This window comes from Muntiacus reevesi, chromosome 3, assembly GCF_963930625.1.
Source record: "Muntiacus reevesi chromosome 3, mMunRee1.1, whole genome shotgun sequence".
Classification (NCBI taxonomy): domain Eukaryota; kingdom Metazoa; phylum Chordata; class Mammalia; order Artiodactyla; family Cervidae; genus Muntiacus; species Muntiacus reevesi.
Genome location: NC_089251.1, coordinates 112592891 through 112663319, shown reverse-complemented (window position 1 = coordinate 112663319; position 70429 = coordinate 112592891). Strand labels below are relative to the sequence as shown.

The 70429-nt window shown below is 45.3% G+C and overlaps 3 protein-coding genes across 3 annotated transcripts; 1 reads left to right on the top strand and 2 right to left on the bottom strand.

The window, feature by feature from the left end:
* Positions 1-13008: 13008 nt before the first annotated feature.
* SESN2 (sestrin 2) lies at positions 13009-30758 on the bottom strand. The gene is made up of 10 exons (XM_065927573.1): positions 30327-30758; positions 22275-22340; positions 20350-20547; positions 19693-19875; positions 19368-19580; positions 18381-18531; positions 17584-17702; positions 16765-16955; positions 14917-15061; positions 13009-14324 (listed from the first exon to the last, which is right to left on the bottom strand). Exons 1-10 carry the CDS (start codon positions 30387-30389, stop codon positions 14238-14240), a joined length of 1416 nt encoding a protein of 471 aa, XP_065783645.1. The 5' UTR covers positions 30390-30758; the 3' UTR covers positions 13009-14237.
* A 13432-nt stretch (positions 30759-44190) lies between these two features.
* Positions 44191-46294, bottom strand: ATP5IF1 (ATP synthase inhibitory factor subunit 1). The gene is made up of 3 exons (XM_065927572.1): positions 46129-46294; positions 45938-46029; positions 44191-44462 (listed from the first exon to the last, which is right to left on the bottom strand). Exons 1-3 carry the CDS (start codon positions 46213-46215, stop codon positions 44312-44314), a joined length of 330 nt encoding a protein of 109 aa, XP_065783644.1. The 5' UTR covers positions 46216-46294; the 3' UTR covers positions 44191-44311.
* Positions 46295-48792: 2498 nt separating this feature from the next.
* On the top strand, positions 48793-69965 carry DNAJC8 (DnaJ heat shock protein family (Hsp40) member C8). Its single transcript, XM_065930186.1, has 9 exons — positions 48793-48895; positions 52036-52137; positions 58110-58166; positions 61304-61370; positions 61892-61986; positions 63502-63573; positions 66476-66567; positions 67561-67636; positions 69161-69965. The coding sequence occupies exons 1-9, from the start codon at positions 48818-48820 to the stop codon at positions 69281-69283; spliced, it is 762 nt and encodes a 253-aa protein (XP_065786258.1). The 5' UTR covers positions 48793-48817; the 3' UTR covers positions 69284-69965.
* Positions 69966-70429: the final 464 nt, after the last annotated feature.

Here is a 70429-nt window from a genome sequence, read left to right as displayed (position 1 = left end):
TATACAAAAGGCCAGAAAGTATATCAGAGATGCTCATCATCCTTAGTCATCACAGAAATACAAATTAAAAACTCATGAGATACCAATAAACACCTAGGAGAATGACTAAAGTTAAAAAGGTTGACAATACCAAGTGTTGACAAGGATGCAGAGCAACGGGAACCCTTCTATGTTGTTGTTGGTATTAGCTCAGCTGGTAGAGAATCTGCCTGCAATGCAGGAGATCCCAGTTTGATTCCTGGGTTGGGAAAATCAGCTGGAGAAGAGATAGGCTATGCACTCCAGTATTCTTGGGCTTCCCTTGTGGCTCAGACAATAAAGAATATGCCTGCAATGCTGGAGACCTGGGTTCAATCCCTGGGTTGAGAAGATCCCCTGGAGAAGGGAACTGCTATCCTCTCCAGTATCCTGGCCTGGAGAATTCCATGGACAGAGGAGCCTGGCAAGCTACAGTCCATGGGATCCCAAAGAATCAGACATGACTGAGCAACTTTCACAGCCCCTTTGGAAAATGATTTGGAAATTTCTTATAAAACTAATATACATTTACTATATGTCCACAAAATTTCACTCCTATGTTTTTACCTAAGAGAAGTAAAACCCTATGCCCCCACAAATAGCCAGCAGCTTTATTCATAAGAGCCAAAATTACAGACAACTCAAATATCTATTAACTGGTGAGTGGGTAGACAAATTTCTATATATCCATGCAATAATATTCTATTTGGCAATAAAAATGAATGAACTGCTGATACACTCAACAACATGATGAGTCTCAAAAGCATTATGCTAACTGAAAGAAGTCAGCCCCAAAAGATTACACCATGAATACTTACTCCATTTATGTGAAATTCTAGAAAAATCAAAATTATAGTGACAAAGCTAACCAGTGGTTCTTAGGGGATGGGATTGGGGGAAGGGACTGATGACAGGAACACAAGGAAATTGTGAGGGGGATGAAAAATTTCCACATCAAGATTGTGGTGACAATTGGTCAGTACGCTGGAGGCTTCCCTGGTGGTCCAGTGGTTGAGGATCCACCTTGCAATGCGGGGGAATGGGGTTTGATCCCTGATGGAGGAACTAAGATCCCATGGGCAACTAAGCCCATGTACAGCAACTGCTGAGCACTCTCTCACCCAGGCACTGAGCACCGCCATTAGAGAGGGGTCCCCACGCTGCAACTAGAGAAGCCTGCATGCCGCAACTAACACCCAAAGCAGCCAAATAAAGAAATTAAATTGAACATTTTTAAAAGCTCAGTGAGCTGTACATTTAAAATGAGAAATTTTTACTGTATTCAAATTCTACCTTAATTATGACTCACTTTAAAAGTTTTGATGCCATGACAGATCTATTAGAGTGACTAAAATGAAAAAGACCAATTATACCAAGTATAAAGAATATATGGAACAACTCATTTGCTCTTGAACATTGTTAGTGATGTATAAAACTGTACAAACTCTGTAGAAAACAGGTGGGCAGTTTTTTGTGAAGTTAAACACATATTTGTCATACAATCCAGCAATTCCAGTTCTAGGTATTTACCCAAGAGGAATGCAACTATATGTCCACAAAAGGACTTAAAACTGAATATTCATAGCATATTAATATAAGTGAAAATAAGCCAAATGTTCGACTGAGAGAGGAATGGACTGGGGCATTTTCGTACAATGAAATAGCACTCAGTTATAAAAAGGAATGACCTACCAAAATAAAAAAACCCATGAATAAACTTTATAAACATTAGGCTGAGCAAAAGAAAGTATACACAGAAAACATATACTGTATAATTCCACTTATATGAATTTCTAGAACAGGTAAAATTAATCTGAACTTGAATGCAAAACTTTTTAAAAAAGGAATGGCAAAATAGATTAATCAAGGAAAATCAAGCAGGGGAATTACATATACAAGGCTGTATGAGATAACTTCACACCTGTTTGATGTGATTAGAACAGTGAGAAGATAATCTCATTTCCTTTCTTATATACTTTGCTGATTTTTCACACTTTAAATAGCATTTTTTTAAGAGTTGCTGTACTGCTCAGCCATAAAAAATAATGAAATAATATCATTTCCAGCACCATGAATGGACCTAAAGATTATCACACTAAATGAAGACAGTCAGAAAGAGAAGGACAAATCCCATAAGATATCACTTATATGTGGAATCTAGTGTGTGTATGAAAGTCTCTCAGTTGTGTCCGACTCTTTGTGACCCCATGGACTGCATAGTCCATGGAATTCTCCAGGCCAGAATACTGGAGTGGGTGGTCTTTCCCTTCTCCAGGGGATCTTCCCAACCCAGGGATCAAACCCAGGTCTCCCGCATTGCAGGCAGATTCTATACCATCTGAGTCACAGTTGAATCTAGAATACGACACAAATAAACTTCTACAAAACAGAAACAGACTCACAGACATAGAGAACCGACTTGAGGTTGCCAAGGGGGAGGGCAGTGCAGGAGGGATGGATTGGGAGTTTGGGATTAGCAGAGGCAAACTAAAATGTATAAACAACAAGGTCCTACTGTGTAGCACAGGGAACTATAGTCAAAATCCTGTGATAAACCACAATGGAAACAAATATGATAAAAATGTATAAATATGTGTATAACTGAATCACTTTGCTGTACAGCGGAAATTAACAGAATATTGTAAATCAACTATACTTCAATAAAATAAAAAATAGGGACTAACCTTGTGGTCTAATGGTTAAGGATCTGCCTTGCAATGCAGGGGATGCAAGTGTCGTGGGGGAGCTGAGATTCTCAGATTCCGTGAGGCAACTGAGCCCGTGCCCTAACTAGAGAGAAGCCCTCACATTGCAACGAAGATCCCATGTGCAACGAGTAAGACCTGAAGCAACCAAATAATTACATGAATTTTTTTTTTAATGTTTTCAAAAAAGAATTGCTGTCAGTTGTGTGATCATCTCTCCTCTGAGCACCAGCGTTCTAGTAACACCCCACCTTTGGCCTTTTGTTCTCCTGAGAGGTTGTAACTTCTTTCTACAGTTTTTAGTCTCTGGGTTACCTCAGCATCTTTTTTCAGCTTTATTCTCTTTTAAGCTATAATTATATATCTAATTCCCTATATTAAATCTCATTAAAAGAAAGTTGCTATAGTTTAGCCCAATAACATGGGCCAGGTATTAAGGTTTATCACTAACTATCTATATTTAGAGTAAACGCTTCTCCTGATGATTTTTGTTTGATATAATGATTGTCTTCCTATTCAACGAGACCTTGAAACAAAACTTTCATCACTTCTCCCCATTTCTTCCTTACGTTGACATCTCTTTCAAATTTCAGAGTCATTCTTTTTCTTTTTTTTTTTCTGGCTGCACCATGTGGCATGTGGAACTTCCCCAACCAAGGATGGAACCCACACCCCCTGCAGTGGAAGCGTGGAATCTCAACCACTGGACCACTAGGGAAGTCCCAGACTCACTCTTAATTTGTGTATCATGAAATTAAAGGAAGAAATCAGAAAAATTGGATAATGACTATTGCTCCCTAATTCTTTCTTTTAAAAATGACTTTAAAAAATATTTAAATTAAATTTAAAATATTGCCTTACATGTAAGTAAGCATCTCTGTACCTCTTGTAAATTTGTAGGTATAGTTTTAAATCCGCACCCAACTTGTCTTCAGTAAATGGACAAATTGTGATTATTACTAATTCTTTTCTACCATTGAAAGTGCTAGCCTCACAATCACGTCCAACTCTTTGCGATCCCATGGACTGTAGCCCACCAGGCTCCTCTGTCCGTGGAATTCTCCAGGCATGAATACTGGAGTGGGTTGCCATTCCCTTCTCCAGGGGGTCTTTCTGACTCAAGAATCGAACGCGGGGCTCCTGCACTGCAGGCAGATTCTTTACCATCTGAGCCACCAGGGAAGCTGATTATCTAATGACTACTACGTTCATTAGCAAATGCCTAGAATGAAAATATTGTCCTAAGCGTAGTGAAGTAATACATTTTGCTGCATTTTCTTTTTTGTTCTAATTTTTGAATACAAAACGTTGTGATTTACTAATAAAAAAGTGAGTGATTGACAACAACACAGACGTGCATGTGGTTCACCACAGTTGCATGTCTTGAGCTGCAGTTCTTTACTGCTCCCAAATAAACCTGTTTTGCTGATAAAAATAACTGTTGGCCTGGCCAACAAAGATCCGTCTAGTCGAAGCTACGGTTTTCCGGTAGTCATGTATGGATGTGAGAGTTGGACTATAAAGAAAGCTGAGTGCCGAAGAATTGGTGCTTTTGAGCTGTGGTGTTGGAGAAGACTCTTAAAGAGTCCCTTGGACTGCAAGGAGATCCAACCAGTCCATCCTAAAGATCAGTCCTGAATATTCATTGGAAGGACTGATGCTGAAGCTGAAGCTCCTATACTTTGGCCACCTGATGCAAAAAACTGACTCATTCTAAAAGACCCTGGTGCTGGGAAAGATTGAAGGCAGGAGGAGAAGGGGACGACAGAGGATGAAATGGTTGGAAGGCATCACTGACTCAATGGACATGAGTTTGAGTAAACTCCGGGAGTTGGTGATCCACAGGGAGGCCTGGTGTGCTGCAATCCATGGGGTTGCAAAGAGTCAGACACGACTGAGCGACTGAACTGAATTGAATTGAACTGACCTGACCTGTGTTTCAGGTCAACAAATTCTAGGTAAAAGTTTTGCATGCTGAAGTGATTGTGGTGCAATGTATCAATATTTGTAACTTATTTTAAAATTTATCAGAGATAAGATGAATCAATAGAGGGATGGCTAGAGTATATGTGATTAAACAATTACAGCAAAATGTTCATTGTAGAATCTAGGTGGTGGGTATACAGTTTCACTGTAAATTCTTTCAGACTTTCTAAATGTTGTAAAATTTGCCTTAAATGTTGGTGGGGGGAAAAAGTGTTAAGAAAAAAAGAAGAAAAACAACAACAAACTAACCTGTAGTGACAGAAAGCAGAGAGAAGGTGTCTGCAGGACACGAGAAAGGGGACTGGGGGACTCACTGCACAGGGAGACAAGGGAATTTGATTTGTGTTAGTTACGCAGCATTTGATTAGTTACATGAGTGTCAAAACTCATGGAACTGTGCATTTAAATCATGCATTTTATTGCGTGCAAATTATATTTCAATGAGTTTTATTTGAAAGGGAAAATTTTAGAGAAGAACAAAGGGGAGAAAGTAAAACTTAGAGAACCTGGCAAGCCTTGCTTTGGATGGTCTGTGACTTCAACTCCAAGCATTTTTCCTCCCAAATCTTACCTATCTTTAAGGCCTAGCTGAAATGTCACCACTTCCAGGAAAGTTCCCTGGCCTTTCCATCTCACAATGATTCATTTTTGAAGTCAATATTGATTCTGCATATTAATATAAAAATACTCCATGAACAAGTATAGTGGTTCAGTTTATTCCATGCTTTCAGCTCACTATCTCATCTGACTTTCACCTTAACCACTAGTTAGGGCAAGGATTCTTCTATCTTCTACCCATTGTAGAGTTGGGAAAACTGAGCCTCGGGAAGGGAATCTTAACCTAATCTTACAGCCTCCAATTCCTGGGCTTCCAATTCTCCTTCTCCATTGGAAGGGCGGGTGGAGACAGCACAGGTCAAAGAGTTAGAACTCCTGGTAATTTGTTTGAGAAATTCCTGGGCAATATATTTTAAAAATATTTATTTGGCTGTGGTGGGTCTTGGTTGTGGCATGCAGGATCTTTAGTTAGAGCATGTGAGATCTAGTTTCCTGACCAGGGATCAAACCCAGGCCCCCCGCATTGGGAATGTGGAGTCTTAGCCACTGGATCACCAGGGATATATATATTGCTAGACCTCAGCTTCCACAGCTGTAAAATGAGCGAAATCCCTGCCCTGCCAATGCCTCAGGGCTGTGGTTAGGATTGCTGAGAACAGTCTCTGGTTGGTGAATAAGTAATCAGTAGTTATTTAATGCAATCAACATATATTTATTGAGCATTTATGCTATCACTGTCTCTGGCAGACAGTGGAGATACAACAGTGAGCAAGTAGACAGGTAAGAAACAATAAATATTATGAAAGACGCTGAAGAGAAAAGGGGTGGAGTTAGGTTGAGAAACAAGGATCAGGCCAGACGTCTTGATGAGATGATATTAAAGGTGAGGACTGAAGGTTTAGAAAAAGCTAGCCCCACACAGGTTTGGGAGGGAAGCATTCTAGGTCATGGGAATTCCATATCATCTTTCATTTCACAACTTCCATTTCACAGATGAGGAAATAGAGGCAATTCATCTGAGAGAATGACATTGATCTAATTCCTGTCTTCCATGCAAGGGAGGAACTAAATGAACTAAACAGGCACTCTGTGAACATTTTCTCATTTGATCCCAACACTAACAATTTTTGATGGTAATATTCTCATTTTATAGATGAGAAAATTAAAGAAAGTAAGTTATCAAAGGCCATATAGGTAACTAGTTCTATTTACTTATCTTCTGCCTCATTCCAGATGGACTTGCACTTAGGTTTCAGCCTCGTCTGCAGGGTTCCAAAGTCCAAGCTCTTTCCCTGACACCAGACTGACGCTGAGAGTCTGAGAGCTGGAGACGTAACAGACAACCACCTGGAGCCAAGGCCAAGTTCAAAACACGGGGAGGTTGTTATTTCTGGAACACTGCTGCCCATACCAGGCATACTAGACCAGGATGTGGTGTGCTCAGTCGCTCAGTCGTTTCTGACTCTTTGCGACCCCGTGGACTGTAGCCCGCCAGGCTCCTCTGTCCATGGGACTCTCCAGGCAAAAATCCTGGAATGGGTAGCCATTCCCTTCTTCAGGGGATCTTCCCAACCCAGGGACTGAACCTAGGTCTCCACATTGCAGGTGGATTCTTTACCAGTTAAGCCCAGCCCACTGGATACAAACATATATTCCACACCTATTTTATTTATTCAGCCCTGATCACACGCCAGGTCCCCCTCTAGGCCCTGGAAATCAAGCAGGGAACATGCTAGACAGATATCTTCTACCTTCACAGGGCTTGCAGTCAAGTGGGGAGATTAGTGAGCCTTGTAAAGGTTATAATATTAGGGAAAAAAATGCCTTCGAAAAACAGAAGCACTTGCTAAGTTTAGGCCAAAGGAGGAAGGTGGGGAGAGGGTGGAGGGTGGAGATGGGGAACCAGAGAAGCTTTTTTTGACTCAGGGGACTTTTGAGTCTCATTTCCATCATGTATGATGTGCTAGGTTGCATCAGTTATGTCCAACTCTTTGTGATCCTGTGGAGCAGAGCCCGCCAGGCTCCTCTGTCCATGGGATTCTCCAGGCAAGAATACTGGAGTGGCTTACCATGCCCTCCTCCAGGCAATCTTCCCAACCCAGGGATCAAACTCGAGTCTCTCGCATTTCCTGCATGGGCAGGCGCGTTCTTTACCACTGGTGCCACCTGGGAAGCCCTCACTTCCATTGTGTCCATCTGTAAAAGGGAGGGAACGCCAGGCTCTACTCTACAGGGCCGTGGGGAGAATGAAATGAGGTCATGCTTGTGAATCACTTATGGACGACCTGGCACGTAGGCAGTCCTAAGTCTCACAACCTTCTCTACTCCTTCTTCTAATAAAGGCTGTCTATTGTTTTAATTCAGGCTGCTATCACAAAAATATCTTAGACTGAATGACATAAACAACAGACACTTACTTTTCACAGTTCTAGAGGCTGGGAGGACGTGCTGCCGTCCACGGGGTTTCAAAGAGTTGGACACGACTGAGTGACTGAACTGAACTGAACTGAGAGGCTAGGAAGTTCAAGGTCAAGGTACCAGCCAGACCAGTTGTTGATGAGATCCGTCGTCCTTGCTATGTCTTCACTATGTGAAGACAGAGAGAGAAAGCAAGCTCCCTCCTGTCTCTTCTCATAAGGTCAGTAATCCCATCAAGAGGGGTCGACAGTCATGACCTAATTACCTCCCAAAAGCCCTGTCTTCAAATAACATCACACTGGGATTTAGAGTTTCAACATATGAATTTGAGAGGGACACGGACATTCAATCCACAGTGTCTATTTTGTCATAAATAGCAAGCTCTCCTCTGAAGACTTCCCCTTGCCAATAGGATAAAGTTCAAAATTCTTAATATGACTGGCTTGCCCTGGGCTTTCTCCTTACCTCCCGCTTCCTCATATTCTCTCTGATCTCTCTGCCCCTGCCAGGCTGCCTTCCTGTTTTCAATCTTCTCTTGTGTCGTCTCCTCTGCCAGAAATCTTTTATTTAATAAAAGATTACTTATTCATTTATTTGGCTGTGTCAGGTATTATTTGTGGCGTGTGGAATCTTCTCTGCTGAGTCATGTGGGATCTTTGCTGTGGCTTGTGGAATCTAGTCCCCCAACCAGGGATTGAACCCGGCCCTCTCTCTGCCTTGGGAATGCAGAATCTCAGCCACTGGACCACAGGGAAGTCCCAGCCAGAAATTGTTTTTTGTTCCATCCGCTTTCTCTCCTCCCATCCTTTACTGTCTTTCTCATCCTTCATGTCCAAGGGATTTCTCTGGGTACTCCCATCCTGAGTGTGGACATTCCCCTGCTGCGTGTTCTCATGACTCCCTGTGCATTTTGTTGTCTTCCGCCCAGGACTCATCAAAGTACTTGCGGGATGTGCATCTTTAACACTGGGTTTTAAGGTCCTTGAAGGCCGGGACTGTGTCTGTCTCATTCACTGCTGTACCGTCGCCATCCAGCAGTGTCTGCAACAATGTAAGCACTTGATGATGTGGGCTTGAACTTAGAAAAGGGGCTCCTTCTTGGGAGGTGAGTTTAGAAACTTGGAATTGGGACAGAAGCTCAAGGCTTCCCTGAACGGGAAGCAACACAGAAGTCAGAGGTGATTCAGAGAGAAGGGGAAAGAAGCTCTTCCAGCTGAGACATGGTTTTTCTCAGAACCAGGGCCATGCCACGGGGTGGCTTAAGAGAAGGTAGGACACTCGGGCAGTGAGTGTACTTAACATTCTCCCCAGAGATGGCAAGTAACTTGTCCAAAGTCTCCAGCCTTGGCAGTGGGGATGGGAGAGAGGAAATTTGCGGCCCTTTCAGTATCGCAGAGGTCGCCTCCAGCCTTGGGAAAAGAAAGTTGAGACAGGAAGTTGTCGGACTTTGTCATAGGGCGGTGACAAACTTTGAAGAGGGTCTAAAGATTCAGGCTTGTGAGACCACAAGCAAGAAATTTCTCCTCTCTGGTCTTTACTTTCACCATCTGCAATAAGCGTGTTTTAGGCTAAGTACCTTGGTGAGCAGACTCTGAGATGGAAATCTGCATAGGTTTATTGGGGATCAGAATCAGACAGAATTTGGAAGGCAAGTGCAGCAGCAACATGGGCCTCAGCTGATCACGAAGGGAGCAGTAGAGCTGGGACGATCCTTGAGTTGTTTCAAATGGAGGCAAAGAGGTCAGACCTTTGTATACGCCTCTCCCATCCACCAGGCCTTGGAGGCAGACTAGATTGCCTGGTGGGACATAACCGTGAACTTGGTTGCTCCCTTCAACTCAGGGCAGCCCCCAGAAAGGCACTCAGCAATCCACTCTCCCAACGGAGTATGGGGTGTAGGAAGGAGTGCCTGACAGTCTGTGTTGCATACAACAGCATCCGTTACAGAGGAATGTAGGCTAGCAGTTTCCTAACTATTCCATGGAGACTTTGGGTTCCAAGAAGGTGCTCGGAAATGGGAGGGTGGGAAATTGCTCCTCTTGGATGTGTGTTCATTTCTGCAGAAATCCAACATATTTCCTTGGAAGAAAAGCCTCTGATGTTAGGTTGAAAATATTCTGACAGCACCTTGAATCTCTCCTTTTGAGGTGCCGATCGCAATTATAATTGAAGCAATTAGTTGTGTAATGATTTAATATCTGTCTCCTCCACTAGATAATAAATTGCAAGAAGGCAGGAGCCATGCCTGTCTTTTCCACTGCTCTGTGTCCAAGGCATTTACATATTAGGTGCACACCATCTGTTGTTGAATGAAAGAATGACCTTGGCATCAGAACAGCGGGGAAGCTGTTAAAACTGCAAGTTTCTGAGCTCCACCTCTAAACACTGACCCTCTAGAAAATTCTGAGGCACAAAAAGTTTGTGAGCCACTTCTCCATTCCACTTGTCCCAGGGCTCTGGTGAATGTTTGAAATCTGCTAGAGGAGACTCATTCAGCTCTACCTACTCTTAGTCAGTCTTCAAAAGCCAGACCAACCAAGAGTCAAGCTACCAGAAACTCCAAGCTTCCACTAACTCCAAGTTCCTAGGTAAACATGCCAGGTCCTGGACTGCAGTTTGCAGAAGTCTAAAACAGATTCATTTGATCCAATCTGGACCCAATAGTTTTCAATTCTACAGGCAAATCAACTCGAACATGATTTTTAGAGATGCAGACTGAGGGCATAGGGGGTTTGGGGACTAAAGTAATGCTCTGGAGTCAGACTGATAAGGGTTCAAATTCTGTTTCTGTTCTGTGATGCTGAGCAGGTTTCTGAATACAGAGTGACTTAGTTCGAGGTACCTGAACTGTACTAGGTGCTTTCCAAGCATTATTTAATCCATACAACCCTCCTGTGACCCTAGGTACTCATTCTGCTGCATAGGTAAGGAACTCGAGGAGAGAGAATTGAAGTAACTTGCTTATGGTCAAACATTAAGTGTCAGGGTTGGAATTTGAACTTGGTTCTGCCTATCATGTTCTTAGACTGTAACTTGAGGTTCCTCCACATCTGTAAAATGGGACCACCGCTCCTCTCTCACAGGGTTGCTGTGAAGATGGAGCGATTACGTTAGGCAACAGTCACTCAGTAATGCTACCTGGAAAAGAAAATGTTTTGCCCTGGTTTTTTGGGAAAACTTGAGACGCTGTGAAACGAATCAACCCTCCCCCTCCCAGGGATAATAAATGGCTAAGTCAGGACCAGAGTCTAAGTTCTGTACTCCAAGTCTGACTTATTTTCTCTCCCACCCTCTCAAATGACTGTAGAAGGCAGAAAAAGTGTATAGGAACATTGCAAAAATGAAGCGGGGATATGTACTACCATGTGTAAAACAGATAGTCAGAGGGAAGCCGCCATATGATACAGGGAGCCCAGCTCGGTGCTCTGTGATGACCCACAGGGGTGGGATGGCGGGGAGACCCCAGGAGGAGGGGATACATGTGTACATATAGCGGATTCACGTTGTCCTACAGCAGAAACCTACACAACATTATAAAGCCGTTATCCCTCAATCAAAAACAGATTTAAAGGGGACCTCCCTAGTGGTCCAGTGGCTAAGACTCTGTGCTCCTAATGCAGGGGACCGGGGTTCAGTCCCTGGTCAGGGAACTGGATCCCACATGCCACAGCTGAGAGTTTTCATGCCACAACTAAAGATCCTGCATGCTGCAAATAAGACTTGGCACAGCCAAATAAGTATTTAAAAAAATACGTGAATTTTTAAAACATGAAGGGAGGAAAGGGTTACAGGGAAGTCAATCAGGGGAGGCTTCCTGGAGGAGACCTGGTTTTCATTTTGTGACGGCAGCATTAAGAGGAAGTGGGAAACCAGCAGGAGCGGTCTTAACCTCTTAGTCATAATGTGGTTTTTCTGATAACTGTGCTGGAGTTCCTGATGCCCAGAGAAGCTAAGACGCTTGACCAAGGTCACACAGCTACTACCAAGTGGCACTGGCACAACTTGGAGTCACATTAACTCTTCAAGCCTGTCTCGTTTCTTCTGGGGAGGGAGCGAGGGAGGGGTGAGAAGCCAGAAAGAATGAAGTGACGGGGCAGGAGAAACAGAGGGTCCCCCAAGAAATTCTCACATATCCTCTTTCTGCCTCAGGAGGAACTCGGTAGTGGGAAAACAGCAAGGTGAAATGCCATGGCCTCACGATCACGTTGACCCCAGTTGGAATCCTGACTCCATCATTGACCTGACACGGTCTCAGCAAAGCCACTCGACCCCTGAGTCTCAATTCTCTTGCAAGATTTTGCTGCAGATTCAGAGAAATGACCTCCAAGTACCCAGTCTGGGGCCAGGCTGAGTGAGAAAAACAACACAGCCATTATTATTCCACAGTGCCAGGCCAGCCACAGGGGGTGGCAGGACTGGACACCCAAGGGACAAAAGTAGACTTTGAGTGCCAACCACTCCCAATCCTGCGGTCACTGGCACAAATGCTCAGCGGGGTAAGGACTGCGAGGTCAGGTCCCTGATGCAATCGCAGCTCCCTGCTTACGCTAAGAGGTGAACCATGACCCCCAGGAAATGGAAAAACAGCCCAGTGACAAGAAGTACAAAACAAAACCTTGGTGAACTTTTATTTCTCACCATACAGAACTGGTAGCAAAGGCAAAGATTTCTGCACTTGAACACTGGATACCCCTCCCCAGCCACCTGGGGACACTGACAGTCATCATGTCCCCCCTAGAATCCAAACCCCAATGCTGGGGCCTCTTCCCTCCTGCCCAGCTTCACTGCAGGGAGGGCTTTGAGGCCGGAAAGGGGTGCCAGTCGCTTGCCCATGCCTGCACGGGTATGAAATGTGGCACAATGAACCAGGCTCCTCTCCTGCTCTGCCCCAGAGAGGAGGGTCAGAAGCAGCAGCATCTTGGCCCTTGCCTTTCTCCAGTCCCCTCCCAGCTGGTCAGAGGGGAGGCACCTACGGCCAGAAGAAGGGCAAGGGAAGTCAGAATTCACAGTTTGTTTGCTACAGAAAGTGCCTGGGATCAGTCCTTGGCTGCTTCTGCCTCCAAGGGATCCACCTAAAAACCAACTGAGAAGGGACAGAAACTGGGATGGGGGTAGGAAGGTCAGAAACTGGGATGGGGGTAGGAAGGTCCTTGGCATGTAGCCTAGAGAGACTGACTGCAGGCAGGTGTGTGTGCGGTGTGTGTGTGTGTGCGGTGTGTGTGCGGTGTGTGTGTGTGTGTGTGTGTGTGTGTGTGTGTGAGGTGTGTGTGCGGTGTGTGTGTGTGTGCGGTGTGTGTGCGGTGTGTGTGTGTGTGTGTGTGTGTGTGTGTGTGTGTGTGTGTGTGTGTGTGTGTGTGTGTAAAATCCCCAGAGGCCCTCAGGATCCTGCAATTCGTGCAGCTGGCTGCTGGCAGGCTGGCCTCAGAAACTGAGCAAAGGTCCAGACACCACGAGACATAGTCCTGCCCCTCAGTCTGTAACTGTGGAAACTGGGCTCACTAGGCTATGACAGGGCCCACGCAGGAAACCTGGGGTCTCGTGCCTGTCTCCCTGAGCCACTGAAATCATGTGGAAAGGCCCACTTTTTTGGCAAATGTCTGTGGCAGAGCCAGGGGAGATAACAGATTGTGGAGTGCCAGCCTCTGCCAGGTAGCTCAGCTCTGGGGAGACACTCCTGCTCTCCTCTCAGACACTGCCCGAGGCTCTAGGGGTGGGCAGCGAAGAACCTCGCCCATGAAAAATCACAACACAGAGAATTTATCATATAATACTCCCTCCTCGTCTGAAGGCAAAGTGACCAACAGAGACTTCGAACTCTCTAAAGATAATCTACTTGTTTGACGGGCTTGGTCTCTCTCCTGGGGCCTCCCTCCAACAGGTGGTGGAGAAAAGGATAAGAGGGCAAAGGGGGGTCAAGGGAATTGAACTAGGACTGGCGTGACCAGGGAGCAAGGAGCCTGTGGGCTGCTGGACAGAACGGGCTTCTGGGGAGCCAGATGCACAGACCGGCTGTGACCCTGACTTTCACATTGATGGGTGAATGGCTGGTGGGAGGTAATGAAATCTTGTGGAGGAGGAAGCTGGAGGAGAGAGGTGAAGCTGCTTGGAGTGTCAGTCCCTGGAGGTGTTTGCCCCTCTCCCTGGGGACCAGCCAGGGACTTCCCAGGCCAGGAAGGCCAAAGTACTTGTGCTGCCTGGGCCCCCACCTGCTGGCACACAAGTCCACGCTCAGTCCATTTTCCTTTCTGTGCCCTTGGCCTCTGAGGGTAAGGGCGGTTAGGAGGGGCTGGCACCTGGGAGTCCGCTAGTCCTCTGCCAGCCCCCCATGCCCCAGGGTCAGAGCTGAGATACCAGAGTCAGTGCGATGGTCCTGTCCATTCCAGTGAGAAGGAGGGTGTGGCTGGGGGGGCTGCACATCACACCCCAGGCCCACCCCCAGAGTAGGGTAGGTGAGTATGGGACAGGAAGAGATTAGGGTCTGTCTCCAGAGAAGTCCTTGCAGCGAGGAGGCCCCCCAGGGTCAGCTGTTCCAGGCGCAGGTCTTGCATTGAGTCAGGTCATGTAGCGAGTGATGGCACGAAGGGCATAGAGGAGGGCGGCTTGCATGCGGGCCTCCAGCAGTAGCAAGTTCACGTGGACCTGGGGGCACAGACGAGGGCTTGTTGGCAACTGATGTCACTTCTCACCATCCCCTTCCCTCCCAGAATGCCGTCATCCCTGACCACCCATTTCATCCTTCCCTTTCCTTAGGCTCTGAGTAACTTGGTGCAAGGACTGTGGGAGAATTTCAAGCACATTGATCCCAGTCATGACTAATCTCGTTATCCCCCAAAGCTAAAAACTACAGCTACCTCTGAGCATTTATTTGGGGTCAGAGGTTTACCTTCATTTTCTCACTTCATCCTCCCAACAACCTTGAAATGCAGGCAGTTTTTAATTTTTATTGTCAAGAAAACAAGCTCGGAGAGGCAAAATGACCTGCCCAAGGTCACACAGCTCCCAAGTGATAGTGTTATGATTTGAACCCAGGTCCTTCCGGCGGCCATTAAGGACACCCATTTTACAGGTGAGTAAATGGGCTTCCCAGTGGGCAATCATGGTAAAGAGCCTGCCTGCTGATGCAGGAGACATGAAGAGATGCAGGTTGGATCCCAGGGTCAGGACCTCACTGGGTCCCGAGCCCTCACCTCCTCCACAGGCTTCCATCCTGTTCCTCCCCCACGAGCCGCACCTTCTCAGAGTGGCGGAAGTGCCTCCAGAAGTGGTTGTACATTCTTCGGGTAGTCTTCTCCGGATAGCAGGCCACTGTCTTGATATAGACCTTGAGGTTCCGCTCCAGGAGCTGGTTCACCTCCCCGTAGTCATAGTCATCATATCTGGATGGAAAGACCCAGAAAGAATCACTCACACCTCTGCTCCCACAGAGCTCCTCTCCCCCAGCCCCACCCTGCAGAAGGGGGAACAGAGAGCGGCAAGAAAAGGCAGAAGGTAGGAAGCAGCTAGAAGCTTGGTTCCTCTTAGAAAAGCAGCTAATATCATATATCACAGGCTACTGGACTCGCAAGGGAATGCAGAGGCTGAGCACGCTGCACTGACCATGTGAACATATATTCACAGCATCCTCGAAACTTTAGTACAGGACTGGATACAAAACTATTATATACAACGTACTGTATTCATCAGTCTCATTTTATAGATGAAATGGAGGTTCAGAGAAGTGAAGTCCCAAGTCACACAGCTGGGAATGGAATTCAAACCCAACTCTGCCTGCCTCCACGCTCATAGTCGCCACTTTACAGCTAAGGCCATGCATGAAAGATAGGGCAGGAGATCAGTGTGAATATTTACCCTGGAGAAGGAAGAGGGAAAGGGAAAAAGAAATTGGTAGTCATTTCACTGATGGGCAAACGGAGGCCTATGGAAGGCAATCAGCTTGTTCAAAGTCAAAGGGCAAGTTGGTGACAGGTCTAGAAGCTATTATGTCCCTCCCCAGTCCAGTGAGCCGGTGAGTCATCACAGATCAGCGTGGATGTGGAAGACTGGTTTTAGACTAGAGGGCAGATTGGGTAAACAAAGGTTTAGGAGCGAGGGCCATGTTGCATAGTGGAGCATCCTTGACCTGGAAGCCTGACAGCAAGGGAGGTCACAGTGGGCACCCTAAGATGCCCATCCATCCTTGGCCTCCCCTGGATTAGAAACTTGTCAATGAGGTTGGCCAGTGGGAGACTGGTCAATTAAGCACAGCTCAACCCACGCAGTGAAATGTGATCTACAGCTAGTAACACACAGAAATGCACATTTTCTCCAAGGAATGTGCACCTTTTCAAAACTTTGGGGATTTCTGTTTTTTGTTTTTGTTGTTTTTTGATACTTAGAATAAACTATTAAACTAGAAAAGCAAGGGAAAAAATCATGTTCATTAAAATATACTCTCACTTGATTAAACTGAGTAAAATAAAGGAGTAGACAAGAAAGTCTTATTTTTGTAAAATTATATATGATTGGGTATTTGCGCATGGAAAGAAAAGACAGGAAGGAAATATTGGGTTAGTAAAAAAAATGCATTCAGGTTTTTCCATAAGATGTTAACGGAAAAACCCAAATGAACTTTTTGACCAAGCCAATACCTGACAATAGTAAGAACAGGTGGGATCATGAATGATTTTTATTCTCTTCTTTTTGTTATCTCTTTTTTCCTACATTTACTAAAAACTGAATTTCACCATTGGGCATTTCTGTTGTTCTTCTTTATTATGAGAGAAGGACTGCTACTTGGAATGGAAATACAAACATAACTTTCTTTGTATGTGTATATGTGTGTATGTATGTAAGTATACTTGTGTGTGTGTGTGTGTGTGTGTGTGTATGATCTCCCTAGTTATTTCTGGGGGTGGAACTAAAGACTTTCAAAAACTAAGCATGGCTATTATCTTTTATAATCAGCCAAGAAATACATTTGCCTTGAAGAACAGTATAGGCAGGAAGAACGAGAAAGAAAAACAAAGAAAAAGGAAACAATTGTGAGCTCAGATGGAGGGCTTGCGGTACACCATGACTGGATGAGGGGACTTGCACTCACCTGATGCCAAAGACACAGTGGATGTAATTCCAGATGGCCCTGCGGAGCATGGAAGTGTCTACTCCACTGTGCATGGCGATGGTGTTGTAGGTGAGGCTATAGGCTGCCTGGAACTTCTCATCCAGCAGCTGGCCACCCTCAGGGTAGAGCCGCTGGATCAGTGAGTAGCCATGGTCTTCCCAGGTATAATCCTGAGAAACATGGAAAGGGGTGGGTCAGTGAGTAGAGTCCTTGGGGCCTGAGGCTGGCCAGAGGGACGCCATCTTCTGCAGCACAGCTGGGATCTCCTTAATGCCTCTCTCCACCCCCGCAAATCTAACCCGCTGCTTGGTCTGGACCTGAGAAGCTGAGGAGGATACAGCTTGGTGATGACTTCCTTCCTGTGGTCAGGATCCCCTGAGCTTAGGACCCAGCTGGGTCTTTTCACCTTCAGGGTCTCCCACTTCTTTCATGGAATCTTGAGGGACAGAAGGTGCCCAAACTCTGATCACACAAACGACCCACTCCTGCTTGTTTGTAAAGCAATGCTGGGGCTTCCCTGGAGTTTCAGTGGCTTAGAATCCGCCTTCCAAGGCAGAAGACATGGGTTCCATCCCTAGTCTGGGAAGATCCCACATGCTGTGGGTCAACCAAGCCCCTGAACCACAATTACTGAGCCTGTGCTCAGCCGTGAGAAGCCCTCACACCGCAACAGAGAAGCACCTGCTCACCACAACTAAAGAAGGCAAGTACACAGCAGTGAAGACCCAGAGCAGTCCAAAAAAACCCTAACTAATTAATTTTTAAAAAGCAATGCTAAGATCAGTAGGGAGAGCCTACCTGGGCACGGAAGGTGGGGGGTGCCTGAGTCCCCCGCCGGGTAAAGTCCTCATACCCAAAAGTGGGGTCTTCCACGAAGCACAGCATATCTGGGTTTGCAGAGGGCTCCAGGATGTCCGCTGAGGATGTCAGAAAGAGGTCACAGTGAGGCCAAGGCACGGAGCACAGAGGCCTCCACTCCCCGTTAATCATCAATGGGGAGGGGGTGCTGGGGAACGTGGAATAGGGGGCCCAAGAAAGCCCCTCGCCACAGTGAGTGGAACCAGGACTTCGGCAGGAGGGCCTGGGGGAGGGAGTAACTCAGGTCCGCAGTCCAGGGGCTAAGGCCCCCAGTAACAACAACAGCAATCCTAACAGTGGCTACTTATGGAGCCGCTTACCCTGGGCCAGGCTCTGTGCTCAGCGCTTTGCTTCTGTTGTCTCATTTCCCCTACACACAAATCCCTCACGGGGGAGGAGGCTGGGACCTGAGACAGCAAGCGACTTATCAGCGGTCACACTGCCAGAAAAGCTACCAGGGGACTTCCCTGGCGGCCCAGAGGTTGAGAATCTGCCTTTCCTGGGCTCCATGCCTGGTCAGGGAACTAAGATCCCTAAGATCCTGGATGCTACATGGCCTGGCCAAAAAAAAAGAAGAAAGGCTAGCAGGCCTGACCCCAGAGCCCATGCTCAGAACTTCTTGGAAGTGGTGGCTGGGATGTAGCTACCGAGGTGCAGTAACATGAAGATGCCAGCTTCCCAGCAGAGAGGGTGCGAGGAGGGGTGGCCCCCGAACTTGGATGCCCGTGACCCTGTACCTGAGGGGGTCACCAGCAGGCTCTCCGACTTCTCCAGCTCGAAGCGGCTCTCCATCTCCTCCCGCGAGGCGCCCTCGTCCCGCAGCAGGCTCTCCTGCAGCTGCCTCATGCGCTCCATCAGAGCTTCCACGTCGCGGGCAGCCTCAAAGCCCTGTAGGAATGACCCGGTGGTGACCATCCACCCCTTCTCCCCTGACCCCAGAAACCCTACACGTCTTTCTCACATGCCGGGCCTTCCTGGGCAATCATGAAGGCCCAGGGCCTCCTCTGAGCTGGACAGCGCATGTGGCCTGTGCTTCCGGAAGTGATGTTTAAGCAGCTATAGAACAGACAGGTCTTCTCTGAGGGTCAGCTCCCCTCACAGGAAAGGGCTTTTTAAAGTAACTGTATTTTTAAAATACACACAACCAAGGCCACTTTACAGAATAAGAGGCAAACTTTTGTATTGTTAAAGTGCTAAAAGTCAGCTACTTTAAGCCCGCGGGGTTCCATGCTGAGGCCAGTCACGTGGTTATTTCACCTCAGGCTCACAACCCTTTATGATGAGGGAGTCTTTATCCTCATCTTCCATATGAGGAAATTGAGTTTCAGAACCAAATGACTTAGGGCTTCCTAGGTGGTCCAGTGGTTAAGGATCTGCCTGCCAATGCAGGGCGCATGGGTTCGATCCCTGGTCTGGGAAGATTCTACATGCTACAGGGCAAGTAAGCCTGTGCACTACAACTCCTGAGCCAGCACCCTAGAGCCTGCGAACCGTGACAAAGAGTAGCCCCGCTGGCTGCAACTAAAGAGCCCGGGTACAGCAAGGAAGACCCGGTGTGGCCAAAAATAAATAAATGCACCTTAAAAAAAAAAAACAAGACTTTTCTAAGGTCTCCCAGGGTGTGATAAGGAAGCAGCTGCTGCAGACAGGGAGGCACTGTCTTCTAGCCAAGGACCAGGGGCCCCCAGCTTCCTCTCCCACCAAGACTCAGGCCCCCGACTTACCCCAGAGTGGTTCAGCGAGTCCCTGCTGGGGGGCGTGCTCTGCTCACTGGGGGGCGAAGGGGCCTGGGGGGCGGGGCTGCCCTCAGGGTCCCCCTCAGGGAGGATGCCACAGCCGAACACGAAGGAGGCCAGTGAGTGGCAGTGTGTGAGCAGGACCAGGGCCTGGATGAGCTCGGCCAGGGACCAGCTGTGCTCGCCCGTCTTCAGTAAGGCCTGGAGAGAAAAGGCAAGGCCAGACTTGCTCAGTTGCTTTGCCCCGGGCTGCCGGCCAAGCCCCATCCCAGCCCCACGCTCCCCCGGGGACCCGCCTCCCTGCCCAGCGCACCTGGATGTGCTCCTTGGTGATGAGCCACGGCCGATGGGCCAGCAGCTTGTTGATCTCACTGAGTTTGCGCAGTTTCTCAGGGGCGCGGTGGAGGCCAAGCAGCCACTCAGGGTCGCCGCCAGTCTGCAGGAACTCGGCCATGTGGGAGCCCACCAAGTAGGAACACTGGTGGCGGGCGGCAGCCTGGAGGCGGTGGACAGAGCCCAGGTCACCCTATGCTTCCTGGGCCCTGCTCAGGGTGGGCACCCCATGGAGGGAACCGTCACAAACCTCACTGTTGCCTGAGAGGCAGGACTCTTAGGTTCTAACCCCAGCTTTGCCACTGGCTGGGTGGTCCTGAGTGAGACAGTGTCTTTTTGAATGCATAAATGTATATCTAAATCACTTTGCTGTACACTTGAAACTAAACCAACATTGTAAAGCAATGATCCTCTGACATAAAATAAAAATCAAATTTAATAAAAATTAAATTGCCTACTTAAAAAAAAAATGCCTCTCTTCAAAATCTAAAATTCAATGGATGGTCAGATAAAGCTAGGGCTCTGCTCTAAGCCACCTCTTCTCCTGTTTGTAGAATCAAGACCCCAGCAAAGAGACCTGAGGGCTGAACCCCACAATGAACCCACCCCTACGAAAGTCAGGCTCAGACCAGCTCACCATGATGGCGATGTAGTGGCGCCAGGAATTGGCCAGGGGCCCATCCGTGTGCAGCAACAGGTAGTGTAGGCGCCAGAAGCTGGTAAAGTAGTCGGGGTGCAGGCCCATCACCACGGCTAGGTTGTCCACCCGCCCCGAGGACATCAGTGCCTCCAGCCCCAGGTGCTGCTCGAGGCTCTCGGTTCCCTCCTGCAGGACCTGCCAAGCAAAGGTGAGGAAGGGTAACTCCCTCGTGCCCTCCCCACCAGGGAAACCAACATATTCATTGCCTGCGTTGTGATTTTAATAGCAAGAAACTGAAGACAACCACCACGTCCAACAAAAAGGAGATCAGGGGAGGAAAAGACATTTCATTAAGTGATTAATTAAATACTTATTGGACACTTTATGCAATGGTAGTCAATTCTTATACATTGCAATGTGCCAAGTACTGTTCAAACACATTATATATATGAAATTAGAAACTTATTTTCTCCAAGCTTAGATAGAAAGACTCAGGCATGGAGATTAGAATACAGCTTCTCCTACTTTCACAGAGCTTTTTTTTTTTGGCCATGCCACGTGGCTTGTGGGATCTTAGTTCCCCAACCAGGGGTTGAACCCGGGCCCTTGGTAGTAATGGTGCAAAGCTGTGCAGTCACTGGAAGCAGATGCAAAACAGTGCACATTTCTTGAGTGCTTTCTCCACACCGGGTCTGAGTTTGGAGCTTTCCCTGTCTATATTATCTCATCAGTTCTTCCCAATTTCCTGTGAGGTGAATAGTATTATTTTCCACCACTGACACATGAGAGAATCAAGGCTTAAGGTTACAGATCTAATAAATGACAGAATCAGAATTCAATTCCCAATTAAGTTCAAAGACTATTTCTTTCCTTTATTACAGAGGAAGAGTAGTTATTTATCAATGAAAAATAAGATAAGAATATCTGAGTTTAACATTCTGGGCTACAGCAGGTGGTTGCGTGCTTTCATCCATTTACAAAGGGTGAAAGGAACTGGAGAGTTTAGACATTTGTTAACAGCTAATTAACTATTTGGCCTACACATTTAGGAAGGCAAGGAGGACAAGGAAATGTTTGTCTTTGTTCAATGAAGGCCAAAGGAAAAGAAGGAAATGATTATTTTTTAATTTGTTTGTGTGTGTGCTTTGAAGTTCTCCCCACCACAAACCCCCCACTGGAATGTCAGTTTTGTGATGGCAAGGAGTTTTGTTTGTCTTGTTCTCATCTGTATCCCCAGTACCTAGAACAGTGCCTGACAGATTAATCATTCAACAGACACCTGTTAAATAAATGAATGCATGATCTGACTCAGTAGATGAAAGATGTCTCTGATGTATTATGTGAAATAACAAAACATAACAACCAAATGAAAAAAAAAAAACAAAACCTTCCCAAATGAACAAAAATAACAAAATCATGTTACAAACTATGACCTTGGCTCCAAATGAAAAGAAGTCTAGAAAACAGTGGCAAATGTTTAACAGTGATTATCTCAGTGGGGTTGGGATTACAAGAAACTAAAGTTTTCTGAAACACTGGAAATTTTAAAATAATGAACATATATTACACATGAAGTTGGAAAAAAAAACTTTAATACATGTACATTCAAGGGTGAGAAGATAACTACAGATAGTTCTGTCTTCTTAAGGAAAAACAAGTCTTGTTCTGGGAACCACAAGTTTGTTCATTACCTAGCTGTGTTATTAGCATTTTATCTCTTGGAGCTTGTTTCTTCCCAGTAAAATTGGGCTGAGATGTCTGTTTGGAGCAGAGCTGTTTTGCGGATTAAATGAGTCAGCAACCTGAAGGGGTAGTTTCAAAGCTGCAATTTCAAGAGACCAGAAAATCCCTCCCACCCACTTAATGCCCCATGTCCTTTCCTTCCAGGGGCCAACGACAATCTTAACCCCTTCCAAGCTTACCTCCTCCACTGGAATGAAGGCGCTGGGCCCTCGGGGGCCTCGCCGAACCCTGCTCTCCCTCTGCTCCTAGAAGGAAACACATCATGGTCAGTCAGAGGTGAAACGGAGGACTAAGAAGATAGTTCTCACTCCTGGAGGGGCCACTGGAGGGGCCACACTGAGCTTTAATTTTATTTTTCAATATTTATTTATTTGGTTGCACCGGGTCTCAGTTGAGGCACATGAGATTTTTGATCTTAGCTGTGCTATGTGGGACCAGTTCCCTGACCAGGGATCGAACCTGGACCCCCTGCATTGGGAGTGTGGGGTCTTAGCCACTGAAGCACCAGGGAAATCCCCACAGTGAGCTTTTAGAATCACCTTTCTGGTGCACCAGGAGTCAGGTGGAGATACAGACCAGCTTGGTGGATGGAGAAGGGGTAAATAAGCAAGGGAGCTCACCCCACAGGCTGAGTTCTTCTGGAACTGGGAAGCGACCCAGGAGTCCCACTACTGGGTTGCAGGGGCAGGGGAAAAGGAAATTATATAGCCACCGTGTTGCACTTTCCCAGGAGGCCACCTTTTGGTACCCATGGAGAACTTGTATGAGAACCTCCCTTGTTTGTATCCTGAGACCTGCTTACCAAGCCTCCTAGATTCCTATGATGTAGCTTTATTGTCATTTCTTCATCCATCACCACCTAGTAGACACCACGGCCCCCTGTCTGGAGCACTAACCACTGCCTCACCAATGCCTACCTGCCTCCACAGTCCTGGCCTCTTCTCCATCCTCTACCAAGACAACAGAATGAATGAATAAATAAAGCATCCACCCCCAACCCCACCTCTGGGACCAGGAGCAGATCTAGTGAGTACATCACCCTGGTGGTCACTAAGGAGGGCAAACTTTCAATAGCCAGAGAAAACTTTCTCAAGTGCAAATCTCATCAGCTGGCTTAAAATCCTGCCTCCACCTGCTGTTGCCTTCCAGATAGTCAGTGGCTCGGATCCACCGCCCTCTCACTGGCCACACCTTTTGCAGAACTAACTCCATTTTCCTGAGCACCTTCTTCTGACCCTCATCTGTGACCCCACAATTCCCAGTGCTTTTGCTTCTGAAAGCATCACCTTCTAATTGTCTGATTTAGGTCTCTGTATTTCCAGATTACATTTTGTGCAGAGCAGGGCCAGGTAATTCACACTAGTCTGTGAATGAAGAAAGCAGAGCTACATGGAGGGCAATGCTGATGGCAGCAGCTGTATCTTGACGTGGGTGTAGGAGCCTCTATGGAAACCACATATTTTATTTACTCATTTATTTTGATACCTAGGTGGCAGGGGTTGGGGGGGGGGGTGTTGTCTCAGCACTGGCTTTAGAAACAGTTTATCCAAACCAGAGTCATATCCTCACTGAACAGAGATGATGTCCCCCTAACTCGCCCCTCCTCATTCAAATCTAGACTTAGTGTTAATCCCCAGGTGTCCAGAGACTAAGGATTATAAATGAACCTTCTTTTTTACATAGCTAAAAGACACCCCCTCACACACACATGGGAAGGACTGAAGCTGAAGCCAAAGCTCCAATACTTTGGCCACCTAATGTAAAGAATGGACTCACTGGAAAAGACCCTGATGCTGGGTAAGATTGAAGGCAGAAAGAGAAGGGGACGACAGAGGACAAGATGGTTGGATGGCGTCACCGACTCAATGAACATGAGTTTGAGCAGGCTCCGGGAGTTGGTGATGGACAGGGAAGCCTGATGAGCTTCAGTGCATGGGGTTGCAAAGAGTTGGAGAGGACTGAGGGGCTGAACTGAAAAGCCCCCTGAGGGAGGCAGAGCTCTGGGGCTCTGAAAGATCACAAAGGAAAGAACAAGGATACAAAAGTCCCCGGTATGAGTACCGATTCTGATGCCACTAACTGGCTGTGTGACCCCGAGAAAGTCACTTAGACCCTCTGAGCTTTAATCTTGGACAAAGAAGGCAGTGGGGCTGACCGCTCAGGTCCTTTGCAGCCCATACTTCAGGGACCTACCAGACCAGGCTGGTCCAAGTCTAGCTTAGAAACCAGCACAATCCCCAAGCACTCCTGTTTCAGCTTTCCTCCTCCCTCACCAAAGAGAAAAAGCCTAACAGCTCTGTCTGGGAGATAAGGATTGCTGACTCCACAAACTGGGCCTCCCCCTCAGGCGACCTAAGGACAGACAGAAAACCACAGCCAGGTGTGGTGGGGAAGGGCAGGAAGGAACTGGGGGGGTCGGTGGGGGGGACAGGGAGGGCCCACCAGGGTACTAGGTAGGGAGGGACAGAGAACAGTTTCAGGAACCCCTTCCCTCTCTAAAGTCTGCCCCAGGAGCTCTCAAAGGAAGAAACTGAGGCCTGTGGGTCTTTACGTGATAGGTCCAGATCTACCAACGTTATCAGCCTCAGTGAAGATGATGATAATGATTTGGACAATAAAGCAGAATACACTTAAAAGATAGGGGCTCTAAAGACAACTCCACCCCCTATTATCTGCTAGCAATGTGAGCCTCAGTTTCCTCTCCGAATTATGGGGTAATAATAGTACCTACCGGAGAAGGCAATGGCACCCCACTCCAGTACTCTTAGAAAATCCCATGGATGGAGGAGCCTGGTGGGCTGCAGTCCATGGGGTCCCTACGAGTCGGACACTACTGAACGACTTCACTTTCACTTTTCACTTTCACACATTGGAGAAGGAAATGGCAGCCCACTCCAGTGTTCTTGCCTGGAGAATCCCAGGGACGGTGGGGGGGGGCGGGGGGGGGTGGGCCTGGTGGGCTGCCGTCTATGGGGTCGGACACGACTGAAGCGGCTTAGCGGCAGCAGCAGCAGCAATAGTACCTACTTTCACTGGGTAGTCATGAGGATTTAATGAGTGCCTCTATCACAGCAAGCACTTAGCAAGTCAGCGATCATTAACCTCATTGTTATTTCAAACAAGGGCTTCTCAACCCAAGCTGTACAGGTAGAATCCCTTTGAGAAGCTTTTTTAAAAATACCAACGCCAAGGCCCAGCAATTTTAATTTAATTGGGTGGGGCCTGGCATAACTTGCGAGGGAGAGCCATTGTTTCGCTCCATTCATTGATTGCTTTCTCAAGTATAAGGCGCTGTGCTAAGTGCTTTCCAGATAGAACCAGAGTTAATCTGTTCATTCAAAAGAGAATTTTTTAAAATATTTATTTATTTGGGTGCACTGGGTCTTAGCTGCAGCATGAGGAATCTTTAGTTGTGGTATGTGGGATCTGGTTCCCTAACCAGGGGAATCAAACCAGGGCCCTCTGTATCAAGAGCATGGAGTCTTAGCCATTGGACCACCAGGGAAGTCCCTTGACAAACAGTTTTGATGACTACATTGTAGGCAGCAAGAGTCTGAGTGAAAAGACAAAATCTTAGTCTTCCTAGAATTTACAAAGGAGAAAGACAAACAAATGATAAATAGGATTTCAAGTCACAGATTCCATAGAGTAAGAGAGTGTATAATGGGGTGGAGAAGTATGTGCAGTATTCCAGTCCTAGACAGGGGAAGCCACTGAGGAGACAACCTAAGTTGGTATCTAAATATCAAATATGTAAATGAGTTGATGGGCCTGTAAAGGACCTATGGAGATCTAGGGAAGCAGCATTCCAGACAAAGGTAGCGGAAAGTTTAAGGCCCTGAGGGCAAGACTGAGTAGATTCTAATCCAGAGTTCCAGTACCCTGCATGCTTCCCCAACCCAGACACCCAAAACCTGAGAGGAAGTGGACAGAGCAGGGGCCACCGCCAAGAAATGACACCTCCAAACCAGCCCTCCCCTATTTCCTGGGGTAGGAAGTCAATAATAATGGTAGGTAACAAAACTGATTGTCATGGGCTAAACCTTTATTTCATGTGCACTTGAAGAGTTTCCATTTTACAGATGGGGAATAAGGTTCAGAGAGGTCAGGTCACTCAGCCAGGAAAGAGGTGGCAGGGTTAGGAAACAAATCAGATATCCTCAACTGCAGAAATGATTCCCATTCTGTAAACTTCTCAAGGTCTCAGCGGCCCCAAGGCTTCACCTCTGGGGTTCACCAGGAGTGAGATGCTCCTTCTCCCTGTCCACATTTCCAGGGGCTCTGCTGCCCCAATAACAGCCCTTGTCATCCTGTGTTGTTCCATACCTTGAGAGCACACCCTGGATCAAGTTCCCTGTTGTGACCCCAGTACTTAGCACAGCAAGTCCAATAAAACCTTCTGTAATGATGAATATTGTTTATCTGCACTGTCCAATAAAGATGGTAGCCCCAAGTCACTTCCTTGGCGGCTTCTGTGGTAGCTCAGATGGTAAAGAATCTGCCTATAATGCAGGAGACCTAAGTTCAATCCCTGGGTTGGGAAAATCCCCTGGAATAGGAACAACTACCCACTCCAGTATGTTTGCCTGCATAATCCCGTGGACAGAGGAGCCTGGTGGTTTACAGTCCATGGGTTTGCAAAGAGTTGGACACAACTGAGCGACTAACACATTCACACACAGTGGCTGAGCATTTGAAACGTGACGAGTGCAGCTAAAAAGCTGTTTTAAATTCAATAAAATCTAATTTATCTAAATTTAAATAGCCACATGTGGCTCAGGACACACATTCACACACCTGATAAAGGCAAGATCCCTTCCCTGATTATATGGATGAAGAGTGGGGCAGGTGACCCACCCAAGGCAACACAGCTAGGGCGGGGCAGAGGAAAAACCAATGAGTTTCAGCTGAGAGGACCATCCAGGGCAGCGAGAACACCGAGGTCAGTTAGCTGGGTGGCCACTCAACTGAGAAGGCATCAGGATAGTTGTAAGGAGAGGATCAACCACCTCAGCACTCCGCGCCTGGCTCTGATTTACGCGTCTACTCACAATTCCCTTTCATATTAACTCTGACACTAGCACACTGGTTGCATTTAATCTTCATCAGTTCGGGGGTGGGAGTAGGGGTCTCTTCTGCACACAAGGAAAGATTAAGGTTCCAAAGGTTAAGCCACAGTTGACAAGTGGCCAACTCAAGATTTGAATTCAGCTCAGTCTGGCTTGCAAGGGTTCTGTCCGCCACCCCAATTAGCCTCAGCCTTTATTCCTGGTAGGCCTGCCATCTCCAGGACTCAGTTACAGTCTCCTTCAAGGTTACTCTGCCAGCTGGGCATGGGTAGAGACTCCCCTCCCCGTGGGCTGCTGAATTCAAGATACTTGCCTGGGTTTACACCTGAGAGGGAGTCAGAGTCCTCCTTTGGGAGAGGCATTGTGTGAGTGATGCCATAAACTCATCTCCCAACCATAATCTGGCTGATTTTTCACAACTACCTGGAGGGAAATAGGTCTTCTTATCCCTTCTTCAATCCTAAAGGAAATCAGTCCTGAATATTCATTGGAAGGACTGATGTTGAAGCTGAAGCTCCCATTCTTTGGCCACCTGACGCAAAAAGCCAACTCATTGGAGAAGACCCTGATGCTGGGAAAGATTGAAGGCACAAGGAGAAGGGGATGACAGAGGATGAGATGATTGGATGGCATCACCGACTCCATGGACATGAATTTGTGCAAGCTCCGGGAGTTGGTGATGGACAGGGAAGCCTGGTGTGTTACAGTCCATGGGGTCGCAAAGAGTCAGACACGACTGAATCAGAGCGACTGAACTGAACTGATCCCTTCTTCAGAGGCAGCTCACTGAGGCTCTTTCAGAGACCTGTTCCAGACAGGCAAGCTCAGATCTGACTTCAAAGTCTGTGCACAGTTCACAAGGGTCAGCTAAGCCAACAAGGGCAAATAGTTACGAGCATTTATTAGGTGCTAAGAACAGTGCTGGTGATGGGGCCTACAGTGTTTCCAGTCTAGCAAGGTACACAGACAAGAAATGCCTGATTACACAACTGCTACACTATAACTGGGATAACAGCTCTTGCAATGGAGAAGGGGGACAGGAAGCAGGTATGCAGAGGTGGGGAAGGAAAGACTTTCCTTGAAGCAGTGATGTTTCAAGAGCTCAGGAGGGCTCTGAGAACACACTACCAGTTCTAGAGTGAAGTGTCTGAAGGCCTTGACTTGGTGAAAAGGTGTGTGTCACAGCATGAGAGCTGAGGGGACTGGACATTCCTTGTATGTACTTGTATGTACTTGTCCAGCTTCCCTCAGGGCTTGGGCACAGGGCTCTGTAAGTTCAGCACCCTACTGTCTCCTAAAAGATTCTGCTTAAAACAGACATCTTCCCAAAGTCCTCTTTTCCTGAGAGAGAAGAATATGCAGAAAGGGGTCTGACATTACCAATTCCCCCAACCCCTTCTGCTGTTGACAGCTAGCAAGCTTCCATCTAAAGGCCCCGCCCTCAGAGTCTGCCCAGTCCACCTGGAGCTCGCTTTTCTCCCCATATCACTTCCCAGATGCTGTCCCAAAGAGAGATGAGCCAACATTCGCCTCAGGCAGGAGTGGCGGGTTCAGACACCCCCTTGCAAGAGACACTCTGGGGAAGGGGCAATACATGCTGTGGCCACATTCTAACAATACCGAGCGTGGCTGACGCAGGACTTAGTTGCTATGCTCCAGGCACTGAGCACTGGCCTTTGCATGTCTCCTCAGTTACCTCTCCCAACAAGCCCTCGGAGACAGAGCCAGACCCCGACTGGCTGATCAGAGAAGGGATCCCTTGGCCAAGGTCACAGAGCAAGAAAGTAGGAGGGCTGGGGGACATGAACCTGGAGCAAGTCTGCTCTAGTGCCCAGGTGCTCTCAATAAAGAAAATTATTACCTTTTTTTTTTTTTTCTTTCCCACAAAGAAGGAAACTGACTCAGAGAGTAAGATGACTTGGTCAAAGTCACACAGCTGAGAAGAGGCAGGAGCAGTTTTCCTTCCTCCACTTGGGCTCCTAAACCATGACAGGGGAGGGTGACAAGCTAACAGAAAACTGAGGACCCCCAGAAACCAAGCTGCTCAGAAAAGTGCAGCCATTTATTCCCAGGATCACAGTTCAGGACTAGCACAGGTCTGACTTCCAATCCCAGTAAGACACTTGCACCAGGCTCCAGGCCTGGAAACCAAAGAAACAAGCAAAACTCCCTGCTGAGCCAACCACACTGGGAAATCTTAAAGACACCACAGCCAAAGAATGAGCTGCTCTGCAGGGTGAGCCAAGGAAGCCTCTCCACAGCCCCTCCTGGGCCTCAATTTCCTCATCCCCTAAATGAGCGGCAACAGTATAGCTCAAATTCTGCTAGTTTAAGTCCTGAGGATTCAGAGAAAAGGCAGAACCGGAGCCTGCCATCCAGCAGGTGCGTAATAAACAAGATGTTCATGGTCCGTGGTGGTGGTAATGAGGCAGGGGGGTGTCAGATTGGGTGCAGCCGCATTCCCAGCCTCACTGTAAAGACAGTCTCTGCAGAACAAACTTCTGGGACGTCAGACCAGTTAGTAGAGCACAGCCAAATCGGCGCTTGGCTTCGGGAGCCGCGGCCAGGATTTTTCCCCTCTGCGAGCTTTCACCGCGGCATACCCGGCAGTCCGCCAAGGCCCCGGAGCTCCCGCGCCCCCAATTCGAATCAGGGGTGCAGGTGGGGGCGAGGGACGGGGTCGACCTTCGTGGGCCAGCCTCACGTACTCCCATCACCGAGCGGGGGCACTGGAGCCGGGTACACATCCTACCTAAAAACGGTTCCTCTAGCCCCAGCCTAGAGGAAGGGATCTGCGGAAGGGGGCGGGGAGGAGGAGTGGTCCGGCCGCTGCGCCGGGATTTGCCTGGACTTGAACACTCCCTAGACGAGGGCCCAAACCTAAGATAACCTCGAGAAGGCGCCCCTCTCTTTGGCCCGGAGTCTGAGGGAGCCGCGGAGGGCTCTACAATCCTACCCCCGCCCCCCGCCCCGGGGAGGGGGCAGGAGGCGGAGGCTGAGGGGGCCGAGGCTGCCGGTTGATGCAACCCCACTCCAGGTTACGCGCTGCATTCCCCCTCCTCCAGCCGAGGGGGCGGCTCACAGACTCAGCTTGCAACAACCCGAAGCTTGGACGCGGCTCTGGGTTCGAGGGAAGAGTGGCGTCGCTCGGCCGCTGCTTACCTCTCTGGCCCCGGGCAGGTAGCCCTTCAGCTCCGCGCGGCACTCGGAGTCCGCAACGATCATGGTGTGCGCCAGGACCCAGACGCGGCTCGGCGACCGCCCGTGCACCCGAGGGGCTTTCAGACAGACGCGCGCAGGAAGCCGGGACTGGGGGCCGCTGGGGGAGCTTCTAGAGCCCCCGGGGGTGTCTCTCGGGGTTCCAGAACGCTCCGAAAGCCTAGGATCCGGGAACGGCCGCCGCTGCGCTGGACTCTCCGCTTGTCTGGCTTCTGGAGGGGTGAATGGCCTCGGGATTGGCCGCGGCGCAGGGATTTTCACGGTCCGGGGCTCCTCGGGACTCCGAAGTAGCCAGCGCTGCTAGCGAACCCAGCGCTCCTCAGCATCTCCGCCTCGGAACTGCCAGCGCTTGCCGGGCTCTGACACCAGCAGAACCGCTCTGCCCGCTGCGGTCCCTGGGGAAGGGCGGGGACACAAAAACCCCCGCGCCGCAGCCAATCAGATGCCTGTTTCCCGGGGAGGCGGGGGAACACCGCCCTCAGGAGCCTGGGGCTCAGCCAATCGGCACCGGGAAGTGCCCGGGGAATTCTGGGAGCTGTAGTCAGCCTCCAGCTAATGCTGCAAACTTTTGCAAGAGGGTTTTAGTCAGAATGTTGGCAATACCAGATGAGAGTGACAGACCCGCAGAGTCACTAAAGCTGCATGATGAAACGGGACTTCACCGGGCTGGGCCAGAGATACATGGGTGTGAAATCCCTCCCAAGTACGTTCTTCAGCTTTTCGGTTCCTGGAGCGACTGGTTCGGGTTAGGAGAGGTAGTGCTAACTACAGAGCTGACCGCCCGATCTTTGGGAGATCAGAGCACACAGCCCTGTTCTTCTGGCCTCCGGGAAGGCTCCACCTTAGAATGTACCAGACACAGGGAATCCAGCTGATTTGTGGAGTCTCTGGGAAAGCCTTCATTCATTGAAATCTCCTTGGCAACTTCTTGTCTAATCTCAAACCCTGTTGCTGCAGTTTCCCCTCTTCTGCTCCCTTGGGTCCTCCCATCTTGCCTTCTATCCCCCCTCTTCTAAAAACTTTGCGACAAGGTATTCTACTGGTTTTTTTTTTCTCCCTTCTGTCTCTGGCCACTCCTTCTCTGACTCTTCTTTCTCCTCCCACCTCCTGGAACGTGGGTGTTCCCCTAGTTTCTGTTTTCATCTTTCCTCTCTCCAGGCACACTCTCCCTCCCCATCTCATCCATTTCCTGGCCTTCAACTCTCCATTTGGGAGAAGTTGCTTCTACCAGCACCTCAAAGCTGACTTCTTCTGTTTCCTTCCCACAGCCTCTTGACAGTTTTTCTTCAGGGCTCCACTTTTTGTTTCAAAGTTAATGTTTACTAGGGATAGAGAATCCCAGCAGGAGCTCAAGTGGACTGGATGACCTCCCCTCTGTGGCTTCCCAAGTCTGACTTGGTCTCCAGACTCTTGGGAAAGGTAAATTAACCTCATTCTCAGCTAAGCTGAGACCCTTGGGCTGGGGCTCTGTTATAACGCTTATTACAGTCTACCTTGTGTTGTACTTTTCTGTGGACATGAGTTTTGATTATAAGCTCCTTGAGGACAGGGTCCACATCTTGACATCTTTGTCTTCTGCTCTATGCCACCTAACAAAATATCCTGCCAATAACATGCCCTTGTTGATTAAATCCTCCTTTGAATTGAATTCCCCTCTAAGTTACCCTCCTCAAATATGTCAGGTTCAGCTTTTACTTTTAAAATATACTCTGTAATGTCAAATGTTTAGATCAACTTTACTGGTATTTCATCAGTCACAGAATGAAGTTCAAATCCCTAGACTGGCATTCAATATCTGCCAAGATCTGCCTCAATATATCTTTTCTACCCTAATCACCTGCCACCTTCATGTTCCTTGTTTGATCTTCAAGACTTTCTCTCTGCAAATCTCTGGCCACTGAACTCTAGCCCAGCAATTAATGCCTTTATTAGTAACTGTGGTCTGAATGAAAGCTTTAAAATGCCACTTCCTATAGAAAGTACTGCTTTTTTCAACTGAGCTGTAAATAAGCTCTACCACTGTTTAACTCCTCAACACATTGTTTCTACATTTTCTGTACCATTGGTCTTCAAATTTGATGCAGTCTTGTTATCATATTTGCATCTTACCCCTTCTCTCCAACTAACAATAGAATGTTATTGACCAAGTTTGCAAAGTGAGGAAACCTAAACTCAGAAAAGTAAAACTTTGTGTCAGGGTCATATGATGTCTTCTTTTGATGGCACCAGACTGTGTCAGAACTCCCTGAAGGCAAGAACTGTGTCTTATTGTCTCTCTCTCTCCCACTAGCATGTAGTGAGTCCTCAGTTCAGTTCAGTTGCTCAGTCTTTGCAACCCCATGGACTGCAGCATGCCAAGCTTCCCTGTCCATCACCAACTCCCAAAGCCTGCTCAAACTCATGTCCATTGAGTAGGTGACGCCATCCAACCATCTTGTCCTCAGTTATCCCCTTCTCCTCCTGCCTTCAATCTTTCCCAGCATCAGGGTCTTTTCTCATGAGTCAATTCTTCACATCTGGTGGCCAAAGTATTGGAGCTGCAGTATCAGCGAGTCCTTGGGAACTACTTTTATATTAATGAATATGAGTTGCCCTCCTCTGTACAATGACTCTTTAGAACCTTGAAGGAAGTGACTAAATCATTCCCAAGGCTTTACTTACAAAGTCAGTAAATTTGTGAAAAGCAAGAGATACTGATATTCTCAATTGAATGAGATTTTGTGACCCAATCTCCTTTGAAGGGAAGCTTGGAAGGGACACAGATACCACTACTTACTGAGCTCCAAGGATAGTCCAGGATTCATCTGTTATCTCATGTAATTCTCACCACCATATCATGAAGTAGGTAGTATGCCCCCATCTGACAGATGAGGATACTGAGTCTGGAGAGGTGTGTTGGCAAAAATCAGACAGCTTAGTAATATATTGAGTAAGAATTCAAATCTAGACAGGAATGACTCCAAAGCAGAAACTCCACTGCATCACCGATGAAAGACCTGAATATGTAAGAAGCAGGCTGACACAAGGAACTGATATGTAAAGCAGAATTCCAATATATTAATTGGGAGTGAGAAACATAATTGTTAAGTGGCCCATAATTGACAGGCCAGAACCTCTTTATACCATGAAAAGCCAAATTATCATCAGAAAGTAGTTAGGGTAGTTGGAATCTGAGCAAAAAGAGCCAGAGAAAAGATGAATCACTAAACCACCTCCACAGTGAACGTGCTGGTTGGGGCTCAGGCTTCTTCCCTCACTCTTTCATTCACTAAACATTTATTGACCATCTAGTGTGTACCAGGCACTGTGCCAGACTCTGGAAATCCAGCACTGAAGCTCCCAGCCCAGGTAACACTGCCAAGTTTGTTCCTCCCCTCCCCCATGCCTGGTATTTTTGGTTCAGGAAAGATCCACCTCCTGTTGCCCTTCTCTCCACTCTTGCATCAGCTCTGTTGAGGCCACTGATTGGTCAACACTTTCTTTTATTCCTCAGTCACATTCCAGTCCTGAAGGTACATCTAGATGCTGTTTGAAATGTTTCTGAGGCTCCTTTAGCTTCAGACCCTCTCACAGATTTTAACCCTAATGGAATTCTCATCTGTTCTGAATTCATTCTTCATAAATTAATTTTCTAATCCCAAATGCAATATGATAGAATATTTTTATACCCTGACCAGATCTGGGGCTATGATTTATCAACTCAGATGTAATTTTCTGAGCTCTTATTGTTTGCCACACCCTCCCCACCCTCCCCTTCCATTTTAGAATATTTCTGCCTTGAGGGAATTTCAGGAAAGAAATCCAACTCCAGGTGACTTATTTGATAAAACCAAAGGAGACCCAATCTCTGTGGCTGATTCACACATTCGTTCATTTCATTACTCATTCAGCAGGCATTCTGCTAGGTGCTGAGGGAGGGCCTTCTGGCTGACAGGTCCTGAGCTGTCAAGCTATACAACCAAAATTGACATTGTCCCCAGGAATTGTGCATTAGGAGGCAGAACAGCCACAGACTCTTGAAAGCAGAACCAACCCTCTCTGAAGAGCCCTGCCCAGGAATCAGGCAATTACGGTGCTAGTTTTGAGCTATGTGATCCAAAGTGATTTTTTTCCCCTCAGTCTCTTAGGATCTGTTTCTTCATCTGGAAAACAAAGGAACTGGAAATAGCTCTAACTCTCCAAAGACAGTGTGAGAACTGGTGTTGGGCATTACATATAATTCAGGTACATTGATTGTATCCTGAGGACAGAAATCTTCAGATTTCAAAAAGTTCACCCCTCCTGGATTTCCCTGGCAATCCAGTGGTTAAGACTCGGCTGCTTCCACTGGAGGGGGTGCAAGATGATCCTTGGTGGGGGAAGTTCAGCGAGATGCGGCCAAAAGACCCCAATAAATTAAAAACAAAACTCACCCCCCTTAAAAAATAAAACACAAAACCTGAGCTCCAGTTTGGTTCTGTCGGCTATGAGCCCTCAGCGCACCCTGCAGGCAGGACTCTGTTATAGCTCAGAACCGGCTGGGGAAAAAGGTCGATTTTTGAGTTCCCAGAATTGTCAGATCCTGAAACAAGGCCAGGCAACAGCTAAGACCATGAGGATTTCCTTGCTGCCAGCAGGAACCAGACTCCCCAGAGACAACCCCGCTTTCCTCTGCCCCTGCCCAAATGCACTTCATGTTATCTTGACTTACTCTGTCACCTTACAGGCAGGAATCCTTAAGTCCAGAGAGAAGGCATTTGCCAAAGGTCTCCCAAGAAGTTGGTCAGAGAGCAGAATTTAGAACCTTGGGATCAGGCCCCCAATCTAGGACCACCTGCAGACTGCCTCAAGAGCCTCCCATTTCCAGAGAGAAGTGTCTTTGCACTGGAATTTTGGTCACCCTGTCTCCCCCTGTCCTCCAGGCCCCGAGACTCCGTATATTCCATTCTCAGACAATCACCCTGAGGTCTATCACTGGAGCAGTGCCCCAGAGCCTTGCCACCATCCCTTTCCACCTCTTCCTACCCTCAGAAGCCTTTTGTTATCCGCCGCCCCCCCTCCCCCCGCCCCCCGCCCCGAGTTGTACTTGGAAGCAGGATGTCAGAATTGAAGGGTCTTGTTCCAACACTTTAGAGCTCTGGGAACATGGGCAAGTAACTTCACCTCTCTGAACTTGTTTCCTGTTTAGTAGAATGGGGCTATAACGTTTACCTTCAGGGGTTATTGTGTGGATGAGAGTTAATGTCTCTTATCCAGGCTTGATGCAGATTAAGTGCTCAATAAACAGTAATTAGCATTTAAATGGTACCGAACTGTGGTGTTGGAGAAGACGCTTGAGAGTCCCTTGGACTGCAAGGAGATCAAACTAGTCAATCCTAAAGGAAATCAGTCCCGAATATTCATTGGAAGGACTGATGCTGGAGTTGAAGCTTCAATACCTTGGCCACCAGATGCAAAGAACTGATTCACTGGAAAAAACCCTGATGCTGGGAAAGACTGAAGGCAGGAGGAAAAGGGGACTACAGAGGATGAGATGGTTAGATGGCGCCACCGACTCCATGGCCATGAGTTTGGGTAGGCTTCGGGGAGTTAGTGATGGACAGGAAAGCCTGGTGTGCTGCAGTCCATGGGGTCGCAAAGAGTCGGACACGACTGAGCGACTGAACTGTTCTTATTTTAAAGTACCTAGCTCAGTGACTGGTAGATAGTTGGGTGTTCAAGAAAGGTGGTCATGACAATTAAATTTAAAACTTTGGAGCACGAAGCCTGGCATTTAGCAGGGACTGAATAAAAGAAGTTAGTCATGTTGCTTTTTTGACCCAAGGGCGCCCAGTACCTTTGTAGTCTAAAAGTCTCTCCCGAGCAAAAGCTGCGGCGCCTACTTCTTTTTGCTCAGCAACAGGGTCTCCTTACGAAAACCGTGGCTGCCAATGAGCAGGAGGACGGGCGGGGCTATCTGGCAGCCAGTAGCAGCCCGCAGCGGCACTCTGGATAGGCCCAGGCTGGTTTCCAGGCCGCTTAGGGAAGCTAAACCCCGAGGCTGATTGCTGGGCGTGGAGTGTCTCCAAATTCTCCTCGCTAATCAGCCGGGCCCTGATTGGTGCGGACTGCGGCGGCCCGCCCCTCCCTCCGTCCGATCCCGCCCCCAGGGGAGGGGGCGGGGACTACGCCGTTAGCTTTCCATTTCATTTTTCCCCCTTTCCTTTTCTTCTGTTAATCAACTTTTGGTTTTAGTTCATGTTTTTCTTTTCCAAATTATGTAACATGTATTACTGCAGAATATTGGAAAGTATAGAAAAGGATAAAGCTATAAAAGAAATAACCCGAAATGATACCCCCTCCCCCCTTTAAAAAAAGGTTTTTCACGCGTTCTACCCTAAACCGGTATTACTCCTGTTCATTGTTCTATTGCTGTAAAAGTGTAAACCTAGAAACAACCAAAATGTTCTCAAAGAGGACTGGTTAAAGTAATAAACAGATTGGTCTACACAAGGAAACATAATGCCGCACAGAAGCAGAAGGAGATAGCTATACGTGCTGTATTGCAGGTGCTTTACATGAAATGAAAAGGTGTGCTGAATTTAATGTTAGGTTAAAACAAAGACACAAAAAACCAAATGCACAGTGATACATTCAGAGTGATGTCGTAGATATGTCCGTGATTACACAGACGCAACAAAAGTCTGGAAATATGCGCAGTTTGCAACAAACTGTTAGGATCCAGTTACCTCTGAGATAAAGGGATAACAGAAATTACAAGACTTTATACACTACACTTATTTAATAATCGCTTAAAAGCCAAGATGTAGTACATTTGTAACTTTAAAAAAAAAGACACTTTCAAAGAACTGAAGTGGAGGGGGGAAGAAAGGGGCAGAGGGAATCCCTTTGAAATTCTAATTCCACTACCAAGAGAGATTCAATGTTAACACACTGGCTTTTATTTTTGCCTATATTTATTATATATAAATATAATGTTATTATTATATACTAATTCTTTAACCTCTGCTTATATTTACAGTCTATAAATTATGTGGACTTCCCAGGTGGTTCAGTGGTCAAGAATCTGCCTACCAATGCAGGAGACCCAAGACCCTTGAGTTGGATCCCTGTGTCAGGAGGATCCCCTGGAGAAGGAAATGGCAACCCACTCCAATATTCTTGCCTGAGAAATCCTGTGGACAGAGAAGCCTGGCAGGCTACAGTCCGTGGAATTGCAAAGAATCTGACACGATTGAGTGACTAAACAGCATATAAATTATGTATGACTGTAGAGCCTGCTTTTTCTACTTACTATAATTCATGATGATTTTCAAAAATTAAATATTTTTTAAACTTAATTTGTTTAAGGTTCATAATAACGTGATTTTACTGATAGGTTTTCTTTTTTTTAGTAACTTTTTAAAAAAATGAAGCTCTTGATGTCTTCATGAAGGTTCTTGATGTCTTGTGGCAGAAAGAATTGAGCTTTAGCCAGTGAACCACCAGGGAATTCTCCTAAAACATAATTTTTAATGGTTGTAGAATGTTCACGTGTCACATTTATTAATATCTATGGCTAGACATTTTTCAATATTTTATGTCAAAGTGAGATGAAGCTCTTACATACAAAATATTGCATTATATTCCTGATTAGTCTCCTAGGTTAAGTTTCTAGGAGGAAATTCATGAGTCAAAGTCTGGGAACAAGTATATTTCTCTTGATGCTAACTGTAAAAACTTTTCAGTTTATTTCTGTGAATATTTTTGATGCCTATCTTAGGTCAGGCTGCTATAACAAAAATATCGTAGACTGGGTAAGTTTGAAAAAACAGAAATTTGTTTTTTCAGAGTCTGGAGTCTGGAAGTCCAAGATAAGGTGCCAGCATGTTGGGTTCTGAGGAGAGCTCTCGTCCTGGCTTGCAAATGGCTGCCTTCTTGTTGTCCACAGACGGCAGAGAGTAAGCTCTCTGGTGTCTCTTCTTAGAATGGCACTAATCTCATCATGAGGGTCCCACTCTCATGACCTCATCTAAAATCACAGAGTGGGAGAAAATTTTGCAACTTATGTAGCTAATTAAGGTCTGAAAGTGAAAGTGAAGTCGCTCAGTCCTGTCGAATCTTTGCCACCCCATGGACTGTAGCCGACCAGGCTTCTCTGTCCATGGGATTTTCCAGGCAAGAATACTGGAGTAGGTTACCATTTCCTTCTCCAGGAGATCTTCCTGACCCAGGGATTGAACCCAGGTCTCCTGCATTGTAGGCAGACGCTTTACCGTCTGAGCCACCAGGGAAGTCCAATTCAGGTCTAGCAGCCATCATATATAAAGAATTCTGGGGGCTTCCTTGGTGGTCCAGATGCTAAGACTCCAAGCTCCCAATGCAGGGGGCCTGGGTTCCATCCTTGGTCAGGGAGCCACATCCCACATTCCACACTTAAGAGTTTGCATGCCACAACTAAAGATCCTATGTGCTGAAACTAAGACCTGGCACAGTCAAATGAATTAATTAATTTTTAAAAATTCTGGAAACTTAATGACAAGAAGACAAATAATCCCATTCAAAATAGGCACAGGACTTGAAGGGATGTTTATTCAAAGAAGACAGACAAATGGCCAATAAGCACACAAACAGATGCTCAATATTATTAGTCATCAGAGAAATGCAAATCAAAACCATGACGAGCTACCACTTTACCCACATTAGGATAGCTAGAATCAAAAAATCACATGTAACAAATGTCAGTGAGGGTGTTAAGACACTGGATCTCTGTACATTGCTGGTGGGAATGGAAAATGCTGCTGTGCAAAGACAGATTGGCAGTTCCTCAATAGGTTAAATATAGAATTACTCTATAACCCAGCAGTTTCACGCCTAGGTATTTATCCAAAAGAACTGAAAACAGGTGTCCAAATAAATAATTGTACAGGAATATTTTTAGCAGCACTATTCACAACAGCCAAAAGGTGGAAGCAAGCCGAATGTCCATCAGTTGATGAATGGATAGTCAAAAGTGTGATATAGCCACACAATGGAATATTATTCTGCTATTAAACAATGGAATGGAGGTGTGGGATGGGGAGGGAGGTGGCAGGGAGGTTCAAGAGGGAGGGGACATATGTAAACCTACGGATGATTCATGTTGACGTTTGGCAGAAACCAACACAACACTGTAAAGCAATTATCCTTCAATTAAAAATAAATAAATTTTAAAAAATGGAATGAGACTTCCCTGGTGGTTTAGTGGTTAAGAATACACTTGCCAATGCAGGCGACATGGGTTCCATTCCTGGTTCGGGAAGATTCCATGTGCTGCAGAGCAACTAAGCCCATGTACCCTAGAGCCACGAGAAGCCATCGCAATGAGAAACCCAGGCACCGCTACTAGAGAGAAGCCCCTGCTGACCGCAAATTGAGAAAGCTCACGTGCAGCCAGGAAGACCCAGTGCAGTCAAAAATAAATACATGAAAGTTTAAACCATGTTACACAGATGGTCCTTGAAAACTGTACTCTTAAGTGAAAGAAGCTAGACACAAAATGTCACATTTTGTATGATTCCATTTGCATGTTGATTCAGAATAGGCAAGTCTATGGAGACAGAAAGCAGGCTAGTGGTTGCCAGGGGCTGGATTGAGGAGGAAATGGAGAGTGAAAGCTTAATGGGTATGGAATTTCCTTCTGGGGTGATGAAAATGTCTCGAACTAAATAGAGGCAATGTTTGCACAATATTGTGAATATACTAAATGCCCCTGAATTTTACACTTTAAATGGTTAATGATTAATTTTATGTCATGTGAATTTTATCTCAAGTTAATAAAAAGAATGATGAGCAAGGGGGAACCTGTGGCATCTGCTAATTGCGAGATTGTGTTGGGTGGCCCAGCGTGTGAAGTGTTGACATACGTCTCCTTGTGTTTCTTTGTTCCTTTGCCTGCTCCCAAGCTTTTTGTTCCTTTCTGATGTTTGAGGTTGAAGATTCCTCAAGGGTAAAGTGGTTTAGGTGTTTTCTACTCTAATAAAGGACTATACTTAGAAAGAAGAGGGAAAGGAGCAAAGGAGGGAGAGAGGATGGAAAGAAGAAAGGAAGGACTAAGGAGTGATCACACTGTGATTGATTTAGCTTACAGGTGGTCAGCTCAACCCTGGGAAGATTCACAGAACTTACTACACTACCTCCTCCCCAGCCCCACCGAGTTCCCTCCATGCTGCAGATAGAAAGGCTGAACTACTGTCAACTCCCCAGGAACCAAGGACCTCTCTCAATGCCAGATGCTGTCACTCGTTCTTGAGTGCCATTCTTTCCTGTTTACCTGGCCGTTGTTATGTCTCTGCCGGGTCTGCATCGAGTGCCTGTCCCACGACCTCCTCCAACATTCTAAACTTATCCCATTAGGACTACATTGTTGTTTAACCACTTGACTTTGCCAATAGGCTGTGGGTTCCAAAAGGACAGGAGTTGGAATTATTTTGTAGCTGAATTCCCAGTGTTTACCAAGTGTCCAGCATGTAGTAGATACTAAATATAATTTTTATATTGAAAATTATATGAATACATTTTATAAATGTGAAACCGGAATCCATACCATATGCAGCAATGCATATTTGAAAATAGTGGAATAACCCCTGGGTCATCCCCAAGGGGTCCTGGCAAGACCCACCACCCCCAACCTGTTCCACGTTGAGGAGGGAGTTAACAGTTAGCTGAAGACTGGAAACAGGAGTTCTGCAGTAAAGTCCTTGCTCAGCACAAACCTGCTTGTGTGACCCTGAGAAAGTTATTCCCAATTCCCTGCTTTTGTTACCTTGGTTATAAAATGAAGCTTACGGTGTATGAACCTATTTACCAGAAATATCATGAGATTTAATGAGTAAATAATTATAAAGTGCTCCATAAATATAAATTGTTGTATTGTTGTGCAATTGTTAAATAATTGTTAAATAATCTCGTGTAAAATTCCGTAGAAATTCTTTTTTTTTTTTTTAAATGTTTCTGACACAGGTGGTTAGAAAGCTACTTACATAGATCTCCTGCACTTTTCAGGGCTTCTCTGGCCCCTGCCTTTCCTGAGTTTTGTTTGTTCAGGTCTTGAGATTCTGTGAGGCAATAGCCTGTTCTTCCAGTAAATTACTGTTTTTCTCCTCCATAATCCAGCCAGTGCTGGTTTCTGTTACTTGTAAACAAAAAAGATTTTAACTAATACAATAAACCAGTGTAGCATTTTCCAAATTGTATTCTGTGGAATGCAATGTTTGAAAATACTAATATGCACAGAATAATTTTTTTTACAGGATAATTCTTATTTTTTTAAAAAGTCCTAAAATAGCATTCATATTAAGAACTGTATTAGAGACTTCCCTGGTGCTCCAGTGGCTAAGACTTTATGCCCTAATGCAGGGGGCCCGGATTCTATCCCTAGTCAGGGCACTAGATCCAACATGCTGCAACTAAGACCTTGAACAACCAAATAGATACTATATTTTAAAACTATATAGTTATCTTCATTGTACTTAGTAATCTGCCTATGTTGACACATATGCTGCCTATGTCTGACAATTATTAAAAGTGCCCTGTGCCCAAGAATATCAGCAAATTTCATTAGAATTTAGAATGGTCCTCAAACTTCAGGGCACATCAGAATCACCTGGGGGAGCTTGTTTAATGACATTGCTGGGTTCCACCCTCAGTTTCAGCAGGTCTGGGATGTGGCCTGGGAATCTGCATTTCTAACAAGTTCCCAGGTGATGCTGCCCCTGCCTTGTGGCTTCTTTAAGAATCCTTTGCTGTAGTATTTCCCAAATTCTAAGAACCACCTGAGGGTGCTTCTGGGTCTTTGGTTAATCTCATGACCTGTGCTGTGTCTGTGGTAACTGGTTCATATCACATAAATTATCTTAGGATTTTTAACATATATTTGTTTAAAAAATTTAAAGTATTTTAAAAGTTATATCTTTCCATTACTATAGCATGATAGGAAAACTAACCACAGGTACGTCCTAACAAAAAGACCATGAGTTACCCTTTTCATAAAGCTCAGGTAGTTTTAAATTAGGCGGCTCCAAAAACTTTTTTTAAGAGTTGAAACTCAGTTTTAGCCACTGGACTTCCACTTCAAGGGTTTCAGGTTGATCCCTGATGGGGGAGTTCCACATGTTGCCAGGTGAGGCAAAAAAAAAAAAAGAACTCATGATTCCTTGTCTTCACTTTAAAGTTTCAACCCTTTGATCCAGTCATCATTAGACTGATTTTTATTTAAAACATAGGACAAGAGCAGATGATACACTGCTGTTGAGGAATCAACTTAGGAACATCATTCCCAATAAGGAAAGTATTGATTATAAGAAGTCACAAAATACTATAATCTTCAATTTTTTTTTCTTTGCCTGTTTGGCCTTGGGTTATGTGGGATCTTATTTCTCTGACCAGGAATTGAACTCCAGGCCCATGGCAGTGAAAGCAGAGTCCTAACCACTGGACCACCAGAGAATTCCCAAGATTTTGTGTGCTTTTTTTTTTTTTTTTTTTTGGTCACAGAAGTCCAAAATGAAAGATGTTACTTGTTCCTCAACCAGTTTTTAAACATTTCAAATTTTGCAGTGTTTTAAAATTTTAAAAAGGTATGTGAGTTAATATGACCATTTCTTGTACCTCATCTTTAAGGTCATTTTGTTGCTGGCCACCAGAATCTCAGCACTCATACCTCAAGAATACCTAGAAATAAACTTTCCATCAGCAGCACTATGGGTAAGTTTTGGAAACAGCCACCAAGTGTCTGGTCTGCAAGGAGAGGGTCAATGAGTTGTCCAAGATGTTATCACTCAATGATCCTAAAGCCTTTTGTGTAAACAAAAAGTCATCTGTCTTAAAACAAATGACATCACAATTCTGGGGCAAATGATCTACTACTGAACTGGTGAATTGAAAATATCTTGCCAATGGCCCATATGTCACTTGAAGTTGTGTTTTGCATTTTTGTCTACAAGAGTTACACAACTAGTTTGTATAATAATCAAGGCCTTAAAGTCTAAAGCAAGAGGATGCTCGGCAAAGCAAAATGTAACTTCAGAGATTATTCTGATTCTGTGCTGTTAACAGATTAGAAGTCTAATCACCTGGATGCCAAGGTGACACATGATTTCTAATTCCAGCCTTCTCAACCTGCAGGAGGATAATTAGAACAAGGGTAATTAGTTCACACAGAGTTGTCTAATCCATTTTATAAATGCAAAATGGTATTATTACTGATGGTGCCTTGAATTACAACTTTTCAAGTCCATCCGAAAGGGGATCAGTCCTGGGTGTTCATTGGGAGGACTGATGTTGAAGCTGAAACTCCAATACTTTGGCCACCTGATGTGAAGAGCTGACTCATTTGAAAAGACCCTAATGCTGGGAAAGATTGAGGGCAGGAGGAGAAGGGGATGACAAAGAGGATGAGATGGTTGGATGGCATCACCGACTCAATTAACATGAGTTTGGGTAAACTCTGGGGAGCTGGTGATGAACAGGGAGGCCTGGCATGCTGAGGTTCATGGGGTCACAAAGAGTCGGACACGACTGAACCACTGAACTGAACTGAAGCAACCACTCCTGTTTTCCAGACTGCTCTTGACCTTATACATTGACATTTATCCCTTAAGAAGCTTTCTCTGACACCTCTTGACTAGTGTCTGACAGGGAAAAGAGACTTTCTGTTCTCCGTGTCAGACTGTTTCCAATGTTGCACAGCCCTCATCACACTGTGCTTTGTCTCCAAGTTCCCCACTGCGGGTACCCTGTCTTCTGATTCATTTTAGTGGCCCAGTAGTGTGTCCCCTCACCCCTCTTCAGACAGAAGCATTACACACAGTTCACTAATGACAATTTATTATAATTTGCTGAAAGCACACAGGTTGACTTTGGTTAAACCAGAACTATGTCTACATAGAAGTGGGCAATAATAGGTAGCCATTCTATGGAGAACTTTGCACTTAGTCATCATCCTCACTCTGTTTTAGTTTCTTGATCGACTGCTTATGCCGCTCAATTTCTTTCTGCAGGCGCTCAATCTCCTTTGCATGATGAGAGATCTCATTTTCATGGTGTTTCTTCAAGTTGGCCAGCTGTTCTTTAGCACGAGCTCTACAAGGACAGAGTGGCTCTTGGTTTAATCCCAGTTCATCACCCCAAAGAGATCTCTAAGCACCTGAAATACCTAAGGCAAAGAACAGGCATCCCAACCCCACAGGAGTCTGGCTCGCCATCCTCTTCTACTCTCCTCAAGCCCCACTGAAAGACGACTCCATCCTAAGATACAACATTTATAGGAGATGGCCAAAAATGATTCCATTGTCCTGGTGCTAGTGCCTGAAATTCCTCCGCTAATGATGGAGTCCTTTCAGATTCAGTAGAAAATTCCAGAAAGGTGTGACTTAAGTCCCTACCTAAAGGACTTATTAGAGAAACAACCCAAAGAACAGAATCCCTTTCTGGGGAGGAAAAGAGCAAAAGGAGGTGGGGAGATATAAAGGTGCATAGTTAAAGGACAAATATGTGTCCCACCACAGTTTATCTAGGGCTGTCTTTGCCTGAGGACTGCAAGGCCCTCTGTAAAGGCCAAAATGAAGGGGAGGAAAAATAAAAGTGGTCTCTTGAGTCCAATTTAGGTCTCAAGAATGGATGATTCAAATGTTGGTTTGGCCACATAAGGGCTTCTATTTTCCATAAATGTAAAATGTGGGAGGTCAATTAGATGGTCTCTAAGGGCTGCACCTTGTCTCTCCGGTATGACAGGTGCCATGGTGATAATCCTTCATAGTGAGCAAGAGAGGGCAGAAGAGAAAAGATAGGCCAAGGAGAGCAGAAGATAGATTAGTTCCATGCTGCTACCCACGGTGGATACAAGTCAGTGTAAGATAACTGGAGGTTGGTAAACAGGGTAGACAGGCACAGCCCAATCCATGCTCCTAAAGGCTGGGCTGGGCTGGGCTGGGCTGGGCTGGGCGGAGCGGGTCAAGTCTCCAAGAAAAGGGGGGAAGGGTGTCCCAACCACGTGCAGCTGCCACATGCTCCTACGATCCCACTCGCTGAGGCGAGTTGCAGAGGCATAAGGGTCTAGAAATGACTGAGGGTCTGAAGAATCAGGGAATCCATCCTTGCGGGGCTGGCAAGCTAAGGCCTGGGATAAGGGCCACGAGAGTCAGGCTCACTGAGTTTGCAGATAGTGGAACCGTCGGATCTAGACGCTCTGGGAGAAATCTGGGGGACATTCCGCATGATGCGGGTAGAACTCCATGGGTGGAGATGGTAGATGACTCAGGAAGAGATGAGTCGTGGTCTGCAGACCCGCAGGTGGAAATGACTTGGATATGGGGGCCGTGGGATTCGGCAGGGCATCGGGGGCCCACAGGTGGCGACAGTCGGGCGCTCAAGCCTTGGGTGTTAACAGGTTCAGGGGCCTGTTAGGTCTGTCTAGGGGGGTGAGGTGGGATGGGGTCGGGTGTGGATGGGACGCCGCAGGACGCCAGGGAGGGATGCGTGGGGGCAACTGACAATTGAAGAGGGGCTGGAAGGCCGTGAGGGGTCTAGGGCTGGACTCGGGGTCCCAGGGGCCTCACCGGAAGTATCGTTCCTCTTCGGCCTGCTCTCTTTTTCCGAAGGCCCCACCGGCGTCCCGGATCGCGCCCGCACCGGACCTAACATTATCTCCCTGCGGAGAGAGACGGGGGCATTGGTACAGACGCGGGCCGGGGGGAGAAGGAGGGATCCGCGCTCAGGGTTGGGGCAGCGGACCCTACCGCTGGCGTACCTGTTCCGAGCCAAAGCCTCGGCCTTGTATTGCCCAGACGCTCCAGACGGCCTGCCGGGTACGCGCGGCCAACGCCGTGGCTGCCATTGCCGTCAGGGAAGCACCCCTCCAGTGACCTGAAGCGCAGCTTCTCCTTAAGCGCAGCTTCGCAGGCGCTAACGGCCCTGGCTGGCCAGGCAGCCAGTCATTTCGCTGGAGAGGCGGGATGAAGCCAGGAATGGCGAATCATGCGAGGGGGAGGCGGGGTTCCTGTAGCTTGTGGCGAATCCTGATAGAGGGGCGGGGTCATTTTTAGCCAACCCCTAGCAAGGGCTCCAGGGTCAAAGGACTGGAGAAAAATAATGGAGGAGACTGGGGAAAAGCTGAACAGAGAGGCAGTAGCCAAGGTCTCGGCAATTGGATCTATCAGAATTAGCCATGGCGTCCACCCCCACTTCACCATTCCTACTCTCATGTTATTGTTAAACACCCAAAGGAAGCCTTCATTTTTCTGGACTACTAGCATCAATAAGATGGGTAATAAGAGGGCGGGGGGCGGAGTGGGCGGCTCTGTCCAAGATGCTGACGTCCAGGGTGCGCTTACTTAGTCATTTAGAGTTGTGGGAATTTTTTTTTTTGTGTGTGTGTATGAATATATGTTTTTTTTTTTCGTTGTTGCACTGACATTTCACTCTCAAGTCTCAAACTTCGGCTCAGAGAAAACTTTTCTGCCCTCCTTCGTCATTCTATCAATAGCTCATTGTTCTTTTTGTCTTTTTGCGCCTTCGAGTTTATGAAGTTGTCATTACTGAATTAATATTTGCGAGATGCATTGATGTGTTATCAAATGGACTTGATAACAGGACTTTTGGCAGTGTGGTGCAATGAAGTTGAAAAGAGCATAGGTAGGTGTCTAGGGAAGACATTACCTTGGTCTTCCGTTAGACATCTAACAAATGTCATCAAGATAATAGTAGTTCATAGCCTTTGCCTATGTCATTTTCTCCCTCTGGGCCCGGGTTTTTTCTCTTTTAGTTGAGAGAGTTGGGCCAGATTTTATGCATGATTATAAAAATATCTTCTTTGGTCTCTGTGACTTTGTTGAAGTGGTTTTAGTGATCACCTTTTCGTTGGAAAATACCAGCCCTGGTTTGAATGACTTACATGGGAGGAAATGGCTGCAGGGCACATTTTCAAATGTTCATTTCACAAAACTTGAAAAAGCATGAAAGCAGAAGGCTAGAAATAATAATCACGCTTAAGCCCACTACTTAGTGATAATAATTGTGTGTGTCTCTAGATACTTAAGTGCCATTCCTGTTTCAGAGGGCTTCCCTGGTGGCTCAGATGGTAGAGTCCACCTGTAATGCAGGATCCCTGCATTGATCGCTGGGTTGGGAAGATCCCCTGGAGGAGGGTTTGGCAACCCACTGCAGTATTCTTGCCTGGAGAATCTCCATGGACAGAGGAGTCCGGTGGTCTATAGTCCATGGGGTTGCAAAGAGTCTGATGAGACTAAGTGACTAAGCACACAGCACAGCATCTGTTTCAGAAACTCTGCTTCTGGTTCTCAGATAATATTGCTCTTTGATTATCTCCTGGGTGGGCATCCAGTGGAAGGTCTTGCTGAGTTTGTGCAAAGGATCCATAGAGGCATTAGGGTGGCTGCAATTTAAAAAAAAATGGAAAACAGCAAGCATTGGTGAGGATGTGGATAAGTTGTAATCCTCCTACATTGCTAGTGGGATTGTAAAATGGTTCAGCCCCTGCGAAAAACAGCTTGGCAGTTGCTCAAAAGGTTAAGTATATAATTAGCATATGACTCAGCAATTTCATTTCTAGGTACATACCGCCCCCCACCCCAGTAGAAAACTGGTACTCACACCTTCATAGCAGCACCATTTTACAATAGCCAAAAGATAGAAACAACCCAAATGACCATCAATTGACAAATGAATAAACAATTATGGTATACACGTATGATGGAATACTATTCAGCCATAAAAAGTGATGAAGTAATGATGTGTGCTATGTTTCGAAGGAACCAGGAAAACATTATGCTAAGTGAAAGAAGCCAGACACAAAAGGTCACATGTTGTATGACTGCATTTACATGAACCATCCAGCCTAAGTAAGTCCATAGAGACATTGGCAAGTATGGGAAGAAACTGCTTATTAGGTACTAAGTGTCCTTTTGGGGCGATGCAACTGTTTTGAAACTAGACAGAGGTGGTGATTACACAACATTGGGAATATACTAAAGACCACTGAATTGTTCACTTTAAAATGGTTAATTGTATGGCATCTGTGCATGCGTACTAAATCACTTCAGTCTCCGACTCTTTGCGACGGTATGGGCTGTAGCCTCAGTCGTGTTCTACTCTTTGCAACTAGAGCCCGCCAGGCTCCTCTGTCCATGGGATTCTCCAGGCAAGAATGCTGGAGTGGGTTGCCAGGCCTTCCTCCAGAGGATCTTCCCAACCCAGGGATTGAACCCCTGTCTCATTATGTCTCCTGCATTGCTGGTGGGTTCTTTACCACTATCGCCACCTGGGGAACCCCAATTTAAAAGTTTATTTAAAGGTACCTGGCTGGGCTGCGACCCCTTTAAGAGTCGCAAGGAAGGGGCCGGGGCTAGAGAGGCGGGCCTGTAAGAATCACGTGAGGTAGCGCCTGCGCAGAAGAGTCACGTGGTCGCTGGGCCGGGGAAATGGCGGCTCCAGGAGAGAGCGGGGCTTCGGGTGGAGGAGGCAGCACGGAGGAAGCCTTTATGACCTTCTACAGTGAGGTAAACACGGAGTGAGGAATGGCGGCACCGGGGCGACCCCGCCCGGGGCTATCCTCCCCGTGGGAGAAGGCAGTGATCCTCCTGGCCTGGACCGTTGGGCGGCCCCTCCTGTCTGGCCTTTGGGGCGGTGGGGGACTCGGGGTGTGTGTGCGTCTCCTCCTGCTACTCCAGCGGGGAATCCCCTGGAAAACTGAAAAGGGGCGGGGGTCTGACGTCTGCGGGGAGGCGTCGAGCTTGGCCAACGAAGTGCTTGGGCGCGCGCAGAGTTCCCCAAGTTGGCGTAGTCCGGTGCTGTCTGCGGCTGGGAGATGGGGTCTACCTGGGGGCGAGTTAAACGGCTTAGTTCCCGTTTGTATTCACAACGGAAGCACTCTGCAGTCTTAGTCCTCTGTAGTGAGTTTTAGCAGTTATTTCTGCCATTGGAGAACGCGAGGCATTGTGCATCATGCCGTGTAGACACTCTCCATTTTACAGATGACATATCTGAGGTTTAGGGAGGTGAAATAATTTGTTCAGGGTCTTAGAGCAGATAATAGTTTGGTATCATGTTAGGACGGGAGTAAGTTTGGTTTGAGCCTCATTTATTGTCGCATCTCCATCGGGTACTGCGTAGTACTCAGTGAATATGTGTTGAGTAAATGAATGAATGAGTGGATGAACGAATACATGAAAGAAAAGGATGACTCTTGGAGGCATAAGACCTCGGATTGGATTTTTGCATGGCTGTTAACGTGACTGTGACTGCATTCTTTCAAGCCATTGATTTTGCTAATCAAATTTCACGTTTGTAGAACGAAGTTTATTATTAAAACAAGAGTTTTAATGAGGGTTAAAAGAAAGTTTAATAAAATATAAAGAAGAAGCTACTTTGTAAAAAGTTAAAAACAAGGCTGAATGTGAACTACTTTAGCTTGGCGGGGATTTGAGGAATGGAGTTGCTCTCCACCTGACTGTGATGTATTCAGAGTTAAGCACCGTTTTACATTCACCTTTTATCTCTGGTATTTGTAACAGTGATTGCTACATAGTTGGGCTTCCCTAGTGGCTCAGACGGTAAAGAGTCTTACTTACTGCAGTGCGGGAGACCCGGGTTCCATCCCTGAGTCGGGAAGATCCCCTGGAGAAGGAAGTGGCAATCCACTCCAGTAGTCTTGCCCGGAAAATCCCATGGATTGAGGAGCCTGGCAGGCTACAGTCCATGGAGTCGAAAAGAATCGGACAGGACTGAGCGACTTCACTTTTGTTACATAGTAGTTTCTCCGAAGTAATACATCTTAAAACAACGTAGTGCGTCCATTTATAGTCCACTTTCAAAATGCCTAATTCACTTTGAAGTGTTAATTTGCTGGTACCAGTGTTTTCTGGTGGCTCAGATGGTAAAGAATCTGCCCAGAATCTGCTGGTTATACAGAAGACGGGGGTTTGAACCCTGGGTGGGGAAGGTCCCCTGGAGAAGAGAATGGCTTCTCTCCAATATTCTTGCCTGAAGAATTCCATGGACAGAGGAGCGTGGCGGGCTACAGTCCATGGGATCGCAAAGAGTCAGACACTGAGCAACTAACAATAATGAGTACTGAACAATTATAGGGGAACTTGTTTTAATTTCCTAGCTTTTTTTTTTTTTAAGCAATCCTGGTTTGTTTAAATTTTAATGTCAATTTCATTTGTGAGCTGTATTTCACAGATGACTGTTATTTTGTGCGTGTGTCTGTGTGTGTGATGGAATATTTTCTTCTGGGGCAATGACTTGTGACTGTTTTGCTGTAGTTTGCTCTCTTCTTAGCCACCCAGTGATTATGAACAGAAGGGTTTTCATGAAATGAGTTATATGCTCATGGGCTACGGGTTTCATATTAGGTACTGTACTAACATCATGGGTGTCTGATTTTCCCTTTTGTGGTCCCATTGAAATGAGCCGTATCTCTTATGAAACTCCAGCAGTGCTAGAGCTTGCCCTGCAGACACCTTTTTAAAATTTTAGATCTACACGTTCACTGGCATGGTTTGTTTAATGAGAGAAGATGCCATTTAATCATCATTCAGCTTATGTTTATTGAGCACCTGATATGCACTAGGTCCTGTATTGTTTAGCTCCTGGAGAAATGGTAGTTGACAGCAGAAAGAAGAATCCTATCTTCATAGGGCTTTCATCTCATAGAGCAGGCTAAATAATGAACAGATGTACAATATAGTGTTAGGTAGTGGTAAGTGCTATGAGGAAAAATGAGACTGGGAAAAAGAGAGTATGGTGGAAGGTGGGGAGTTGTGTGCTATTTTACAAAAGTTAAGAGGGAAGATGCTAGAAAGATTAGCTGTTTTACCAGAGTTAAGAGGCAAGATGCTGAGAAGGATTAGCTTTTCCTGTTATTGAAATCCTTTCCAACTCTGTTTTGGCCATAGAAATAAAGATAGTATATATAATATGCCAGAGGTTCATTCCAATTAAAATTTCAGTTCTGACGATAGCACCAAGGATGTTTTTGTAGGACTAGCTTGCTGCTTGTTCTCCTTAGTATTGTGTTCAGGTCAGGGATTTTTCTATTAGAGTTAGAAAGGTAGAGTTATTTGCTCCCTCCCACATATTTTTTAGGTGTATTTTTTTAGTGCCTATTTCAGTGTAATTGTATTTTTCCTTTCTTAAAAAGTTGTGAATTAAGTTCAAACATTCACAAGTACGTCTTCCATCGTTAGAGTAGAAATTGAAGGTAATAGTGTGACATATTTATTTTTGAATCTTCTTGCTCTCTGCTCTGGAGTCAGACTGTTGGGGTTAAAATTCTGGTTTATAACTTGAGTGATTGGGCAAAAATCTGAGTGGTTACAAAAAAGTTGAGTGGTTGCAAGTCAGTTGACCAAAGTCTCAGGTTTGTTATCTGAAAAGTGGGGATAATAGTGGTACCTACTATAAGGGGTTGTTGAGAGGAATAAACACCTGTAAAGTTTTCATAATTTTACATTATATTAAAAGTCAGTAATTGGTAGCTGTTGTAATTATTCCTAAAGTGTTTAGCAAAGTACCTTGAACATGTAGACACGCAAATAAATGTTTGCTGACCATGTCAGTGAGTTACTTGTTGAGATGACAATTTACAGTTCATTACTGAGCTTTATTAATGAGGTTTTTATTCCCTTTATTTTAGGTGAAACAAATAGAGAAGAGAGATTCAGTTCTAACGTCCAAAAATCAGATTGAAAGATTGACTCGTCCTGGTTCCTCCTACTTCAATTTGAACCCGTTTGAGGTGAGCTGTCTGATATTCATGTGACCTGGAATAAGGAATTTTACCTAGCTGTGGGCAGACTTACTTCAGACACACACCTAATTGGTGCTATGCATAGTTGGAATTGAACTTGGGTGGCTTTATTGTGAACAGAGCTTGCTGTCATCTTTCAGTAACCCAGCTATATATAGATTTATTTTCAGGTGTGATGGAATAGCTAGCCTTGGTAAATTTAGGATCTTTGATTTAATTTATTTGTTAAAACTTTCCTGTTTCACCACAATAAAATAACTCAACAAGCAAAAAATGACCATGTGATTATAGACAGGCATGTACACTTTTGAATTTCCTTAGTTTTATAACTTCAAATGTTTCTTGATAAAAGTAAATCATGTTTCTTATAAAAATTAGAAATATACAAACAGCAAGAATAGTCATGTATAATTCCATCTAAGAAAACACCTGTTTATTTAAAAAAAAATTTTTTTTAATTTGAAGTGTAGATTTTTTTTTTAAGTATTATTTATTTAGTCGCACTGGGTCTTCATTGCTGTGAGGGGGCTTTCTCTAGTCGTGGTGAGTGGGGACTACTCTTCATTGAGGTGTGCAGACTTCTTGTCATAGTGGCTTCTCGTGGGATTCAGTTTATGCAATGTTGACAAGAATAGCACAGGAGTGACACTGCATTCTCTCTGTCACCTGTAAAGTGGAACATGATTTTGATTTAGCCTATTGTTAATGATGTTAAGTTGATCTCTTAAAGAAGTGTCTGCTAGGTTTGCTTATGAAATTAACTCTTTTCCCCTTTCTAGGAACACTTTGAGAATGTGTGAATATATTGTCCTTGTTGAGATATCAGTTTATTCATTTGTCAGTGTAGACTTGGGGTTTCCTGTTTTATTCAGTGGGTTATGATTCAATATTATTTATTCTGTTGTTCAGATATCCCAGATTTGACCAGCAGGTTACTTTCATGCCAGTGCTTATCTTTTTTTTTTTTTAATCATTCTTTGATTCGTAGGCACTCTTGTACTTCTCTGAACCCAACCTTGAATTAACCATCTCTTTGAGGATCTCTTGAATTCCTTTCAATGAAGGATGATATTTAGAAGTCAGGATTTGAGTGCTGGGCATACCCATTGCCATAGTCATTACCCCCAGGGCCTGTTGGTAGATGGGGCTAAGGCGTGTGTGTGTCTGTGTGTACACACATATACATGTATTACATCAAAGTTCAACCCAACACCACAGGGTTTATTCTAGGACGTTTTCTTCCAATGTTCATAGTTCCCTTCTCTGATAGCAGTCTGGCTCCTGTTATCTTTATTTTTTGAAGCACTGGTATTTTATTCATTCATTTGGCTACCTCGGGTCTTAGTTGCGGCACACAGGACCTTCACTGCATTGTGTGGAATGTTTGGTTGCGTTGCATGGACTCTCTAGCTGCGCCCCACAAGCTCAGTAGTTGTGGCACGCAGGCTTAGTCGCTCCTTGGCCTGTGGGAACTTAGTTCCCTGATCAGGGATCAAACCCTTGTTCCCTGCACTGCAAGGCAAATTCTTAACCAAGGCCCTCCCACTGTCTAATATATGCATGTGTACTAATTGATCCCCTGTATGAGCCTGACCTCCCCTCCCTTCCCTGTGTGAGCGCCCTCCCCTCCCTCCTTCACTCTCACACCCACCCCAGGTTGCCTCCCTGTGCAGAAACCCTTCTCCCCACCTCTGAACTCTTCCCCTGCCGGGTCACCTTCACTTGTGGGTGTGTGTCTCCTGGCTCTGCCTCCCGTGCCTGCCCTCCACCCGCCGGGAGCTGTCTTCATCCTTCTTGGGTCCGGCATCCTCCCCATCAGGCAGGCATCCTTCCCACCCTGCTCTGGCTTTGACACCCCGTGTCAGGCTACCTTCCTCTGGGAACACCCTCGTCACCTTTCTTGGGTTCTGACTCCACTTCCAGGTCACCCTCTTCACTCTGCTCATGTTCCAGCTCTCTGTGCCAGTGATACCTGGGCTCCTAGTCCCAGTTGGGCTGCTCTGTAACACTGATGCCCTCCTCCGTGGGCACCCCCCTCACTGTGCCTCGGCCCACACACCCCATGCTAGGCTTGGGCTTCACGGAGATGTCCTTGATGGGCTCCTGCACTCTCTGTCCATCCATATTGGCAGTCTCACCCTGCTTAGGTTCTGCCACCGTGGGGCAGGCTGCCTGTTCATAGAGATGCCCTCTTCAACCCACGTTGGCACTTCCTGTCGAGCTGCCCTTCTGTGGATGCTCTTCTCACCCAGTTTGGGTTCCAGCACCACGTGATTGGCTGACAGGTCTCCTGGGGTTCCTGTCTTCTTTGCCCCAGATAGACTCTGACGCTCTGCTTGGGCCATCTTGACTCCCTTACCTGAAGGAGATGTCTACTTTGCGTGGTCCCACTTAACATATTTGAAGGAGAAGAAGAAAATGAAAAAGCTGAAACTTAATCATAACTAATCATTAATTAAGCGTGACTTAACTGATTATTAATCATTTAGTTATGATTTTGGGGAGGAAAGAGGGGAAGATGATATATTTGAAAGGTGATAAAAGAATTTGACGGTATATCCATTCTGTTGTACTTTTAAATTGAGGTAGTATATACTGTGAATGGGGATCACTTGATTGTATAGCTTACCCCTTTAATCGTTAAGATAATTCGTGTTTTCTATGGAGATCTGATTGATGAGGAGTAACATTGTGGGGACTGGGGTGAGTGCTAGGATTTTGCCGTCCTGCCAGTTACTGTGGTTCTGGAAGTGGAACTGACTGCTCCATATCTCCTGTCCTGGCTGTAGGAAGTATGTGTGAATGTGTAAAGAATACGGTAAGGTTGACACACTTGAGGAGGTGCAAGGTGATGTTTAAGTTTGTAGGACTTCATGACTATCCATTAGAACTTTTGTCTTTTCTCTTTTTTGACAAATATGCTGGCCGCTTTATAGTATGGGTGTCATTGTCGTCTTTTTAAACTGAAGTATAGTTGATATACAGTGTTGTGCTAGTTTCAGGTGTATAGCAAGGTGATTCAGTCATGCATATATATGTGTGTGTGTGTGCGTGTGTAAATATATATTCTCTTTCAGATTCTTTTCCATTATAGCTTATTACAAGGTAATGAATATAGTTCCCTGTGCTGTATAGTAGTGGGTCCTTGTTATCTGTTTTATATGTAGTAGTGTGTATCTGTTAATCCCAAATTCCTAATTCATCCACCCTCCACCCCCATTGTCTTCTTGTAAAGTTGATTTTTGGCCCTAAGTCAGGATTAGGTATGCCTAGAAATTTAGGAAATCTTTCTGTTAAGGAAAAAACAAAATCTTCCATGTAGGAAAAAAATCTCCAGTTTAGGGAAATACTTCTGTTTCTTCATGCAACAACTCTTGAGACATCTAAATGAATCAGACTTTTGTCCAGAAGCAAGCAGACTGGTCTTTTCCTAGTAAGAAGTGATGTCATAATAGCTGTCCTATTGGCTGTAAATTGAAATGTGAGTAGTCGTCCTATGTACCATTTTACTGAGCATCAGATAGAAGAGGGACGCCGAGGGGTCTTATTACAGGAATTCTAATCCACGGGGCATTCCCTACCCCCACCCCACCATCAGTGCAGCTCCCTATTTGGACATATTTCTAACCATCAGCTGTTATGCGAGCATCTTTCTTTTATGCATTCTAAGAATGTTTCCTCCCCTACTTCCTTTCATAAGCTTAGATGAATCTGTGCTCCTGCTCAGTCCTGCCTTCTTCATGTTCCTTTTTTCTGTTTATCTTGTTTGGCACTTTGGAAAGAAAGATATTTGTCTCACAGGACTCTGGAACTTGCACATTATTCTCAGGTCAGAGAGTTCAGATAGGATCTAAGACTGGATTTCTCTTTCAAGCAGAAGATCCTAAAGGTGACAATTGCACTTTATTTGAGTTCAGGAAGTTATATTGATGTAAATGCCACAGTCAAGTGTTTTCATTTCTGTGTGATGATTTATTCACTGTCTGGGGTCCAAGACTGTGGATTTTTCTTTGCAGCATCCCCAAAGCCTGAGACATAGTAGGAGCTCAGAAAAATCTTCCAAGAATCTGAACAGACCTGTGTGCTTCCTTTGAGTCATACTGATTGACATAGTATTTATCATTTTGGTAAGAATTACTTGTGACTTGTCTGTTCCTTCCCTTGTGGACCTTAAATTCCAAGAGAACAGTAGTGAGCACAGTTATCTAGCAATCCAGATTGCTCATAAATTTGTATTGAATGTGTAAACTGGCTTCAAAGAGGTTTGGGCTGGTATAGGCCTGTTGTCTTTACTGTGTTTCATGCCTACATATGGCACCTCCAATGCTTAAAGACAGGAAAGGAGTTGGATTAGCTAACTTTGAAGGCACTCAGTGAATATATGTTGCAGTGATCAGTGTATATATGATCTGAGTCTTAGAAAAATAACTTTTGGCGTGTGTGTGTTGGTATGTGTATATTTATACATTTTTGTTGTTTAGTCGCTAAATCATGTCCACCTCTTTTGTGACCCCATGGTTTGTAGCCCACCAGGCTCCTCTGTCCATGTGATTTCCCAGGCAGGAATACTGGAGCAGGTTGCCATTTCCTTCTCCAGGAATCTTCTCCATCCAGGGATCGAACCTGTGTCTCCTGCATTGGCAGGTGGATTCTTTACCTCTGAGTGACTGGGAAGCCCTATATTTATACATACCCTCTTCATTTTTGCCAAATCATCTGAAAGTAAGCTGTAGACATTGATGCTTCATGCCTAAGTATCTTAGCCTGCCTCTTCTCCAAACAAGAACACGTTTCCACATAATCACAACACTATTACCACACCTAGGAAAGACCACATTACTGTAATTCAATAAACATCATCGGGCATAGAGTCCACACTCAAATAACTCTAATTGTCCTAAAAAAACAAAAAACCTCAGTTATAACTATTTTAGTTTTTAGTTGAGAACCATTGAGTAAATTTGTGTAAATTTTAACATGGAGCCAAGTCAAATTTCTGAATTGAGGTGAAAATCAGGATATATTTAAAGTGATGAAAGGCAAGAACTTCCAACCAAGAATATGCTACCTGGCAAGACTCTTGTTTATGTTTGACAGAGAAATCAAAAGCTTTCCAAACACTCAAAAGCTAAGAGAATTCAGCACCACCAAACCATCTTTACAACAAATGCTGAAGGAACTCCTCTAGGCAGGAAACACAAGAGAAGGAAAAGACCTACACAAAATAAACCCCAAATGATTCAGAAAATGGTAATATGATCATACATATTGATAATTGCCTTAAATGTAAATGGATTAAATGCACCAACCACAAGACAGACTGCCTGGATAGATGAAAACATGTGCATGTACATGTATCTCCACTTACCACATCACTCTACTTAAACCTCCAAATTGTATGTAATAATTTTATAAATGTTTCCATTATGACTTGCAGTTGTAATTATCTTTTATTTAGTTGATTGTGAAAACTGATAAACATCTTTTACTGTTGTTAAAAAAAAATTCAAATAGTCTTGTGGGGGGTACTTTATTTTAAGATCAACAGTTTTCCCTCATTTAAAAAAACAAACAGGTGGCAAGCCTAATTATTTCCTTGTTGAGTTGCTATACTTTCTCCACATTTGCAAAGATAAGTAGAGGGTGGGTGCTTTTCTTAATGAAAAGGAGTGAATGAAGGAGGAAGGCAACATTTTTCTCATGGTCTGGAAGCATGTACTGGTTATAGGGTAATTTATTATTTTTCTGATGGAGTGAAAGTAACCACTGAATTAATTGAGAACCCTGAAACACTATAGCTGTTACTCTGTTACTGGTTTACTCATTTCTGTTTCTTGAACATTTTTTAGAACTGTTCTAGAATGCTGACAACTGTTAGATGCCAATTATAATTATTTCGCGTCCCTAAAATCCATAAATTCTTTTAATCTCTTTTACAATTTTGATTTTGATTCTTCCAGGTTCTTCAGATAGATCCTGAAGTGACAGATGAAGAAATAAAAAAGAGGTTTCGGCAGGTATGGTACTGTATTCCTGTAATAGGTGGAGTTTGAACCTTTTGAAAATGTGTTGAGCACGTGATTTTCTTAGGACTTAACTGGTACAACTTTTGGGCAAAAATTTAACCTTTTTTTTTTTCCTTAAATTTTGTAATTCTTAAAAAAAATTACAGTGACTTAATATTAAATAATTGAATGACCATAGCTTACCTATGAATAGGATGAATTTTACATCCAAATAGAATCTCTCCAGCCCCTTAATTAAGAGGGGGAAGTACAAGGTAGAGTAGAAAGCTTTCATGGAGTCATATTGTACAGTACTTACCAAATCCTCTGGCTCCTAGGAGAGTACATGTTAAATGATTCATAGCAGTGATTTACTTTTAAGATCCCATTTCTCAATAATTATTTCTTTTGTGAACCTATATGAATACTCAAAAGATATCTGGTTTAATATAAAGAGTGCTTTCAGAAAGTTCTCTCAGAAAGGAGATCCAAGACCTCTGATTATTGCTTATTCTAATATTTAATAACTCAGGCTATAGAGTTTATAGTAGCCTTTTAAAACACCCTTCCAGTCTGGGGTTTCTCTGGTGGATCAGACGGAAAAGAATCTGCCTGCAATGCAGGAGACCTGGGTTCGAGCCCTGCTGGAGACCTGAGTTCAGTCCCTGGGTTGGAAAGATCCCCTGGAGAAGGGAATGGCTACCCACTCCAGTATTCTTGCCTGGAGAATCCAATGGACAGAAGAGCTGGGCGGGCTACAGTCCATAGGGTCACAAAGAGTCAAACACAACTGAGCTACCAACACTTTGACTTTCAGTCCAGTTTTGACAGCTGAGTAACCCCCAGCCTTTTCCTTTATGAGCTGAATAATCATACTCCCTCTAATATCTTTGTAAATTAAATTTTCTGTATATTTCATGTCTTTAAAATTTCTTTTTTCTTCAGCTTATATTTTTTATGTACTTTATTTAAAAAGGTTTTTTTTTTTTTTTGGCCACACTGTGAAAGATGCAGGATCTTAGTTCCCCCACCAAGGATCACACTTGCACCCCCTGCAGTGGAAGCACAGAGTCTTAACCCCTGCACCGCCAGGAAGTTCCCTATGATTGCTTTTTCAGTACAGTCATTGCCTGGCCATCGCTGACTCATAATCATCTTCAGATCTATTATGAAGCCAAGGTATTTTTAATCTTTGCCTACCCAGTCATTTCCCATGGTATAACTTGATAGTTTTTTTTGGTTCCTGAGTTCTACTCTGCACTTATGTTCAGCGTTTGCCTCTTTTTCTACAATTTCTAGTTTTCTAATGAAGTACATTAGCAGTTTTTCCCAGTTAAATAAGCATTTATTCAAATTCATAGTAAAAACTTTTAGACTATTTGTATAACAATACAAAGAACTCAGTAAGATTTTTTTATTTAGTCGTTAATAGGCCCCAGTAGTTAAGAGTCTGTGCTGAAGCTGTATGACTGAGTTTCAGTCTTGGCTGTACCTCTTACAAGCACTGTGAGCTCTGGCAAGTTACTTTCAACTTTTCTGTGCCCTGTTACCTCATTTGTAAAATTCCCGTAACAATGGTGACTACCCTGGGATTGTTATAAGGATTTGCCTGAGGTTACACACATAAAGCAGTTAGAAGAGGTCTTCTTTAGGTGCTGTTGTTTATGTGTATTGGTATATGCTAAGTCCTTTACTTGCATTATCTCATTTCATCTTTACGACAATCCAGTGATCTAAGGGTACACAGTGTTGTCCCACTTACAGAGGAGGAAACCGAGGCGGAGATTAAGTGGACTGCTGAAGGTCTCACAGCCAGTTGGTGACTGCAGTTGGAATTGGAAGCCAGGACTCTGGCTCCAGTAATCCTGGGCTTAGCGTTAGATGCCCACTTGCTTTCATCCCACCACAGTCCCTGTGTTCACGCTGTTTCTGTCTTTCAGTGACAGGTCAGTGGTTCTTCACCCTGGCTGTCTGAAAGGGTCACCTGTGGAGGGTTTTGTTTTTAATTTTTTAGTCATAAGAAGTTTTAATTATATTTTAAAAAGAATAAAGCAATGAGAGCCCATATATTCACCATCTGTATGCAGTGGTTTCCTTCAGTAGCTGTGTATTTTTGGCTGAATTGTAAATTACAGACACCATGATACTTAACACCTAAATACTGAAGCAGTTATCCCACCAAAGTAAGAGGACATTTTCTTTTTTCTTTTTTAATTGGAGTATAATTGCTTTACAGTGTTGTGTTTCTGCTATACAACAATGTGAATCAGCCATAAGTATACATATATTCCCTCCCCAAAAGGACATTTTCTTGCATAACTGCCTGTCACACCTAACAGATCAACACCAATTCCTTTCTATAATATCATCTGATACCCAGTCTCTTGGTTTGCTATGCTCAGTCATGCCTGACTCTTTGCCACCCCGTAGACTGTAGCCTGCCAGGCTGCCCTGTCCATTTAATTTTCCAGGCAAGAATACTGGAGTGGGTTGCTATTTCCTACTCCAGGAGATCTTCCCGACCCAGGGAAGGAATCCACATCTTTTGAGTCTGCTGCATTGGCAGGCGGATTGTTTATCACTGAGCCACCTGGGAAGTCTGTGTGATACACAGTCTAGTAGAGATTTAGAAGAGATTTAAAAAGTACAGATGCCAGCGACTCATTCAGAAGGTCTCAGGTTGGAAAGTAGACCTCTGTATTCCTAAAAATCTTCACAAGGTTCAAACACAGCCGGAACTGAGAGCTACTGCTTCATATTAGAAATTCTTTCAGTAAAGAGATGATATGTCAGACCTGTTTAATACTTTTCAGTGCTCCATACAAGAAAAATAAAAGGAACTTGGTACTTTTCATTTTTCCCTTTCCTCACCCAAATTATCAGAGCATCTTCATGATGCTAGGCTGATATTTGTTCTCAACTAGCTGTTTTCCACCTGTGTGCATTTACCTGTTGATATTTGAATTTTATTAAGGACTAATATAATACCTCTGGGCATTTTATGACATTTATCAATTTTTAAAAAATTGCTTCTGGCTAACAGTTTTTGCCCTCCTATCTTAGAGCTTTTGGTTGTAGAGAGGTGCAGTGAAGGTAAAGAGTTACTAAATAGTCCTCTTACTGAAAAACTAACTTTTCTTTGATTATAGTTATCCATACTGGTGCATCCTGACAAAAATCAAGATGATGCTGACAGAGCACAAAAGGCTTTTGAAGGTATTTGTAAATTTACCTGCCTGTGAGTAACATTGTGTCAATGCTAAGGACTAACTGTTCCTAGTCCTGGATCAAGAAAAGAATGTTGTAGTTTTGTCTTCTGGTCATGAAGAAGCTGTGGTTTTCAGAGTAGTTGTCATTCAAAGCAGAATGTTGCTGTTTAGAAATAGACCTTAACTTTGCTTAGTTAAAACTTGTGTGTGCCAACAAAGACTATTACTGCGTAGGCTCATTTTTTTTTTTTTTCCTTTGAACATAAAAAATAATTGGAAGAATTTGATCACTGAATTAAATCTAGATATGGTGTAATTAGCCTTGAGCATATATTTAATTTTCTTCCAAGGCTCTCAGAGAAAGTCATTGCTATAGTTGTATGCTTTTAAATTAGTGTAACAACAGTAAATAATTTAACAAAGTAGGGAATGCTTTTAGATGGCACAAGGCCATTTGCACTGCCTGAGTAGAGTTCAGACTTTGAGAGGGTGTTTGCAGAAACAGTTAATTTCAATGTTTTGCATTAGCTGTGGACAAAGCTTACAAGTTGCTACTGGATCAGGAACAAAAGAAGAGGGCCCTGGATGTAATTCAGGCAGGAAAAGAATACGTGGAGCACACCGTAAGTATTTATAGTACTGCTGTGTTTACAGGAAGTATCAGCACGCCTTGGGCACCCTACGGAGGGTAAATGTTCACGTTGACATGGCAACGCCGGCCTGGCCTGGCTGCTCCCGTGGTCTCCGCTCCTTTGCGGCGGCGGTGGCCATATGCAGTGCGTGCCTGAAGCTGGCATTCACTCCTAGCGCTTCGGGTGCATGGCCAGGACGCTGCACCTAGCTCTCTCCGCAGCAGTCCCGTGTGCGGAAAGCTCTTCCTGTCCTCTCGGCGCTGCGCCCCGTTCTGAGGGTGGAACAGTAGAGCCGCCATGCTGCTGCTTGGCCCTGGACTGTTATCCTCCTCTCTGTGAAAGGGCTGAAACAGGGGCTTGAGAACGTCGGCAAGGCCATATGAGTACATTAAAAAAAAACAGGAGGAGGTACATGTCTGTTAATAGCAGGGTTGGGAAGGACTCAACTGAAATGAATTCAGTTATAGCTGGCTTTATTTTTTTGCAATAACCTAAATCTGAGTGGTGGGAAGTGTTAAGAAACTATCTTAACTATTTTCTAATAGCTATCTTAAGAAAGGTCTCTGTTTTAATTTTTCACCTGCTGGGGCAAAACTCTTGAGGCTGTTTTATAAGGGCAATTTCTGTTGGGAAGGAATATAGATGTGACCTTTCATTTGAAGAGCTTTGGTATCTGTAACAACTCTATAACCAATCATAGTAATGAGGCCAGTTTAGATGAAGGAAATGAGTAAAAAAATAGACAGACTGCCGTAACTGTGTCTTGTTGGTCAGATGCTGGAATTCAAGGGCCAGATTCTGGTAGACCCCCAGGAAAGGACCTGACAATTTGTCCACGAATTATTGTAATAGTTACCCTTCCTCTCTATTTTGCCTGTAAAGGAGCCACCACTGTCAGGCTGTCTGACCACAGGGTGGCAGTAGGACCTTTCTGAGCTTGGAAGGCGCTTGACGTTTTGCTGGACTGAATGGTTATTTATTGGAGTAAATGCCATTCTTAGTTGAATGGGTATATTTATTTTCTGGGGGGGATCTCAGTGGTGGCCAAAATGATGTGAAAATTGTTGGTTTAAAGAGGTTTCCCAGAATGCAGGTGTAGAAATGCCAGAAAACAACCATATTTGATGCTACAAATTCTGTAGCTTCTTTAAAACTTGACAGATCTACTTTCTTTGCTGTAAATATATAACCACAAGCCCTGAAAGATAAATGCATAATCTGTTCAATGTAGCAAAGACTCTTTGGATCTGACCTGGTATGTGAGTTGGGGACAGCTCCCCTGTTTGTCCCACGGTGTTGGATTTTAGATGAGGTGGAGAAAGGAGCCTGGTTCCTCGTTTTCTTCTATTGCATTGCTGGTTTGGAGGGGAGGCAGGGGCTTATCTTTTTTTAATGCAGACTTTTTGTTACAACTGTAGAAAAGTGCATACATCATATGTGTGCAGCTTAATGGATATTCTCAAAGTATAAGTGCTCATTTTTTGATGGAAAAAAAATTCTTTTTAGGTGAAAGAGCGAAAAAAGCAATTAAAGAAGGAAGGAAAGCCTACAAATGTGGAGGAGGATGACCCTGAGCTGGTAGGTTCGAAATGGGAAAAGCCACTTCATTTCATGTGAATGGTTCACAGCCGTTGGGTTAAAGACAGGGAGGTTTGAAGATTGATGTGCACATGCTGGAAGCAGTTTACCTTAAAATATTAACAGGTCCATTCATTCTGTTTTTTGAAAAATCCAACTCTTTGGGGGACAGAGGACTACGGCTTTTCCTTTGAGGATGTGTCTGCTTGTTGGAGCTCACACTTGACTTTATAAAACACTCAAAGCATCGTCCATAGTTCCTGCTTTTAATTTCTCCTGAAGAACATTGCAAATTGAGGTACCCATGAAGCAGATCAAGAGCAGAATCCTAGATTGTTTTTTTCAGGTACCTCACCTGTATCTTGACTTCAACAGCAGTTATTTTTAGAGTCTTAGGTTTAACTCTTTCTAAAGCATTCCACTTGGTTTTAAAAGAACCAACTAGGGCTTCCCTGGTGGCTCAGTGGTAAAGAATCCGCCTGCCAGTGCAGGAGACATGGGTTCAATCCCTGATCTGGGAAGCTCCCATAGGCCTCAGAGTAACTGAGCACGCAGCTGCAATTACGGAGCCCACGCACGGGGACTGCTGAAGCCTGCATGCCCTGGAGCCTGTGCTCCGCAACAAGAGAAGCCACCGCAATGAGAAGCCTGTGCACTGCTGCTTGAGAGTAGTCCCTGCTCACCACAGCTAGGGAAAAGCCCATGCAGCAAGGAAGACCCAGCAAATAAACGCACCAGCAAATATTTGTTTTTGTAACCACACTCATCAATTTCTGTGATGTTTTAAATCACCTAAGTACAGTGCAGCTGCAGCTGGGATAGTCAGCTTGGGAGCAACCACAGTGACTCTGGGTACACAGCTGTCTGCCAGCTGCGGGTCCCCATTGTGCTTCAGGGAATCACATGCTTCCAGGGAGATGGCAAGCATGTCAATCCTGTGGGTTCTTCAATGGGGATTGGTTAAGAAAGAGACTCCACTTATATATTTGTGTCTCATTGCGTCACTAGCCTGAAAAATTTCAGTTAGGTCAAGTAGCTTGATCCACATGCTTATCTTAAAAGATTCACAGAGGGGCAGCTGTCTTGCTAGGGCTGCTTCCTATCAGCTTCTTCAATCAGCAGTTGGTCCCCTCTCCTGTGTGGTAACACTGCTTCTTGCGAGCTGTTGCTGTTGCTGCTGCTGCTGGTGCTGCTAAGTCACTTCGATCATGTCCGACTCTGTGCGACCCCATAGACGGCCGCCCACCAGGCTCCCCCGTCCCTGGGATTTTCCAGGCAAGAACACTGGAGTGGTTGCCATTTCCTTCTCCAATGTGTGAAAATGAAAAGTGAAAGTGAAATCCCTTAGTCGTGTCCGACTCGTAGCGACCCCATGGACTGCAGCCCACCAGGCTCCTCTGTCCATGGGATTTTCCAGGCAAGGGTACTGGAGTGGGGTGCCATCTGTTAGGCCATCTTTTCCGCTGTATTTTGGGTTTACTCCATTTCAGTATTGTAGTTTTTTCTCGTCAGCCCTATTTTCCCTTCTCTTTATCCTTTTTAGTCTTTTTCGAATACTCTTATAAATATTCCTTGGTCCCTCTCTGTTGTTCAGAACCTTACCCGTTTTTAGTTATTCCCCTCCCCCCCGCCCCAATTATAAAGGAACACATGCTACTGACAGAAAATTCAGAAAAAGCAGAGAAATATAAAAAAATTAAAATCACCAGAAACGGTTCATTTAAAAATATTGAAATATTCATATGGATTCCATTGCCTCTGTAATTGTCCTTATTAGGGACTGGAGTTTGTCAGCATTGCTCTCCTTGAGCAGTGCCTGGCAGGTAACAGTGTTCAGAAGTGATGGTAATTTGAGGATTCCTTTATTTCCCTTTTTTTCCATATATCATCCTTTGCTCTAGTGTCTCTGATTTTAGAATATAAACCCTATGAAATCTACATGATGGGTTATTTTTTTATATTTCTTTGTATATTGAAAATATACAAAGTATTTATATTGTGTTATAAATATAACATTGTGTTATCTGCTTCTGTCAATGTGTGAGTCAGGATACCCAGTTTCAATGGGTCCAGCTGAGCCCCCAGACGATGGTGGTTTGAACGAGTGAGTGCCATTTCTCCCCCGTGCAGCCGTCTTTGGGAGCATGGCCGCTGCACTGTGTGGATTCGAGGGCTCGGGGGCCTCCAGTAGCTCTGCCAAGTGTGTCTACTTCATTCTTGCAGTCCAGGAGATGTTGTCACCCCTCGCAGCAGGGTAGGAGGAGAGGGCAGGAAGGGAGAATGTGCTCCCTCCAAGCACATTCCCGAAAGTAGCTGCATCACTTTTCCTTACAACTCATTCGCTGAAACTTAAGTTACATGGCCACACCTAGCTACAGAGAAGCTTGGGAAATGCAGGCATTTATGCTGGGTGGCCATGTGCCTTGAGATAAGGGATTGTCACAAGAAGGGGGAAGAGATAATGGGGTGAGGATGGGGACAACTAGTAGCTCTGCCTCAGCTGGGAGACTTCCGGGACTGGTCTGCTTGATGGCATCTGCGTATCTCTAGTTGTACCTCAAGTGGTGCCTCACTCAGACTAATTATAAAATATGTGAACAAAGAAAAATTGGATGTTATTTTTGCCAGTTGGAAAGGGCCCTCTGAAATTTCAACGGTTGTGATAAGCATCGAGTTGCTTTTGTTTTCCTCATTGGTGCTTTTTTACCCTCGCAAGACTCCTCTGTGTCATCCCCATGTGGAAGAGTTCATAGACGGATGTGTTATTTATCTCCCAGGAGAGAGCCAGCATCAGTTTTTCCTTGTTGGTCTAATTTGCTTTTGTCCTGGGTGCCATCAAAAAATATTTAATTCAAATTGCTGATAAAATATTTACTTTTCTTTGTTCTTTTTTTTTTTATAGTTCAAACAAGCAGTATACAAACAGACAATGAAACTCTTTGCTGAGCTGGAAATTAAAAGGAAAGAGAGAGAAGCCAAAGAGATGCATGAAAGGTATATATTGGTATATTCGTTTAAGCCATGTCTAAATAGCTAGATTAACCAAGATGGTCTTTGAGGATTTTTCTGATGAAGCAATTACTATGCAGTGCATCATTTAAATACTTGAAATAGCAAAAGTTTTGAATCACTAGGGTAAGGCATTCTGTCTGACTTCTGGGAAATACTGAATAGGCTTGTCCTTAGGGCGTTTATAATCAGGAGTGCTGTGTGTTTTCTTCCTGATTCCTTGGAGTGAAGTAGGCAGTTACTGAGGCCAGAGCCGTTTGTGTGAATAGTGGCTGCAATTTTGGTGAGTATTTAGTGCTGTACAATGTGATCTCTTAGAATATACTTATTGTCCTGAAGTGTGATTTGTCTTCCTCATCGGAAATCTTGAGGCTGGGGCTTCCCTGATGTTCAGTGGTTAGAGCTCCATGCTTTTCACTGCTGAGGGTCTGGTTCGATCCCTGGTCAGGGAACTAAGATCTCAGAAGCAAGCAGTGTGACCAAAAAAAATAAAAATCTTGAGGTTAATTTAGTTTACATATTTTGTATTGTTGATTGGTGTTCAGCCATAACTAGGTTTTGTTAGTTGGGATTGTGTGAAATGGCTTGTTTGGGGATAGGGTTTTGCGCAGAAATCCTCCTGAACGAGAACTTGTGCTCTTGTGATGGTCACTGTCACAGAATTAAGGTGGCCTGGGTTCTCAACATGGCTTTGTCAGGGTCTGAGCCCAGAACCTCCGATTAGTGTTGGCTGGGCTTTGACCTGATCTGTCTATCTCTGTATTGGTAGTGTCTGTATTTTGCCCCACAGCCCTGCCCACAGTCTCATCTGCATGTTTTAGAATGAGACATTCATGAAGTGCTCTGAGCCCTTTCCAGGAGAACCCTAGGGAATTAACTTACTTTGTACACTGGCTTCTGTGGGGAAGATTCCTAACTTGTATGGTTAACACAGTCTCCAAATACCATCTAAATCCTGTGGTTTGGTTTTCCTCCTAGGAAGCGACAACGGGAGGAAGAGATTGAAGCTCAAGAAAAAGCCAAACGAGAAAGGGAGTGGCAGAAAAATTTTGAGGTGAGTTTCCAAGGTGATGGGGGATTCTTATTCCAGAGGGAGAAAGCTTCCCAGCTGAGAAACTTGATTGCTGGGCAGTCCCAGGACTGGGGCAGTCTGCCTGGGGCAGACTGTTGGGGAGATGGCACGTGTGGGGAAGAGTAGGGGCTTTGGGGACCGAGTTCTGGCTCAGCCACCTCTCTACTGCGGAGCTTGTTGGCAGGGATGTGATAGGCACAGCTGCCAAATGGGCTCAAGACAGTGGTTCACACATTTAATTTAGGGATAAACATGGAGCAGTGCCCCACTTAGAGGTCTGTGAGTAGAACCCGAGGTTCTTGTAACCCCCAGTGTCCTGCCTGCAGAGAGACTTCGGGCTTTATTCCTCTTTGATATCCTGGTTCATCCTTCAGAGGCTCAGCCCGGTTTCCTGAATTGAGCCACATTTGGTCTTATCTTCTGTTAACATTTAGGATTCAGGATAGGGATAGGCTAACCAGAGATGATGGCTTTGTTTCTGTCCCACCACATGTGTGCAGAGAGAGAAAATGAGAAGGCCCCTCTATAAGGGGGAAGGATTCCTGTGGTCCTCCCAGCACAGCTGCCAGGCATTATGCTGGTTTCACACCTCCATCCAAATTTTAAGGGGCAGAAGGAAGGTGTGGGGGAAAGAGTGACTGTACTGCTGGCCAGACAGATAGCTTTGAGAAAAGGATGCAGCCTCTGAGCCCTGGTGTCCTTGTTTTTGAAGTGGTGGTGGCATGACACACCACAGCTTTTTATGAGGGTTAGAAATGTTGTTCAATCACTAAGTCGTATCTGACTCTGCAACTCCATGGACTGCAGCACACCAGACTTTCCTGTCCTTCACTGTCTCCCAGAGTTTGCTCAAGTTCATGTCCATTGAGTCGGTGATGCTATCTAATCATCTCATCCTCTGTCATCCCCATCTTTTCCTGCCCTCAACCTCTCCTAGCATCGATATTTTCCAGTGAGTCAGCTCTTCGCATCAGGTAGCCAAAGTATTGGAGCTTTGGCTTCAGCATCAGTCCTTCCAGTGAATGTTCAAGGTTGATTTCCTTTAACATTGACTGGTTTGATCTCCTTGCAGTCCAAGGGACTCTCAAGAGTCTTCTCCACAAGAGTGCTTCTCTTCAGCACAATTCAGAAGCGTCAGTTCTTCAGTGCTCAGCTTTTTTTTTTATGGTCCAACTCTCACATCCATACGTTAGGATTAGAAATAGCATGCACTATTATTAGAAACAGCACTAAACATTTAGGCCAGAGGTCCCCAGCAAAGGATAGCCTCATTGTCATGAGTTTTACTTATCTCATCCTCCTTTTCAGCTTGTGGCTCATCCTGCCTACTAGGAGGTGGTATGACTCTTTCTTGGGCCCATGGAAGTAGAGGGAAGCCTCTGCTTTGTTATACTGTAATAATTCCAGAGGGCCAGGCCAGGTTGGCATACAAGGGGGATGACAGAGCAGGTGTAGCTCTTCCTTTCCCCAATTGGTTTCCTCACCTCAGACCCCTCTTGTGTTTAGGAAAGTCGAGATGGTCGCGTGGACAGCTGGCGAAACTTCCAAGCCAATACAAAAGGAAAGAAAGAGAAGAAAAACCGGACCTTCCTGAGACCACCAAAAGTAAAAATGGAGCAGCGTGAGTGACCGCCAAGGGTCACGGCCCAGAACCTTCCCCGACTGTCTCCCTCCTGCTTTGAAGGACTCATTCTTTCCTCCCATTTTCACCCCAACATAGAGTAGTATTTGCTTTTTAGTCCATTTTGTTTTCAATACAGTTTAATACCGATCAGAGTAATTCTTTTGTACATTGAAATGAGGGGCTTGGTTTAAAAAGAACCCCCCCGCTCCCTCACCCCCCAGACCAGCTGGGACTGGAAGGTGCTGCCTTCTCTTCCCACAGCCTGTAGCTTCATGTTTTGTACCTCACCGAGTGTGATGGTTAGAAACGTCGTGTGTAGTTTGTGGAAATCATCCAGTTAAACACACTGCTGACTCTGGTGTTGCCGTGACTTCAGGGACAAGCCTGGGCCACCTTAGGAAGCCCTTCGCTTCGGTTGCTCGCTTCTGGGCGTGGTGTCCTTCGAAGCCCCAGATCAGATGGGAAGGCCGCCGACACCCAGCGCGGTCCCTGGACGCCCGACGTCCCTGGAGTTAGGCATGTGCTTTCCCATCTGACTGGCCAGCCTGCGTGGCATGAGGCTCCAAGCTCCCCAACCCATTCACTTTCCAAAGAGCTAGCCGTGCTCCATCCCGTGCTGTGGTGTCCTCGCCTGTCTGCATTTGTTAGTGGTAATATTCTGTATGTGTAATAAATTTTTATACCCTAGCCGCTCATGGACTGATGCTCAGGTGTTATCCCACGGGTGCGTCTCCTGTTGGGCTCGGCCCAGCTGCACAGTGCTTGGATTTGGACAGACCTGGCTTCTGACCACTTACGTGCTGAACCTTAATTTTCTTCACCTGCAAATGGGAATATAGATCATTGGCACCTTTTAGGGAGGATTAGCTACAGCTTATCGGAGAAGGCAATGGCACCCCACTCCAGTGCTCTTGCCTGGAAAATCCCATGGAAGGAGGAGCCTGGTAGGCTGCAGTCCATGGGGTCGCTAAGAGTCGGACACGACTGAGTGACTTCACTTTCACTTTTCACTTTCATGCATTGGAGAAGGAAATGGCAACCCACTCCAGTGTTCTTGCCTGGAGAATCCCAGGGTCAGGGGAGCCTGGTGGGCTGCCATGTTTTGCAGTAAAGAGTTTCGGTAATCACCGAGGTACAATGAATGTCTTGTA

What these genes read in the sequence shown, in the direction of transcription:
- DNAJC8 (XM_065930186.1), top strand. Translation starts at nt 48,818, where the DNA reads ATGGCGGCTCCAGGAGAGAGCGGGGCTTCGGGTGGAGGAGGCAGCACG. An exon ending in TCAATTTGAACCCGTTTGAG is followed by an intron (nt 52,138 to 58,109) that starts GTGAGCTGTCTG and finishes TGATTCTTCCAG; the next exon opens with GTTCTTCAGATAGATCCTGA. An exon ending in TAAAAAAGAGGTTTCGGCAG is followed by an intron (nt 58,167 to 61,303) that starts GTATGGTACTGT and finishes CTTTGATTATAG; the next exon opens with TTATCCATACTGGTGCATCC.
- SESN2 (XM_065927573.1), bottom strand. Translation starts at nt 30,389, where the DNA reads ATGATCGTTGCGGACTCCGAGTGCCGCGCGGAGCTGAAGGGCTACCTG. An exon ending in TCACCAAGGAGCACATCCAG is followed by an intron (nt 19,581 to 19,692) that starts GTGCGCTGGGCA and finishes TTTTCTCTCCAG; the next exon opens with GCCTTACTGAAGACGGGCGA. An exon ending in CACTGTGTCTTTGGCATCAG is followed by an intron (nt 15,062 to 16,764) that starts GTGAGTGCAAGT and finishes CTTTCCATCCAG; the next exon opens with ATATGATGACTATGACTACG.
- ATP5IF1 (XM_065927572.1), bottom strand. Translation starts at nt 46,215, where the DNA reads ATGGCAGCCACGGCGTTGGCCGCGCGTACCCGGCAGGCCGTCTGGAGC. An exon ending in GAGGCTTTGGCTCGGAACAG is followed by an intron (nt 46,030 to 46,128) that starts GTACGCCAGCGG and finishes CTCTCTCCGCAG; the next exon opens with GGAGATAATGTTAGGTCCGG. An exon ending in GAAGAGGAACGATACTTCCG is followed by an intron (nt 44,463 to 45,937) that starts GTGAGGCCCCTG and finishes CTGTCCTTGTAG; the next exon opens with AGCTCGTGCTAAAGAACAGC.